We start from the raw sequence: 72,089 nt of genomic DNA, 5'->3' as shown, positions 1-72,089 counted from the left end.
TCATGCTCTTTCTTGTTTTAAATGTCCTAATAAGGTTACGAAGGCTATTGATAGAGAAAGTAGGAAGTTTTGTGGGGAAAGGACTCTAAGTTCAATTCGGTCGCGTGGGACAAAATATGTTGTTCAAAAGAGAAGAGAGGTCTTGGATTCGAAAAAGTGCGCATTTTAATAACGCTTGTTTGGCTAAATTAGGGTGGAAGGTTTTAACTGAGGACAATAATTTGTGGGTCCAAATTGTTAAGAATAAATATCTGAAGAATGAAGAGTTCTTAAATAATAAGATTAGACAAAATTATTCCTGTGCTTGGAAAGGCATACTTAAAGCTAGGGTGGTAGTCATAATGGGTTTACGTTGGGTGGTGGGAAATGGACAAGATATTTGCTTCTGGACCCATAATTAGGTTTTTCCTTTCCCGCTCTTCAATCTGCTGTCTGACTCTCAAGTTGGTAATGTTGATCCAGAGCTGAGAGTGAGTCAGTTCTTTGAAAATGGCCATTGGAATGGGCATTTGCTAATGTCTAGTTGATGTGGATATTGTGAACAAGATTTGTAGTGTTCCTCTACCTCTCACTCCTTAATGTGATTCTTGCTGTTGGGGTCCGAATGCTAATGGTAAGTTTTTTTGTCAAGTCTGCTAACTGGTTATGGAATTCGGTCATTAATAATGATAATTCTAGCAAGCTCTTAATGAAGATGTGGAAGCTTGATTTGCCTCACAATGTTAAAATTTTTGGTTGGCTGCTCGCTTTGGGGAAACTTCAAACTAGAGACCGACTGGCTCGTTTTATTAACAATATTCCAGCTATTTGCCTGCTTTGTAATTTGGAAAATGAATGTAGAAGCCACCTGTTTGTCAGTTGTGCTTTTGCTCGATAGATTTGGAACAATCCCATGCTTCCTAACTCTTTAAAGATGAATCGAACCCTGAGTTTAAATGATTGGTTAGACTCCCTAGATATCAATACTTGTGATGGTCTAAGTGAGTTGCATATGGCTTTCCTTATTTTTTGGCAAATCTGGAAAGAAAGAAATCTTGTTGTGTTTCAGAATAAGAAACCTAATACCTTTTGGGAATTGTTATTGGCACTCCAAAAATCTTATTCTACACTCCAAACTTTCTATATTTGGAAAGAAAAACACACTTATGAGGAGTGTAGAATGAGATTTTTGGAGTGTCAATAACACTTCCCATCATTTTTTCTACCTTAAATATGGGTAGAGATTATTAGGAAGCTAACTTACTATTGCATATGAAGCAAAATGATAAACAAGGGGTAAATCCAGGTGTTATCCGTTGGTCTCCTCTGGGAAATGGATATGTCAAACTTAATTTTGATGGTTCGTTGGTTAACCAGATGGCTGCTTTTGGTTTTGTGATTAGAAATGACTTGGGTCTTCCTATCCCTATTGGGGTGCGTGGAGTTGGTCAAAGTACTATTAATGTAGCGGAATGTTTAGCACTTCGTGATGGGCTTCGGTTGGATGCCTGGAGAGGTTTCAAGCGCATCATTGTTGAAGGTGATTCTAAATTGGTCATTGAGGCGGCCCGTGGTTCCCATCAGGTTTCCTAGAGGCTGAGGACCATTCTTGCCAATATTCGTTGGCGGATTCCTTTGAGGACATCTCCTAGAAGCATGTGTTATGTGAGGCTAATTTCCTTGCGAATGTGATCACTAGTGTTGGGCATTCTGTTGTTGACACACATGTTTGGAATAGGACCATTTCGGTGGCAGCTCATGCTGCTTTTTTCTTTAACTGAACTCAAACGGGTTGCCCTAGGGGCTTTTCTCTTTAATGCAGTTTCCTTTTCTAGCAAAAAAAAAAAAAAAAAAAAAAAAAAAAAAAAAAAAAAAAAAAAAAAAAAAAAAAAAAAAAAAATGAAAGGAGGGAAGATAGCGCTTGTGGAAGGGTGTAGGGTTTTGGGCGGAAAAGGGTTTTATCGTTTCATTTTATATTTTTTTTTTAAAAAGGAAAAAGAAAAACCCTGTAAAAAGCAAAGATTTGGTTCCATACCAAATACTGATGGCGCTTCTTCTTCTTCGACCTCCTCCTCCTCCTCCGCCCTCTTATCTTCGCTTCATGGCCTTACGTTTCCTCTCCCACTCCTCTCTCCGCCCTCACTTCCCCTCTCCTTCTTTTTCTTCTTCTTCTCCGTCTTCGTCTTCCTCGCTTCCTCGTCCCTCTCTCCTCTTCAACCCCCCACCAAGGTGCTCTCCTCTTTCCCATTTTCCCCCTCGCTTTCTGCTTCATTCCTGTTTGGTTCCCTAGAAACGCTGGAATTGTCCCAAAATATTTTATTTTTTTCTTAATTCCGAATTAATAAATTTATTCATTCGTTTTTTGCTGATAATATTTTTGTATTTTGTTTGTGCTCGGAAAGTGAAAACTGTTTAAGGGTTTTAGTTATTGGTTGTGACAGGGCGGAATTTCCATTGAAGGGCGTTGGTAGCTGCTTTGCGGTTCGAAATGTGGTTTCTGCAAGAGCTTTTATGTCCTCTACACCTGCAACCGAGGCTTTTCAAGGCACTACTGGCTCCAGTGCTTATGGGTCCGATCAGATTCAGGTAAACTATTTGGTTTTTACGCGATTGCGGATACAAAATTACTATTCTCTTTTAGTCATTTACATTATGCAATTTTTTCTGTTCTTTTTGTGGTTTGTGCATTTTTTTCTGTATTTTGAAATCGATACTAACTGCTTATGTTTGTTGGGAGTTGTTGCTTATTGATGGGTTTAGTTAGAAAATTGTTCTGAGTGGGTGGGGGGTGTAAACTGTCATTTCCGACTTGGTTTTGGTTTGGTGCTATAATGTCTTTCATGCTCAGGTATTGGAAGGCTTAGACCCTGTTAGAAAGAGGCCAGGAATGTATATTGGGAGCACGGGACTTCGTGGTCTTCACCATTTGGTACTATTTGTACCCACTTGTATCTTTCCAGTTTGAATGATGTGCTTTTGCTAGTTTCTGATCATTTTCTTTTAGGTATATGAAATATTAGATAATGCAGTTGACGAGGCTCAAGCCGGATTTGCTTCAAAGGTTGAGGTCATTTTGCTAGCAGATGGTTCTGTGAGCATCACTGACAATGGTCGTGGGGTATGCTCCATTCTGTTCACCTTTTAGACAAAAGACTAAAAATTCCTGTGTTACATATTTGACATGTGTTGATATGCCTCAATACTCCCTTCATACTTATATATCTCATATGTATAGCCAATATTTCCAGAGTCTGTAAAATTGTTCATTAAAATGCGGCCTAAATTCTGCAATGCAGTAAACATATTACAGCACATAACAAAAGTAAAAGTCCGGATCCTTCGGTCCTTATATATTTCATTGACCAGCGACGGTTTGGTGGGATCCTTTGATTTTTTCAAGGTACCTAATTAGCTATTTTCTAAAGTTTCCCTGCCTCGGGCCATTTGGTACTACGGTCTAGTGGTATTCCTCTTCACTTGTAAGTGAGAGGTCTTAGGTTCGATTCTCGTCAAAGGCGAATTTGAACCACATTATTGCTAGCCCATTGGGAAGCTAAGTCCAACCCTTCCCTCCCCCTTAGTGTAGATAATATAGTTTGTTAAAAAAAAGAAAAAAGTTTCCCTGCCTCGCAAAGATTGTAGGGTTCAGTGGGAAGACCCTATTCTGGAGTCAAGTGCGCAAAACGCCATTGCAAAACTACATTTACCAGAACTGTACTGTAGATGTAGGGACTACAATATTGTGGTTGAGTACCCATGCAGTGTTTCTAGATTCCAAACACTAACTTTTAATGCAGTGCTAGTTAGAGTTTTGCATCTGACCACACATTATATTAGAATTCTTTTAATACTCATCTCAATAATTTTCAGTTATGGTCCAGCTTTAAATATATGTAGCGACTGTCTTTATGTGTGCTTTTTATGCTCTTGTTCATCGCAGATTCCAACTGATATGCACCCAGCAACCAAGAAATCTTCCTTGGAGACTGTGTTGACGGTATTATTACATAAATTATCATTTTCAAATTTTGGTGTAGGGTTAGAATGGAACCACTTCACATTGTACAGGGTCAGTTATTTTTTACACCAAAATCAAACAAATAATTGTCTAAAACTTTTTGAATGTACACTAAAACATGTATTTGTAACTTTGGTTATAAGCTGTTGTAGATAAGTCAAATATTGAGCATATTTTTCAGTGGTATCTTCAAGATTTGAACTATGGATAATAGAACTCAACGAGTTCCGGGATTTCTATTTTCTAGGGATAGAAAGATCTTACAAAACTGGAGACTTGAGAAATTTATATTGGGACATAGCTTTATTATTTTATAAGTGATAGTTTTATGAATTACTTTTCAGGTTTTACATGCTGGTGGCAAGTTTGGTGGTTCAAGTAGTGGCTATAGTGTGTCTGGTGGATTGCATGGTGTGGGGTTATCAGTTGTCAATGCCTTGTCTGAGGTGTGCATTATCTGTTAAGCTAAATTTGTTTAGTCATTTTTCCTGTGTTTGTGCAAATATCGATGTTTGAGGATTCATTTAACCTCTCTCTTTATCCCTCAAGATGGTCACCTTCTTCACATTTCCTTCCATAATGCTAAAATTCCTTCAACTAATTGCCTACAAACAACCAATACAAATTCACCTCTCTCTGCTTATGAGGTTTAATACTTGGGTTATCAGTGTCTAGCATGCTAAATTGTGATGCCTGGCCTCGCAGGCATTAGAAGTTACTGTTTGGCGTGATAGAATGGAATATCAGCAGAAGTATTCTCGTGGAAAACCTGTGACAACTCTATCCTGTCATGTGCTTCCAGTTGAATTCCAAGATCGGCAAGGAACACGCATCAGATTTTGGCCTGACAAAGAAGGTTTTTCTTATCTCCTTGGGAGTCCCAGTGAATTTGATGGTCATAGTTTAAAATTTATTCCCAATTATTTGGTGATTTATATTTGCTTTATCTGATTCTCATCTTCCTGCAGTCTTCACAACTAATATTCAGTTTGACTACAACACGATAGCTGGACGAATTAGGGAACTAGCTTTTCTAAACCCAAACGTAAAGTCACTGCTTTTAATTCTTAATTATCATGCCCCACTACCTTTTAACAAATAAATCTGCTGATCTGCATTTTGTATTTTTTGATAAATTTTATGGATTTTTATTTTAATGGGAATTGGGCATCATAGGATAGGTTTATTGTTTTTCTGTTCTTGACATTTTATTGTCTTCTGTTTTTTGCAGCTCATGATCACTCTTAGACAAGAGGATATCAATCCAGAGAAGAACCACCACAATGAATACTTTTATGCAGGGGGTTTGGTTGAATATGTAAAATGGCTAAATACTGATAAGGTATGCTCAACCTCTTATCTTTGCAATTTTTTTGTTCCATTGTTATAATTGCTTGTTATAAATTTGATCTAAGCAAATTTAGAGTTAGTGATGTTGCTTCATGGTTCTTAAGCAAGTGATGCAGATGTCTAAACAAATACTAACTCTCCCACTTCTTCCTTTTGAACTCTAGGATAGGGCTTCTTGTATACTACACATGTACCTCGTATTCTAAGAATTTCATTTGTAAGAAAAGAATACTATCAATTACTGGACATCATTCTTTTGTGATCTACACAGGGTGCGGTGAATCTTAGCATCTATATGAGTGTTCTACACAAATGACATGTCAAATTTCCTAGAAACTCCTTGACATGTAGTTAAGTACACGTCACTTGGCAACATACAAAGTATAATTACTTCATAATGTGTATCCGTATGAACTATATGATATTTTAAGTTTTTGATTTGCATTATTTTCTAAAGATGGTTCATTGACCTCTTTGATTCAGAAACCGCTTCATGATGTGGTTGGCTTTAGAAAAGAAGTAGATGGAATCACTATTGATGTAGCTCTTCAGTGGTAATTAACTTCATTATGTATTTTACAATCCCTTCATTAAGAAGAAGTTTCTTGTCATAAATTATGATAAAGTGAATTTTACATGGGATAAAATTTTGCAAATTGTTGACAACCAGTTCTTGCATTACTGTGATGATATGGTACTAGGTGTTCTGATGCATATTCAGATACAATGCTTGGGTATGCAAATAGCATACGAACTGTTGATGGAGGAACCCATATTGATGGAACGAAAGCTTCATTAACAAGAACTCTAAATAGTCTTGGAAAGAAGTCAAAACTTATCAAGGTGCACCCCTTTTCTGTTGTCATTCTTTCAGAAATAACAGTAATCTCCTGTGGCTTCTTCTTTTAATTCTCTTTATTTCTATAATTTTGTTTTCTTGAAGGGTGGTCTGAAACTGAAATTTTATTTATAAATTCATCATTAAACTTCAGGGTTTTCTATTTGTCTGTCAGGTTTAAATAAACTTATATCACTTTGCACAATACTCTTGTGTATTTTAACTTAAGGGCTCTTTCTCGCGCACACAGACAGGCACACAGGCATACACACTTAAAGAAGTAAGATAGGGTTTTGATGTTTATCAAAACAGATGGTGACAACCGTGAATAACTTAGTTATGCATTTCATTTCTGTTATCGGTGAAATGTTGTCTGCCTAAGCTGGTTCATTGTACATATGTATTAGGCTTACAAGATTTAGTTATCTACAATAAACTCATCTCAATGGTTAATCTAATTATTAATTCAAAGTACATAACTGAAAAAAATTTTCATTATTTTGAGGCGCATTATATTTTTGTCCAGGAAAAGGATATTACTTTGAGTGGTGAGCATGTGAGAGAAGGGTTGACGTGTGTCATCTCGGTCAAAGTTCCCAATCCGGAATTTGAAGGCCAAACAAAGGTACTACCTATTTGTATTAATCCCGATGTGGAATAATGATTTGGCAGCTCGGCTGTACTGTTTCTAGGGGCATCCTAGGCTTTACCATGGTACCCTTATTTGTTGTTTGTTCTGTTAAAAGACTAGGTTGGGAAATCCAGAGGTGCGGAGAGTGGTTGATCAATCACTTCAAGAGTATCTTACAGAATACTTGGAGTTGCATCCGGATGTACTGGATTCAATCCTTTCAAAGTCTTTGAATGCTCTCAAGGTATCCTTGTAAATTATGATAGCGCTTTGATGCATGAAGCTTACATAGATTATACTTGAGATCTTTTCCTAGTGTCTAATGTTTCCTTGTCTAGGCAGCTCTGGCTGCAAAGAGGGCAAGAGAACTCGTCAGACAAAAAAGCGTGTTGAGATCATCTTCTCTGCCAGGAAAACTATCTGATTGCTCATCAACAAATCCTGAAGAATCAGGTATGTTTGCACCATCTTGTATGAAGCTGACATCAGATTCTCAAAGGAATATTGTTTTGAGTTTCTGGTTATTAGGTTATTAGATGTTTTGATAGTAATCATTTTCTAGCTCTGCTTATGATTCCAAATTTTATAGTTCTCGTCTTCTTAAACTTAACAGTTGCAAGGATTACTTCAGCGACATATTCCTTGTAGTTGAATTTACAAATTCCAAAGTCTGTCTTTAGTCACTATTGGATTTTCCACTGCAACCGTCATAAACATTATATTTTCTGCTGTTTGTTTCTGGAAAGTTATTTTTTTGAAAATTGTTACATTTACTTCTTAGAGAATATATTAACACTACACTTTTTTTTTTTTTGGATAAATTAACACTACTCAACACTTGATCATCATTCTTATCCTTTTGAATACATTTTTTACTTGGAGAAGAAACATATCTCGATGTTTGCATAGATTTTAAAGAGTTCACGCTCTTTAATTGTTATTGTGAATAATTTTTATTTACCGTATAAGTTTAGTTGGGGAACAGTATATATGAAGAATATTTTTTTGGTTTTTCTTCTCTTCTGGTAGGCTTTAGTATTTGATAGATTTAGCTGACATAATGAGTCCAACCACTGGTGTATTTCTTATATTGAATTCAGTTATCACAAGCATGATGCTGTGAAATGATAGATTGCATGGTCCTCTTTCTCATCGTATCTATTTTGGTTCTCCTGTTAGTTTCCTAGAAAAGTGACCTTCCACCTTATTTGCTTAGAATTTTTGTGCTTCCATAGTAATGGTAAATGGTTCCGGCATTATATGTGAGATTTAATGCATGCTCTGCTCTTTTGCGTTAATGTAATGAGACATTTTTATGTCTTGATCTGGTTTTCATATGTTATATGTGTAGTTAAGAGTTGTGGTTGTTAATTGAATTGTAAGAGATTTTCTTAATACGTATTTCTCCCGTCTTGTTGCCCTAAGTATTCTAACAAACTATCGTATTATTTTGTTGAGCATTAAATTTTTGTTCCTTGCTGTTTTATGTTTACAGAAATCTTTATAGTTGAAGGAGACTCAGCTGGTGGAAGTGCAAAACAAGGTCGTGATAGGCGCTTTCAGGTAAATTTATAACTGTTAGTTTGTAGTTTTGGCAAGCATATGTGATGTTTATAGAAAAATAGATGGGAATGTAGTGGAAAAGAAAGGTATTACAAAGTTGGATCCTGATAGCCAATTTGCAATATACCTTTTTTAGTGGTGAATGCTTTTTCTTTTAAATTAATGGAGTGGAATGGAAGAGTAAGCTAAAACATAAAATTATATATTGCCTCCATTGCAATAGACCTTTTTTTAATAGTGATCTGAATTGGTAGTTGTTTTGTGTTGAGCATTTGATGATTATAGAGAAGTAAATGGGAAAGGAATGGAAGAGAAAGCTATTAAAAAGTTGGGTCCTGATACTCTTTTCTGCACTAGCTGTTTTGTGTTATGCATTTGATGATTTTTAGAATAGTAAATGGGAATTGATTGGAAGAGAGCTATTTAAATTTTGGATCCTGATATCTTTCAAGCACGGATGCCAGATTAAATGGTCATCGTTTGGAAAAGGAAGCACTTCTCTGTAACCTCATTCCACTAACATTAAGTTTGCAGAACTTACTGGTTCAAATATCACTGTAGCAGAACAATTATTCCACTACTTCTACTGTCTATGGGGTCAATCATTCTTACTTTCATTTTGTATCCATATAGTGTGCTGCTGTGGTAATAAAGGATTGTACTGCTCGGATAAAAATATGAACTGATACATTATTTGTCTTGCCCTCTATGTGATGGCATTCTGATATTTGTGGCTTGACCAGAATGTTGTTCGTGCTATGGCTTCGTAATGCATTGGGAATCAGATATAATGACTTGAAAACAATAGCCTTCTTAATGGATCATCCATCTTTTCTTTGTAAAAAGTTATGAGATGGCTGTAATTTATGTTGTGAAATATTTTCTGCAGGCCATTCTGCCACTGAGGGGTAAAATTCTGAACATTGAAAGGAAGGATGAGGCAGCAATGTATAAAAATGAAGAGATTCAAAATCTAATTCTTGGTCTTGGACTTGGGGTGAAGGTTGAATAAATTTTGTTATATGTTTTCATTTATAATATTATTTATTTATTTATTTTTAGGAATCATCTACATAATCTTCTTTTCAGGGTGAGGACTTCAAGAAGGAGGCTTTACGTTACCATAAGATTATCATTTTAACAGATGCTGATATAGATGGTGCTCACATCCGTACTCTGCTTCTGACATTTTTCTTCAGATATCAGGTAGGGAATGGATATTTTGTGGGAATTTTTTCCTATGGTATATCTAAAAACAGAAATTAATAAGAAATAAATAACATAAGAAACCCCACTTATTTAGTTATTTGCAATGGCTACAAACATGATGCAGTAGTTCTTGCTTGCAGAGAGCCTTATTTGATGAGGGCTACATATATGTTGGTGTTCCACCGCTTTACAAGGTTTGTATTTGTATCTGAATTAATCAGAGGGATTTTATAGAATAGTATATAGCTAAGTCCATTGGTTTTGTTGAAATGACCAGGTTGAGAGGGGAAAGCAAGCCAAATATTGCTATGATGAAGCTGAACTTAAAATGCTTCAGAGCTCCTTCCCTTCAAATGCGTCTTACAACATTCAGAGGTTCAAAGGTTAGTATGAACACTAAGAAACTGAAGTTTATACGGTTCAATGCATGCTGTTAGTGGCCGATAATGAACTTCTTTGTAAGGGCATATATGTTTTCAAGTCAGTAGGTCCTTTAAGGGCATATATCCACAACGTCAGCTGACTCTTCTCATGCCTCAGACTTTATTAAAATGTTATGTTTGTGTGCAATTATATAGAGGAGATGATGTTGTACAAGCAGATTACTAGATGACTAATGGGTGTCAATGACATTAATAGGCCAACTTTGTAACTTTCTGCTGTTTACTAGATGAGAGGCAATTTGTCTTCACTAGATGACATGTTTAAATATTAGAATTCATAGTATTATCTTTCTAGCACATGTTTTGTTCCAATGCTATGTGAAAATTGTTTCTGCTAGATTTCCGGTTTGGACCAAAAGCCACCACCTAAATTTTAAACTATCAACATCAACCTGTCAGTCACTCTTTTGTTGCAAGATACCATGAAAAGAGAAGAAAATCTAGGAGCTAGAGCTTATGCTTGATGAACGGTTTGAGCTTGAATTTTGGTTAATTTTTTTTTCTTTTTCAAAAGGTAATTTCCTACCTGTTAAGTAACCTCTACATCCTAAAAACTTAAGCTGTTATCAACAGTGCATGTCAAGCCAACACACTCCCTCACATGCAGCTGCATCCTGTACATGAGGAAGCTGAGAGAGTCAGATATATCATAAAACATTTAGTAAAACCCATCCTGCACGTTGCACATTAATGGATAAGTGTGGAAGAAGGGATTAGAGGCTTTTCATTCTAGAACCTTCAGCAACTTAAGCTATGATGCTAAATTTAAACAACCATTGAGCCCCAAAATACTTAAAGCTGGGAAACTAGCCATCACCACCTAAATGGTATCTGCTTTGACGTCAGCAGATGGCTTTTCGTTCAAATTAAAGCTTGGAAACTAGCGATCACCACCTAAATGGTATCTGCTTTAACGTCAGCAGATGGCTTTTCGTTCAAATTGTAATTTCAATGATATATATATATATATATATATAAACCTAATTAAGGAATTTAACTGCATACAAACTTGTTACCCTGTCTTATATTAACTGGCTCTACGAGCTTTCATCATAAGTTTGAACAAGTGAGCTAGGTTTTACTCAAGCTTGGTTCATTATACCATATAATTCTGAAATAGAGATTAAACATAAGCACGCTTCTGCTCATAAACTGGCCACATGCAGCTCTAAACATGGGTGTACCTCGGCATTCACACTCCGTGTTAGGGTTATATCATACAATCCTTTGACAATCAACTGCTCTATCAAGTAATGGAAGCATTAAACCCAGATAAAGCCCAAGGGCATACTAATGGAAACATCTACTAAATTATCTGTTTCTATAGATAAAGACATCCCTATGTTTATTTTTCGGAAAGTTATTATGTTACTAGTGAATTCAAGCCATGTATGACTGAACTTTCAGTTGGAACTAGCTGTTTAATTATCATGTTGGTGTGATTGCAATGCAGGCCTGGGGGAAATGATGCCTGCGCAGTTATGGGAAACAACAATGAATCCTGAGCAAAGGCTTCTTAAACGATTAGGGGTTGAGGATGCTGCTGAGGCAAACATTGTGTTTTCATCCCTTATGGGTGCTCGGGTAAGTAGAGCGTTTATAAAGGTTATTTTGCTCAGGTATGATTAACTGAAGCTATTTGGCGCTTATATTTACAAGGGCTGCCTTCTAAGCACTACCTTTTGGTTTTCGAAATCAAAAGCGACTCCAAGACATTCTGTTGTCTACAAAGTTATATCATGAAAGCCCCCGCTGTCTCTAGCGTGTTTGCTCTTTATGGTGTCTTAAAATATTCAAAACATTGACAGAATTGAGTCCGGCCACATTAGTTACTAAATAGTAGCAAAATATGCATGATGGAATTAATTACTTTTGTATCATCTGTATTTACCCGTTATCAAAACGGGATTTGAAATATAGAAACATACTGCTGATAGGCTATTTGTTTTAAGGTTGGAGTCATTCAGCTTCCCAGACGCCATAACTAATGTATCATTGAGCGAAATGCCAGTTTACGTAGATATTTGTGGGTATCTTTGTTTTAGGTGGATTACCGGAAGGAGCTCATAAAGAATTCTGCGAGCATGATCGACCTCGATAAGTTGGATATTTAAAGGAGCCATGGATCCAGGAAAGACGAGGAGTTATGAACCTGTATACAAATTTTGCAGACAAGCAGAAACTCTTGGCACAATTATCAAACATGCTTTATGGTGCCTTTTTTATTCATAGCTGTAAAACCAACTGCGTGTCGCACTCCTTATGAGTTTAGGTAGTTTTTTTAGAGGGTTTTGTATTTATTGTAGGAAATTCTGTTTACTTATATGTGGTGATTTGCCTTTCCATTGGGACGACTCTGTTCGATTTCTTGAAATCTTATTATTTGTTTGAAATTCTGTTTTTGATTTATTGGAGAAAATTTCTTAGTTTCAGGAAATGCAGCCAGTAGTTATATGGGTGCTTTTGTGTAGAATCAATAAAAAGTGACAATATTTGACAAAAAAAAAAAAAAACAAAAAAAAGAAAGTGACAATATTAACATTATATCAACAATATTTATGTTAATTATGAACAAGACAATCATGTATTGTGATACTTAAATGCATTTAAAATAAACAAAAATTACAAAATTTGCCACTATAGTTGGCACCCACTTTGATGCAGTGTTTGAATTCAGACACTGCAATGTTCCTACTTATATGGATGATTTTCTGATTCTGTTTTTAACACTTGGATTTAGACATTGCGTTGCAGTGTCCGTTTGATTATATTTTTTATATTTGGATTCAGATACTGCGGGCACTAGTATTCGTTTCCTGGCACTGTTTTTTAACATTTGGATGAAAAACACTGCAATGCAATGTCCGTTTCTTGGTTTTGTTTTTTTGAGTTGAGTAGATTCCTCCATGTAAACAAAGGGAGGGGGGGAGAGAAAGAGAGAGAGAGAGAGAGTACATGTTCTAACTATTTATAGGATTTAGATCATCTGCGGATTAGTTCCATAGGGTTAGAAATCTAATGGCCAAAACCTTTTCCCCTCAACTCCTCTTTCTCCCTTGCACTGCCACACCTCACAGCCGTTAACAAACCCAAATTCAATTGCAGGTCATCTGTCCTCTAAGTTTGATTAATTTTTTTGCTCTCTTATTGTTTAAGATTTCTATTTGTCCTCTCTTCTTCTTCTTCATCTTGGAGGCTTCTCTCTTTACTGTAACTTTGTTTCTCTCTATAATTCTTCCATAGTTATGAAAAAGATCTCTGCAACCAAAAGGCACTAGTATGCATGACCCCTCTCGTTATTGTTTTGTTAACATAGGTTGAGTTTTTAGGGTTGAGGGACCTGCAATTGAGGGATATGGTAGTTTTGAGGCTGATTTTGGAGAGGGTAGGGTGAGGGACCTGCAATTGGGGGTTGTGGGTCGGGTGGGTGGTGGGGTTGAATTTGATTTGAAATTGGGAGGGGGGGGTGTGGTAGGGGGTGCTGGTTGTTCTAAGATATCCTTTTGTTTACCTATGCCTGACGAAGTTAGCTGCAAAAGTCCCCTCTCCCGACACCATATTCCTGAACCAAAATGGGAACCCTTTTTCGTTCAAAAATCCACGAGAGAACTACTCCCCAAAACCGAAAAATCTCTCATTTTCGTCACTCGAATATGTCAAGCACTTCCTGTTGAATTCTTGAACTCTTGAGCCTTGAGTTCCTCCAACTCTTCCTCTGATGATGAAATCGAGACAATCCTTCTTGGCCTTGAGCTTCTAAAACCGGCCTAGTTTCCTCTAAAAACCCTTTTATGTCGTTGAACCATCCTTACTTGGACAAGTTTTTGTGCCCAATTCAAAGTTGGGTTATCCACCTTCACCCGGAATCCAGTATGATCACTGTTTTTTCTGCTCAAACAAAACACAAGACTTTGCAAATTGTAAAAGTCCCCTTCCCCTCCTATTTCTTATGAGAAAGCCTTCTGCTTCTTTTGGTTTTGAAAACCCAACCAATTACAATAATGATCGGGAATTGGAATTAGGTATTACCTTGGGAATTCGGTTTCCGATCTAGACTGTTTGGAGATTTGGAGAATTATTGAGGAGGTTGCCTTGGAGGAGAGGGAGAGGGAGAGGGAGGGATGTGGCAGGGGAAGGGAATGGATTGTAAAAATGCTATAATGGTGTGTTTTTGAGATTTTGAGGGTCGTCATTTCATATGTTTGGGGAATAATGACACACCCCGACCAGAAATGTCCACATGGACACCCGAATCGCAATGTACTGGCCGACACCTAAAAGGTGACGAAGCCATAAAGTGTACTGATGTGGAAAATGTGAATAAACTAAAACCTAAAAGTGACTAATTTAGAGTGTGTATGAGAGCGGGATTGACATATATCACACAAGTGATGTCAGAGCATAGATAAATTGCAGTAAAAGAAGAGCAAGGACATTGATACCAAAAGGAGAAGTCTCCTACATGACAGCTTTTACCAGCAATCCTCGTTTGCCGCTAAAATCCGGGAGGGGTGAAAAATAAGGGTGAGTGGGCCTGTAAATAAAGTTTTGTAAAACCTTTTTGAAAAGTGTAATCCTTCACTATAAAACAAGTATATGGTTTCCCAAAAATATTATAATAATAGTAAGTAATAGGTACCTTGCATCAGAAGTGTGTCAAAGATGTAGGGTACAACAACAAGATATCTCAACATTAAATCTCAAATCGATATCACCAGAAAACAATGCTCATTAATTTATGTAGGCACACAAGTCCATTGCAGAGGTATTCAGACAATGGAACAAGCTGGGTGTAGGTTTTACATTCTAGTACTACATCACGTGAACTGTGCTAGTCCCATCACATACAAGTCTAACACATCATACAAAAGGACCGGCTGACACCTAACTCTGGATCCAAAATGAATGTAAAAGGTGCATGTGAACTACACGTGAAACTAGTCCTTGGCCCAGGACAGTACAAATAATTAAAAGACACCGTACAAACATGTAATAATGAGCAGGTAAAACGCAAGGATGTCAAGCCACAAGTTTATGCTCACAAATAATATTAAAACATAAGTGTCAAAAAGTCTATTTGTAAAGCTAAACATGCCATGTCATATCATAAAATGTAAAATCAGTTGTTGGGAAAAATCACATGTATAAGTAAAAACGAAAAGACCCACTCATATAACCATAGTTTGTTTGCTCTCGATAAGCCTTGTCATTAGTAAATCAGAATAAGCTTGTACCTATACCAAGACACATTGACTTAGCAAAATACTTAAAACACAACTCATACACAAAATGGGCAGATTACAGTTAATCTGTCCAAAATTCCCATTTTACAAAATTGCCCCTAAAACTAGAGGTAACTTCAAAAATGCCCCCAACTTCTTAGAATTACCAAACAGCCCTAAAGTTTCAACAAATTTTGCAATTTGGTCCCTGTTGAAAAAACAGTACAGAAACATCATTTTTTTTCTCTAAAATTTCCCACCAAACAAGCATATACTATATGAATTTGAAGTAGGAAACAATGGGAATAGAAGCATACTAGAATTAAAGCCCCTAGGTGGCTAGGAAAGTTGAGTTTTGCCGAATTCTCACGAACTTGAAAAGGGTTTTCGTTGGAAATTTCTAAAGTAACACAACATAGTCATTCCTAAACCATTTTTTGTAAAAGAGGTATCAAAATGGAGCTTAGGTCGAGGAGAACATTTCTATACCTCTGTGGGAACCAAAAGCTGGGCAGAGGTGATCAGAAAATGGCCTAGGGCTCCCGGCCAAACTTGAGTTTCGGCCCAACTTAGCAGATTCGAGCATGCAATACTCGAACCTAGTACTTTGTGATAACACTGTGAATTAAGCTATACAAAACTATAAGAATCAGAAAATCCCAAAAGTGAAACCTTGGGGAAGAAGAAGGAAGAAATAAGCTTTGTGTATTTGATAACCGTTTTCTTACAACACAACCGACTTTCTTATACAATGAGAGGGAAATAAGTTTTTATACTACATCTCAATTACACCAACTTATGTCTTAAGTAACTATTGCCTAGGTGGCACTGTTGACATGGTCAATACCCCCTTCAATCTTAACTAGATAACCTAGCTTAAGATTGAAGCAATGGCGTAGAATATCGGGTTTATGAAGTCCTTTGGTTAAGACATCGGCAACTTGATCCTTAGTGCAGATGTATTGAACTGATAAATAGCCATTTTATGCTCATTCACCAACAAAATGGAAATCTATCTCCAAGTGTTTGATACGAGAATGCTGAACATGATTCAAACTGAGAGTAATAGCAGACTGATTATCACAAAATATAATAGGTGGAATGGGCAAGCATTCATGTACACCCTTGAGAAGAAGTCAGATCTAAGCAATATCTGCAATGGTATAAGCTAATGCACGATATTCAGCTTCAGTAGAACTACTTGAAACATATGATTTTTCTTCGCCTGCCAGGAAATTGGATTTTCCCCCAAAAACACTACATAACCAATAATAAATCGCCTAGTGGTCAAATCAGCAGCCCAATCAGAATCACTATAAGCATTTAGCTGCAAGGAATATTATGAGATGTAAGTTAAACCACAGTGCATAGTCCCCTTCAGAAAACGCAAAATCCTCTTAACCATTCCTAAATGAATATTCATAGGAACATGCATATACTGACACACGGTGTTCACAGCAAATGCTATGTCAGGCTGTGTGAAAGTTAGTTACTGAAGAGCCCCAACAAGACTCCTATATAAAGTAGGATCTGGCAACAATGTTCCTTCTAAAGTTAAAACCTGGTTATGAGGCTTACATGGTGTAGAACAGGACGTACAATCATCTATGCCTGCCTTGTGAAGAAGATCCTTCACATATTTAGCCTGATTGATAAACAAATCACCATTGGACTTATATGTAACTTGAAGACCAAGAAAATAGGCCAATTTCCCCATGTCTTTAAGATCAAAGACTTCACTAAGAGTATGAATCACATACTGGATTAACTGAGTGCTGGATTTTGTGATGATAATATCATCCACATATAGAAGAAGGATAACAACCTAAGTGTCAACCACCTTGACAAAGAGACTTGAATCAGAAATAGAGACTTGGAAGCCAATTGCTTGTAAATAACTAGTGAATTTAGCATTCCGAGCTTGAAGAGCTTGCTTCAAACTATATAAGGACTTCACTAGTTTACAAACATGAGTGGGAAACTGAGGATTGATAAATCCTTGAGGTTGCTTCATATAAACCTCTTTTTGCAATTCACCATGCAAGAAAGCATTCTGAACATCCAATTGTCGAAGATCCCACTTATGTGTTGTAGCTAAAGACAAGATTAATCTCATAGTCGTATGGCGAACAATAGGACTAAATGTTTCGGTATAATCAAGCCCTTGTTCTTGACTAAAACCTTGTGCGACCAATCGGGCTTTATATCTTGAAACTGAACCATCACTATTTCTCTTTATTTTATATACCCATTTACTTCCTATAACATTATTATCACCAAAAGAAGGAACTAGAACCCAAGTACCTTGAGTTTGAAGTGCATCAAATTCTTCCTGCATTGCCATCTGCCATTGAGGTATTTGAGATGCTTGTCTAAAAGTTGATGGTTCTAAAGCATCAACAATATCGGCAAGAAAAGTAAAGCCTCCTGAAAAATGATCATCATCATCAAGAGGTAATGACTGAATTGCAGGAAACATTACACTAAGAGTTGAATAATCTCGTTTAGTGATTGTTCCTCTGCGCAATCTTGTCCGAATGCCTGAAGAAGGAATAACTCTCTTTGAACTTGAAGAAGATGAAGAATTGATACTTGGCAAAACAACCTGAAGTTGAGTAGGCTGAAGGACAGGCAACATGGCATTAACATTGAAAAGAGTAGCATTGGAACTGGATTCCTGTGCACTATCATTGGAACTGGATTCCTGTGCATTATGAGCTAAACTATCACCATCACTGTCACCAAATTGTACCAATGGACTAAGACATTGACTAGAGGACACTCCAGAATTGACAGGCTCAACTACCTCTGCAGAAGACTGAACTAAAGGTAACTGAACAATTATAGGTCTTAGTGCTGGAAGAAGATGGCTGACATGAAGTAGTACCAAAATTTCTAGGTATTTCATTGTATGGAAAAATGGTTTCATCATAAATGACATGCCTAGAAATAATGATCTTCCCTGTCTCAATGTTATAACAAATAACACCCTTATATCTTAGTGAATATCTCAAAAAGACACATTGAACATATCTAGATTGCAATTTATGCACATTAAAAGGTCTGAGGTATGGATATATGGATGAACCAAATACTTTCATACTAGACAACTCTAGTTTCTTGTTAAACAACTGCTGAAATGGTGAACTCATCTGTAACACTTTACAAGGCATCCAAATACTCAAGTACACTGCATAGGACGCTGCATAAAACTAGAATTTGTGAGGAAGCTTAGCAACTGAGAACAAGGTAATAGCTGTTTCAATAAGATGTCGATGTTTCCTTTCAGCCAATCCATTATGTTGGGGAGTATATGGACAAGAGATAAAATGTATAATGCCATTAGTATCCAAAAACTTCTTAAAACTATTACTAAGAAACTCTCCACTGCCATCAGATTGTAAAACTTTGATCTTGGTATGGAATTGATTCTCAACATAGGCACAAAACTTTACAAATGCATCAAAAACCTCATATTTATTAATTAAAGGATAAATCCATACAAACCTAGTAGCTTCATCTATAAAGGAAACATAATATTTGTAACTTTTAAGAGAAACAACTGGAGAGGGCCCCCAAACATCACTATGGATCTTACAAAATGGAATATCAACTCTGTTTGTCCTATCAGAAAATGGTAACATACTCATTTTGCCACTAAGACAATGAGAAAAGATTTTTACAAGTTCATCAGGAACACAAGATATATCTGATTCTCTAAGCATTGCAGTTAATATGTCATTAGACGGGTGACCAAGTCTTTGATGCCAAAGAGAAGTTTTGACAGCATGCCCCAAAAATGCAGAAGAATGCACACCCTGATTCAGCAATGTAGGAAAAATATGCATATGAATCTTGAACAACTCATTCTTGCTACTTTTTCCGTGGTGAAGGATTGCCCCTGTTGCCTTGTCCTGCACAAAGAATTGAATATCATCACAAATAAACCAGCTGTGATTGTCTTTACACAACTTTTTGACAAATAAAAGATTAACAGTTAACATGGGAACATGTAAAATCTGTTTAAGATGTAAGTCATGTGACTATGTGTGTAAAACCCCATTGCCAATATTCTGAACTTTCAAACCTTCACCATTTCCAACAATGATTTTCTCAGTACCCTCATAAGGTGCAGCCCAATCGAGAACAATGATATTTGGAGTCATGTGATGAAAAGCCCTAGTGTCAACAATCCAAGATTTTCCAGATGCACTTGCATGGGAACTCGGTGTACTCATAGCTTGATAACCAACAAGAGAAGAAAATTGTTGTGTAGAACCATATGGATGCGAGGGAACAGACACATGAACTTGTGGTGAAGGAGACATGGTCAAATCAGGTGAATAAGGAAACTATGGTGAAGAGAATTGTGGTGGAGGCACATTAAACCCTTGATAGGCATAATATGCAGATAATGAAGCAGGAGATTGAGACCCCTGATAAGCATAATTGCCTCAATGTCTACAATTGAGAGCAATATGTCCACGCTTTCCACATATTTGACACTCTTAAGGATATTGATTGGTAGTGCCATCATTTCCATACAAACAAGTGACAGCCACATGACCCTTCCTTGAACATATTTGACATTCTGGAATTTGTTCAAATCTGTTTGAAGAATTACTAGACCAAGGTTGCCAAGTATTACCATTTCTAGACCTATTAAACCATGGTTTATAACCTCCATTGGCTCGAGGTCTGTAATTGTTACCATGAAAAGGCCTGCCTCCATTAGAACTATCATTAAACTAAAAATGATTACCATTAGATGAATTTCCACCATTACAAGTCTTAGCACCACTAGCAGAAGGTTGTTGTGGCAAAGACATGGAAGAAGAACTAGAACTAGAAAAGGTGTTATCATAGGGTTATGAAAATGGAGGTTGAGAGCTGCTACTAGCATTACCATGTGGAGAATGAGCATTAACATATATTGCAACCATATTCTGAACTAAAGTTTGCACTCTAGTTTCAATAGTCTTTTCTGCCCCTATTAACTGTGCTTGAAACTCCTTAAGAATGATTAGTGAGTCTCTAGCTAAAATGACAGTTCTAATCACATCATAATCAGATGGTAATCCAGTAAGAGTAGCAATAATGAGATCATTATCAGTCACTTTTTCTCTAGCAGCTTGTAACTGATCCTTAATAGCTTTCAACCGCAAAAGATATTTATCAATTGTATCGTCCCCTTTTTGCATAGTATGTAATTCAACCTTCAAATGATTGATGCTAGCTTTAGAAACCGACATATATCTATCATGTAATGCATTCCAAGCTTCCATAGCAGTTTGACATCCAACAATATGTTCAATTGCATCATCACTTAATGTGGCAATTAGAAGACTTAACAAAGCCATATCAGTCTTAACCCACTCTTTGTATGAATCATTAATCTCTTTGGCAACACCCAACTCAGGAGTAAGAATGAATTTTGGAGGACAAATAGACTCTCCCGTGAAATGATCAAGAAGATCATAACCACGAAGAATAAAACAGTATTGATAACTCCATTTGATGAAATTATCATCATTCAATTTGATGGTAATCATTCCCATTAGACTTTCAATTTTCACAAAAGTCATTTTGATAGCCACAATTAACTTGTAGAAATACTCAAACAGTTTACAACCCAAAAAAAAAAAAAAAAAAAAGCAGATCTCAAATGAAGCGGCAAGAAAAACCCAGATGAGAAATCACACAAATCAAACACTACAATCAAGTAAACAAATCAACTACCAACATAATACTGAGAAACCATGCAAGAATTAAAGAAAATCTCAACTTCTTTGGCATCACCCTTCAAGAATCAACACAATCTTCACAAAATCAAGAATTCTGGCTTCGGCCTTCAAACAAATCATCATACATTCTTCATATAACATTCTAATATGGCATTGGCCTTCAATGTAATATCAATTTCTAAAGAAAAATCTTCCAATCAACTTTCAACAGAAGAAAAGTTCAAGAACGCAATCAACTCAATCAGCACGCAGAGCAGCAATACGAGAGCGAAAAACCCAGAACCAGGACTACCGCGCAAGCGAGACTGGCTCTTGATACCATGATAACACTATGAATTAAGCTACACAAATCTATAAGAATCAGAAAATCCCAAAAGTAAAACCTTGAGGAAGAAGAAGGAAGAGAGAAGCTTTGTGTATTTGATAACCGTTTTCTTACAACACAACCGACTTTCTTACTTATACAATGAGAGGGAAATTGGTTTTTATACTACATCTCAATTACACCGACTTATGTCATAAGCAACTATTGCCTAGGTGGCACTGCTGATATGGTCAATACTTTGGACGTCAGGAAGGAATTCTGTAATTTCAAACTCGACCAAATCAACGTGATTCGACCGGGTTCCACTCAAGGACCTACGAAACTCGTCAGAAAGATGGTGGTTAGTTGAACACACTTCAAAACACACATAGACTTGCATGCAAGCTTGTAAAACGCACTAGAAAAGTCCAGAAATTAAGTTTTAAAAGAAGGAGAACACCTTGCTGAGATGGAGGACTTCGGTTCACCGGGTTTCGGCCTTAGAATTTCTTCGTTTTCTCGAGTATAGGGTTGAGTTCTAGAAGCTTAGGTGATTTTTCATTGAGTTTGGGTTCTGTTTGAAGGCGGTATAGTGGTTGCCTGAGTTGAGCCGAAAGGGAGAAGATGAGTTGCAGAGGGAGCTACGGGAGAGAGTTTGAAAGGTGAGGAGAAGCAGAGTGGGTAGAGAGAGAGAGAGTAAGAGAGGGAAAAGATAGAGAGTAAGAATCGACTGAAAACAAAAAAATAAATAAAATAATGGGAAAAAGATGAGGCGTGAGAGAGAGGATGAGGGCTGTCTGACATGGGAAAAAGATAAAATAAAATTAGGGAATGGGACGTGAGAGAAGAAGTGAGAGAGGTTTAATAAAGAGTAATGGTGGTATCTGATGGAGTGGAAGAGTGGGGTGTTCAAAGCCTAACAAAACAATATTCAATCTTCCATTTTCCTTTATTAAAGCCAATAATTTCTTATGCAACACACCCATGTATGAAACATAGGTGGATTGTCTACCCTCCCATTTTCATACTATCCTATACCCTTCTGTGATGTGTGGTCACGGTTAAGCCACGTCAACATTTTATATTAATTTTTTATAAAAATAATAAAACAAAAAGTAATAGGAATATAAAATGTTGGCGTGGTTTAACCGTGACATAGGGAGAATGTGAAAATGGGAGGGCAGACAATCCACCTCCTTATCTGGAACATGAATTCAACTGTTGTGAAGTGTAAATACTTGCATAAGCTGATTGATTTGACTAAGAGAAACAAGTGGCCTTTAATTAATAATTTATTGAGTCCAAATGAAAGTTCGATGGTGGATTTCATACAGAGGTGGATTGTGTGCCCTCCCATTTCCATACTCTCCCCAAGCCCTCCTGTTTGTGAGGTCACGGTTAAGCCACGTCAATATTTTATATTCCTATTACTTTTTGTTTTATTATTTCTATAAAAAATTAATATAAAATGTTGACATGGCTTAACCGTGACCACACATCACAGGAGGGCATGAGGAGAATATGGAAATGGGACGGTAGACAATCCATCTCCTCCAAATAAAACCCATGCAATGGTGCGCACTGCATAAGGAAAGATTTTAAGTTTTAGATTGCCTCCGATACTTTCATACAGTTTCGGACATAACTTGTTCGTTATAATTCCGAATTGAGTTCCGTCTACGGTCACATGTTCGTAAAAATGAGTACTATTCAAGAATAGTAAAATAAGAGTGGAAAAATGAAGGGAAAATTGAGATCCACGTGGAAGGCCTACGTGGCATCTTAAGGGTATTTTGATAATTTCACTACTACTAAGAATAAAATATGATAAATATTGGTACGGGATGTCACAAATAAAAAACAAAGAGACAAATGAAAAATTATGGTCTTATTCTTTTGATCACTTAATGATCAAATATTTCTAATTAAGTTGTGGTCTTCTAAATATAAAGATATATAGATGAAAAATGGTTAATTGGCATCAATTTGATATCCGTATAGATTTTTCAATTACTTGATCATTTGATGTCATACAATACAATCTGAGTGTTTGTGATATGATTCTGCTTCTTATTTGTTTGTCAAAATTTTCACCTCCGTTGTTGATCATAGTATACATTAAGGAAAACTAATCAAAATGACTTGGCAACTTTAGGTTTTAACCAAAACCATTTTATAAGTTTATTTAATGGTGAGTACAAAGCCCACTTTTAAATCCACCCAACTGAAATGGCCCAACCAAATCGTTAGTTTAGTTATTTTGTAATCAGTACAACCGAGTGGAAGGATTTTTTTTTAATTTTTTTTTTTCAAAATAGTTGTAGAGTTGTTTAATAGTTTTTCAAGAACTGGTTGAAGGTTTTGAAAGTCGGTTTGAAATCCTGATCTTTGTGTTGTTCGTTTCTGTTAGTTTATGTTTTTCAAAATAAGCTTAGTTTTGCAATCCTTTTTTCGATACTGGTTGAAGGTTTTGAGATTCTATTTTCAAATCCTGATCTCTATTGTTGTTCATCATTTTACTTAGAGTTCCGTAATTTGATTGCGATTCTTCATAGCTTCGTTGTTTGGACGTAATCGGCACTGTATAGGTTTGAATGGGATTTTGTGGTTTAGTTTTGCAAGTAATATGTTTAGCTTTTTCCTTGACTGATAATTTTTTTTGTTAATTTGTGTTCAGATTACAAGATATCAGGTAGTTGATTCCTGTTTTTTAAAATTCTCAGTTTGGATCTTACTATTTTGAAGAATCACATGTAAGTTTTGATATATATATATTTTTTGTTTTGATTTGTTTATATTGTTTTTTTTTTTATAGATGTTTTTTATTTCATTTTTCAGAAATTTTTAAAGAATTAATTATTGTTCATAGCACTGGCTGTGTTTAATTTTTCATAAATAGTGAATGTAGTATTATAATAGTTTATGAAAAAGTCGTTATTACAGTAATTTTTAGTTTTTAATTTGTTTGTGATTGTTTTGTTTTAGAAATAGTGTTAGTTTTTGGTTCATTTTATATGTATATGGTTTCAAAAGGCAGTTATTATTTTGTTTTACAAATATTAGATTTAGGTTTACAACAGATTAATAAACAGTTGTGGTTGTGTGTTACATTTTGTTGTTGTTTATTGTTATCTACATTGATTATTATATATTGATTTGTAATTATTTAATGTTTTGTTCAATAGTTATGGAAAATGATAAACTAGCTCAATTTACATATGGTGGTTTATCTATCGTTAGTTTTATTTCATCAACTTCTACATTCAATCAGATTTGTATTTTCTTTTGTTCTGCCTAGGTTTAAGGGTTTGAGAGTTGGTTGTTTTGAGTAGCGATATGCTTTGAATGAAGATCCTACTTGTCTCTTAAATTGTGATGTCGATATTATGAATATGTTAATGGTTCTTGATGTTGTTGGAAAATCCATTGTAGAAATATTGGTTATGGATAATTGTGATGATTCTATGGTTCAATTACCTACGAATATCGTATCTTCTTCGTGCCGTACATCATATTCTATGATTATTGTTAGTGAAAATGATCATTTAGAGAAATATGGTTCTCATAGTATCCATAATTATATGTCATGTGAATGGGATAATTACATAGCATTTGAGGGGCAAATTTTTAGGGGAGATTGTGTTGATTTCCGACATAAATTGAAGAAGTTTTCTGTTAAATGCAATGTTGACTTGAATAATGATAAGAATCACATTAGTGTTGAGTGTTCTAGGAAGGAATCTGATGGTTATCTTTGATGTGTTTATGTGTCCAAGCGTGATATTATTAACATTTTCATTATTTAGAAGTTGCAAAATGTGCAGACATGCAAGGGTATGATTCAAAAGAAGAAAAACAAAGTTATTGGCTGTCAATTTGTTGCTTCTCTCATCAAGGATAAGTTTCAATCAAATCCTCTTATTAAACTGAAGGAGATTATTTCAAACTTAAGGCGGTTTTATGGATTAGATATTGATTATGTTACTGCATACTTTGGCAAAGAAATGACAGTTTTTGAGCTAAATGGTGACAATGTCAATGCTTATAAGTTTTTGCCTCGGTATATTGAATTTGCCCGTTCAAGCAATCCCAAATATGTGCTTGAGCTTGAAGTTGTACTAGAGACCAATAGATTTCATGTTTTGTTGCCCGATGTTATTCATTGATGGTACTTTTATCAAGAGCAAATACAATGGCACACTTCTATCTTGCTATGTAAAAAATGGCAATGATGTTAAGTTTATACTTTTTGACTTTATATTTGATATTATATGTTTTGTGTTTCTTTTGTATCTTGCTGTGCAAAAACTTTTTCGTAAATAGTTGAAGCACAGTTTAAGAAATAATTCCATGACATTTATACTTGTAGTTCTATTATAGTTTCATAAATAGTTGACACTTGGCTCTATTTATTTCTTTTTGTTATGCATAAATCTTTGATTTTATTATTAAATAAAGGAAAAAAGTTGCACACATAGTTCAAACACAGTTTAAGAAATAGTTCTATTACAATTTCAGAAGTAGTTGACATTTGACAGTACATTTTCCTTTTTGTTGTGTAGAGATTTTTGAGGTTGCTTATGCAATTGTTGAATTAGTCTGTTTGATGTGGATGTTTTTAAAGTTACAAAAGAGTGGAATCGATTTGTTATTTGTCTAGATGGTAGGATAAGCTCTTGTGTGCAATGGCAAGATAATTGTTTTCCATGTTCTCATGCATTGCAGGTGTTTCAACATGATAATCGTGATGTATTTGAGTATGTTTATGATTATTGGAAAGCAAGCTTTTATTGGGAAACCATATCAATTTGTCATGCATCCATTTTTAGATTTAGATAAGCTGAATGTTGATACTTTCATAAATGGTGTGAGGTCTTAAATTACAAAAATTTCATCTGGAAGACCAAAGAAAAGTAGGATTAAATCTGCTGGTGAAATCAGTAGACTAAGAAGACTTGTCACTTGTAGCAGGTGTGGATGTTCGGGACATATCAAGGGTTCATGTAAGTTGTTATACAAGATGGTTGATTTTTTTGGAGATTGGAGTTATTGGTGATATGTAACAGATTTTCATTTTGGAGATTGTTTATTTTGTTTTCAATTGATGTTTTGGAATGTAATTATGTATTCAGAATTTTGTTTGAGTATTATATATGAATGCAATGTTTGAGCATTTCTAGTTTTACAAAACAGTGTTTTGAGTTTAACAAATAGTTAATAATGTAAACACGAAAATTCCGTAACGAATGAAACGAGAACATGTGTACAAAGTAGATTTGTATTGATGAATTTGTAGGTTACAATCTCTATTTACAACTTTTCCTCTGATTTAGTCTTCAAAGATTTGGCAGAGGTTCTCCTTTTGTAAGAATTTTGGCCCTTCAATTTAGAAATTGTTGACCTTATGCTTGTCTTGGGACCTTGTATTTATAGACTTCCAAAGCCATGCCTTTGGGTGGATTTGGCTTTGATTTGTGTCTTCATTCATCCATGGGAGAATTTAGGAATGTTTTGTGTCTAAATTTCAGCCACTTTCCCTTGCTTGACCGAATTATAAGGCTTTCTTGCCTATTTTGTGAGCAATCTTCAATTCTTACTTGTTTTGTGAAGATGCCTTGGCTTTGTTTCTGGTTTTGGGAGCAATTTGGACCCCTTGCCGATTTTAAGGGCTTTCTTCCCCCTTTTGCCGAAATTTGGGGAAGTTTTATTCTTCCTTTGCTTGATTTGTGCCACATGTCATTGATGACTTGTCCATTTGTGATGAGTCATATGCCATGTGGAGCTTTGTGATGCATCATCTGTATGCAACGAAATTTACATGTCTACAAATGCCTCCACTTTAAGGCTTGTTGTAGGCATGTGTTTGTCACATATAGGAAACATGTTTTGAAGTCCTGTAATGTGAATTTTCTAACTCAAGGGTCGTCAAGACTTGATCTTAAATTGGTTTGCTTCTTCAAAGGCCCTAGAGGCGTATTTCTTGAATTGAAATGATGAATTTAGTCAAGGACCATAGAGGTGTATTTCTTGAACGAAACATTTTTTCAAGGACCGTTGAGGCTTGATCTTCAATGAAAAGAAAATTTTCTTCAAGGGCCGTAGAGGCTTGATCTTGAATGAAATGAAAATTTCTTCAAGGGCCGTAGAGGCTTGATCTTGAATGATAATTTTGAAAATGGATAAATCGGCATATATTTATTGTGCTTGTTGATTTTCCACGAGCTTGATGAAGAACATGATTGCTTGGAAGTTTGAGAGATTGTTGGATGTCCGGAACTTTGACTGGCTTTCTTTTGCTCTCCCTGATTATGAATGAGTGCCTAGCATTTATAGGCAAAGAATTGGGCTTGATTTAGAAGATCCAATTAAAGCATTAGGTTGGGCTTGTTGCTTTGTGTGCCATCTGATGCATATAAAAAAACATGTATATATATGTACATATATATAATATATACACACACACGTGCACACAACACCATCACTCAAAGCAATGATGGTTTTTTATTTATTTATTTTTTTGCTTTCCACACGGCACCGTCATTGCTTTTGATGATTTTGTTATTATTATTTTTTTCCTGATTTTCCTCTGCACTGCATGGCCTTTCATGCATGATTTCAGACGGAAATACCTCTTCATTTTTAATTTTGACGAAAAAAACCATGCTACTTTTGCTCCTGATTTTCCTTTCTTAGTTTGCAGAACTTCTATGATGATTTTTTTTTCATTATATTGGATATAACCTTGACAAGCTCTTCACAACAAAACCTTTGGTTTTCAAAAGCCCTTGTCTTCTTTACCGACAACAAAGGTGTCATAGGCCCCAGACTTGCTTTGCAGTAGCAATGGCGGCAGTGGCTAGGTGGCTCTGACGGTAATAGCGGTTTTTTTTTTTTTTTTTTTTTTTGTGTGTGTGTGTGTGTGTGTGAGTATCTACTGGGCAAAGAGCAAATGGATGCAAACGGCTTGGACCTTTTTCTTCTTGTTGAAATCACTAACTGCAATTAGAGCCATAATGAGATAGGTCTCATCCGATTGTTGTTTTTGGAGTTGGTCGTGCTTGGATTGGAGATGGAGAACTCGCTGGGCTCATTGGGATAGAGCCAAACTTCTTGTTGACCATGCTGCCTCTGATGTGATAAATAATAGCACTCAAATTAAACCTTTTTATTGACAATTGTAGTAAAGATGTAAGTAGGGATCGTTCTAGGCCAGGGATTAGGAGGGATTGCTAATCTAATAAAAACTGACTCAAAGATACAAAAATATGCTTAAAAACACTTAAACAAACTCAAAGACTCTTAACTAAACTTATATGACTCAAAACAAACTCAAAAGACTCAAAACAACACAAAACAATCAAATAGACTCAAACTAGACTCTAGGACTTAATTTGGACGAAAATAGAATTGGTTTTGACTCAAAACACTTAAAAACACAATTTGTACAGATTCTAGCTATTTAGACACAACAAAGACAAGGGGATTGGGTTTTTGGACGAATTTAAAGTAAAACAAATAATGTAAAGACTCAAATAAAGTTTGGACGAATTTGGGGAAAAACTATGGATGATTAACTAGCTAGAGGATTCTTTTCCACACATGATACATTTGAACACAAATTGATTACCAGTTGATTTCTCAATAAACCATGAACCTTAACACCCCAGATTAACCGTGACATCACTAATTAACCCTCAGATTCTCCTTTAGTTATTGGATTGGATGACATCATTCGACAACCCAAAGCATTCTTCAAAAGTTCCCTACATGACATCATAATAGAGATACAATCAAAGATCATTACGTTCTATGAAAATCATAAGTATTGACAAAGCACTTGTAACTATGACATCATGATACTCATGCTAGGAATTTACTTAACATGATTGTGAAAACAACCTTAACTACTTGTGAATATAAGTTTGTAACGATTATGTGAAACTCCCTTATATTTTAGCATCAAATTCAAGCATGCAAATTAAGTGTGCACCCTTAATCAACAAACAAGAATAAGTTATCCATCAAACGGTTAAGTAAATTGTATTCACAATTTATGAAATCACAACTGGAATTAATCAATTCATATCACAAACATAATCATGGCTTCAAAGCCTCCCCTAGCTAAAACAAGTTTAGCTCCTTATGTTTACAGCAAAATAAAGAAAATATAAATTAAACATTAAAACTAAGATAGATTACACCTAGAAACGCTCCAACAATCCAAGCTTGAATGGCCAAAATGTCCAAGGCTTCTCCTCTCTTCTTTCTTCTTCTTTGCTGCGGCACAAGGGTGTTTGGAAGGTAAGAAAATAAACTATATTTGTGGAATTACATCAAACTAACCAAGAACAAAAATAAAGTCACAATATTTAAGAAATGGAGCAAAATCAGTCCACATTATTTATGAAATATCTCACACTATTTATAAGGAAAGGGGAGCAAAACCAAACCAAAACAACCCACATTGTTTTTGAAATGGCAAAATCAATATTAGTCCGTGAACTACAACAAAACTTCCCACACTTTTTATGATTATGAATTAACATAACGCACACTATTTCTCGAATTAAAACAAAAAAACACTAGTGTTTATGGAATTGCCTAATAACCTGTACTATTTTGTGAAATTGATAAAAAAAAAAAATTCCCAATATTTATGATAGGTAACACAATAAACATTGTTTTTGCATCTAGAACAATATAACACACTGTTTATGAAATATCCGACACTATTTATAAGGAAAGTGAGCAAAACCAAACCAAAACAACCCACATTGTTTATGAAAGGGAACAAAACAAAACCAAAATAATCATGGGAGCAAAACGAACATTAGTTCGTGAACTACAACAAAACATCCCACACATTTTATGATCATAAAGTAACATGATGCACATTATTTCTCGAACTAGAACAAAAAATTAATAGTGTTTTTCAAATTAAAGCATAATAACTTGTACTTTGTGAAATTGATAAAAAAATAAAATAAAATAACGCCCACTATTTATGAGATATAACAAATAAACACTTATGGATTTAGAACAATATAACCCACATTGTTTATGAAATATTCCACACTATTATTATGAAAAGCGAGCAAAACCAAACATTATTTATGGATTTAAGCATAATAACCCTCACTATTTTGTGAAATTGATTAAAAAAAAACCCCAATATTTATGAGATGTAACAAAATAAACATTGTTTCTTGTTCTAGAACAATAAAACTGACACTAATTGTGGATTTGAACAAAAAAATAACAGACAATATTGCTTGAACTATCCCAAAGTTATACATGAAATTGAAGAAAAGTAGGAAACACACATAATTTTAGCTTCAGAAAAAATTGATTAGTTATCAAACTACAATAAAAAGAAATTAATTGTTTTGTAGTGTTTCTAAGTAAGAATTGACAGGTTTATGGAATCACGAACATGCAAACATACATATTACTGTATTTTGGAAGCGAGAATTTAGCAAGGATTTTAGTTTAGTACCTCTTGTTCGTCGGGAATTTGTTTTTCTTTTGTCATTGATGTGTAGCTTTTTGTTTGAAAATTAGAATTTGAAGTTGAAATTGGATTTTGTAAAATGGATTTTTGTTTGTGGAGTTCAAATTTGGTTTTATTTGCTGGTTTGTAGTGATTGGTGTATTATTAATGGCAGTGGAGGTGGTGGATTGAATGTTGTAACCATTATTTTAGTAACAGGTCTTGGGTTAAGGGGCATTTTTGAAATCATAATTGTTAAGCGGGTTGGGCTTTTTATTGAGCCTGTGTTTTTAGTTTTTAAAGGGCTTAATGTATTTATAATTTGTTTTTATGGTTAAAACTTAAGTCCTTTTTATTAAATAATAGTTTAGGATACTTTTTGTGTCACATCCCGGCCTGGGGCGGATCACTTCTCGGGCTCGCTCCACCACCGTAGCACGATATTGTCCGCTTTGGGCTTACCATTCCCTCATGGTTTTGTTTTTGGGAACTCACGAGCAACTTCCCAGTGGGTCACCCATCATGGGATTGCTCTAGCCTCATTCTCGCTTAACTTCAGAGTTCCGATAGAACCCGAAGCCAGTGAGCTCCCAAAAAGCCTCGTGCTAAGTAGGGATGGGAATATACATTTTAGGATCACTCCCTTGGGCGATGTGGGATGTTACAATCCACCCCCCTTAGGGGCCCGACGTCCTCGTCGGCACACACGCGGCCAGCGTTAAACTCTGATACCAAATTGTCACATCCCGACCCGGGCCCCCACCATAACCCGAGCCCGCTCCACCACCGTAGCATGATATTGTCCGCTTTGGGCCACGACCATGCCCTCATGGTTTTGTTTCTGAGAACTCACACGAGAACTTCCCAGTTGGTCACCTATCATGGAAGTGCTCTCGCACGCTACTCGCTTAACTTCGAAGTTCCCATGGAACTCGAAGCCAGTGAGCTCCCAAAAGGCCTCGTGCTAGGTAGGGATGGAAATATACATTTAAGGATCACTCCCCTGGGCGATGTGGGATGTTACATTTTGGGTAAATGGGAGTTAGCCCATATTAACCAAAATAAACTGAATTAGTTGGAATCATGTGGGACTTATCTTCAAAACAGTTAGAGGTAGTTGGAGTTATGTTTAAAGGATAAAAATGTAAAACTGTGTAACATAGTCTCTATATAAGTATAGTCTTAGAGACTTAGAGACTCATGATGTAATATTTCCTTTTACTCAGAATATATGATTGAAAGCTCTCTCTCTCTTCTTCTTCGATTCCTTTAGTTTCTTCTTCTTTAAGATTTCTGTAATTCAATAGCGTTAATATGGTATCATCACCAACATTGGCTCACTGTTGTTGTCGATCCTAGTTCTTCCGCTGCTACACATGATCAAATAGTCCGAGAGGAGTTCATCTCGGTTCTTGGGGTGTGCATTCTGGCTCCAATTCAGGTGACATTGTAAATTGATTTTGTTGGGTAATTGAGTTTCAGTCCTGATTAAAAGGTTTCGATCTCAGAATTTGGTGTATGTTGTGTGTTTGATTTCGCTTATATTTCAAGATTTCTTCAAGAAAGTTTCAATCTTTCTTGATTGCAAAGGGAGTTTCATTCTCTCTTGATTTTTTTTCTGGATAGCAAAGATTGGGTGTTTGTTTGATTCTTGAAAGTGTGTGTTTTATGTCAAGGAGTCATGGCTAGTTCTACTGTCAAAGTTGAAAATTTGTTGGGAATGATCATTATAAAGTTGAAGGATGATAATTTTGAGAAATGGGCATTTCAGTTTAAGTCTATGTTGAAAGGTCATAAATTGTTTGGGCATTTTGATGGCATTACTGCTTGTCCGTCGAAATTTGTAGTTCGTCCTGATGGAGGAGTTTCTTCTGATCTTAATGATGCATATATTGAATGAAAGTCCATAGATATGGCACTTTTAAGTCTTTTACTAGCTACTTTGTCTGATGAAGCTATTGAATATGTTCTTGGATGTGTAACTGCCTACGAGGCTTGGTCAAATCTTGTGGATTGATTTGCTTCCGTGTCTAAGTTTAGAGTTAATCATTTGAAGACAGAATTGCTTACAATTTAGAAATGAGGGGATTCAATTGATAAATATCTGTTAAGATTAAAAAATATAAGGGAACAGTTAACTGCTGCTGGAGAATTCATTTCTGATAATAATGTCATAATTGCTGGTCTTACTGGTTTACCAAAAGAGTATGCTATAATTCGAACAGTGATATTAGCCAGAAAATCATCTATTTCTCTTAAAGAATTTCGAGCTTTGTTGCTTGGGGCTGAAAAAGAAATTGAAGGTGAATCTAGTGGTCTCTCTGCATTATATGTTCAAGGTTCTCAAATGACCCCGGGAGAGTCTTCTGCTTCGGGGTCCAATCTTGCAAGACATAGTCACTTGCCTGGAACAACTAGGGGTGTCCTGACTCCTAATCCATATCCCTATTCGTTTGAGCCTTATTCTCAACCATACACACATCCATACCCTCAACCTCCTCTGCATCAACACTTTCCTATGCCTTTTATGCCTCAACAACCATACTTATAACCTCCTATACCTCAACAATTTCCAGGTACTGTTTATCCACAAATTCCTTATGGTGTTGGCTATATGGGTAACTCTTTGAATTCTGGCTCAAGACCTCCATTTACATCGAAGTCAAATTATAAGGGTAATAACAGTTTCAAGTCAAATGTTCGTTTTAAAGGCAAAGGATCCAATAGAAACTCTTTTTCTGGTTTTTCATCTGGCAATACAAGACAATTTGGTACAAATGTGTGGAGTGAGAATACAGCAAACAGGTCTCCAAATGTGATAGAGTGTCAAATCTACAACAAGAGAGAACATACAGCTTTTAATTGTTTTCACCGGAATGCTGCTGCACCGAGTACTGGTTTTCAAATGGAGTGTCAAATTTGTGGGAGACGTGGTCATTCTGCTCTCGATTGCTATCACAGAGGAAATTATGTGTTCCAAGGTCAACAATCACTTGCACAGTTCATAGCTATGACAGTTCAGCAAGCAGAATAACAAATTCCTCAAGCAGACCAACAAATTCCTCAGGATGCTTGGATTGTTGATACTGGAGCATCTCACCATATCACTGCTGATATCAGCACATTGAATCATGTTACACCTTTCCAAGGTTCTAAAACAATTTTAGTTGGCAATGAGACAGGGTTATCTATTGAAAATACTGGTGCAACTACTATTAAAACTAACTCTCATAGCCTGGTTCGTAATAATGTTTTACATGTTCCAAAAATTGCCCGAAGTCTGCTATCTGTACAACAATTGTATGCTAACAATGATAGTTGGTTTGTTTGTGATAAGAATGCGTTTTTTGTGCAGGACAAGAAGACAAGGGGCATACTGTACAGAGGAAAGAGTAAAGCAAGATAGTTGTTTCAAATCCCTGTTATCAAGCAGTCAAGAGGAGTTTAGTCTGTGATTCAGCAGGTTATGGTTTTCTTGGACAGTTGGTGAAATCAACTCTGTGGCATCAACGGTTTGGTCATCCATCCAATGAAATCATGTCCATCATGTTGGAACAATCAAATATACCACTAGAGTTAGATATGAATCATAGTATGTGTTCTTACTGTATTAGAGGAAAGATGTGTAGGCTTCCTTTTTCTCCTGGCAGTGATAGATACTTTTCACCATTTGAAAAGGTGCACTAAGATGTATGGGGCCCTTCTCCAGTCAAAACAATAGAGGGGTATAGATACTATGTTACTTTTGTTGATCAATATACAAAGTATGTTTGGATTTTTCCAATGTATAATAAATCAAATGTGTATGCAATTTTTGTGAGTTTTTACAACTGGATTTCTACACAGTTTGGTGTTGCTATTAAATGTATACAATCTGACGGTGGGGGTGAGTACACAAGTCATTCCTTTAAAGCTTGTCTTGCTGCAAAAGGTGTTGAACAAATGATTTCTTGTCTATACACTCCACAACAGAATGGAGTAGTTGAAAGAAAACATAGGCATATAGTGGAAACTGCCATTACTTTTCTTGCTCAAGCTACATTACCACTTGATTTTTGGTATTATGCATGTGCACATGCTGTGTTTTTGATCAATCGAATGCCTTGCAAAGTGTTGTCCATGGTGTCCCCTTATAAGAAATTGTATGGTAAAGATCCTGAGTTGCAAAATTTAAAAGTATTTGGATCAGCAGTATATCCTTGGTTAAGACCATATTCTGCACATAAGTTACTACCTAGGTCTGATCAATGTGTGTTTTTGGGTTATTCTAAGGGATATAAGGGTGTAGTTTGTTATAATGTACAAAGCCAGAAATGTATTGTTTCAAGACATGTTATCTTTGATGAGAATGTGTTTCCCTATGCATTGATAAAATCTAAAGTTCAAGGACAAAGAGTCCTTCCGAGTCCACTTCAATGTAGCACTGTGGTAGTACCAGTTCCTGTACAACACAGATTTTCAGCTTCTGTGAATACAATGCATCAAGAAGGTTCAGTTTCTACTTACACACATTAACAGTTCTTCAGAACAATCAGGCACTGGAACATAGGGATTTGAAACTCAAGCATCCACATATACTCTTTCCTCTTCTCAACATATAGTTCCCTTGCTTCCTATCCTCGATCCATCTCAGCTTCAGGTAATCCTTCCTCCAAGTGCACAAACTCAATCTCAGTCACACAATTATACTATTCAAACAAGACTTAAGACAAGTGCTATTATGAGACGAGATTACACATCATGTCTAGTTGCATTACCCGAGTTAACATCTATTCAGTTTAAAGCTGATGATATTGAAGATGTCAATGGTCATATACCATGTGGTTTTTCTTTTCTGGCTAACATACATGAGGAAGAGGAATCAAAGAACTTTAGAGCTGCATCAACAGAATGCTATGCAGGAAGAGTATGATGCTTTAAAGTCACAAGGTACATGGAAATTAGTCCCTCATCCAAGTGATAGAGCTGTGATTGGCAGTAAATAGGTTTATAAAGTGAAAAGAAATCCTGATAGGACAGTGTCAAGGTACAAAGCCCGATTGGTAGCACAAGGGTTTAGTCAAGAACAAGGGTTAGATTATTCCGAAACTTTTAGGCCTGTGGTTAGACATGCAACTGTGAGGCTCATTCTAGTATTGACAGCTCAATACAATTGGACTTTAAGACAATTAGATATTAAAAATGCATTTTTGCATGGGAAACTTGAAGAAGAAGTATATATGAACCAACCCCAAGGTTTTGTGGATCCACAGTACCCAAGTCATGTGTGCAGATTAGTAAAATCACTATATGGGTTGAAACAAGCTCCAAGAGCTTGGAATTCGAAATTTACAAGTTTTCTGCCTGCACTTGGTTTTAAAACCTCCATGTCTGATACAAGCTTATTTGTGAAGGTGGATGAGAGTGATGTTATTTTACTCCTCTTATATGTTGATGACATCATTGAAACTGGATCTAATAGTGAGAAAATTCAGTCTATTATTAATCATCTTGCAGCTGTGTTTGATTTAAAAGATATGGGAAAGTTGACATATTTCTTGGGCCTCCAGATTCAATATCATGCAGATGGGTCTTTGTGTGTGAATCAATCCAAATACATAAAGGAGTTGTTGAAAAAGGCTGGAATGGAGCAGTGTAAACCAACCTCCACACCTTCCAAAGCTCACTCACATTTACTTACAATTGAAGGCACACCATTGTCTGACCCTACTCACTATAGAAGCTTGGTTGGGGCCTTACAGTACCTGACTTTTACCAAGCCAAATATTGCACACTCAGTGAATGTAGTGTGTCAATATATGACCAATCTTACTGAGTCCTATATGTATCTAGTGAAAAGGATTATGAGGTATCTTCAGGGTGCATCCAACTGTGGGTTGACATACACTCAGTCTTCTGATTTTCAAATCATTGCTTATTTTGATTCAGATTGGGCAGTAGATATTAACACGAGGAGGTCCATTACCGGTTATGTTGTTTATTTGGGTTCCAATCCGATATCGTGGTAGTCAAAGAAACAGGCTACTGTCTCTCGAAGTTCTATAGAAGTCGAGTACAAAGCCTTGGCCCATTGTGCTGCAGATGTCATCTCGATCAGGTCTCTGCTTAAGGATGTTCATCAAGTTCTTACACAACCTCCTACCTTGCATTGTGATAACCTTTCAGCTCTGGCATTGTGTTCCAATCCAATGTTCCACTCGAAGATTAAACATCTGGACACAGATTATCATTTTGTAAGGGAAAAAGTTCAAAAAGGGGATCTTCGTGTTCAATACATATCAACACATGAACAGGTAGCAAATATATTCACAAAAGGTTTACATAGTCCAATGTTCATTCAACATTGTCATAGTTTACATATTGGAGTACCTGATGCTGGTCAACAGTCTTTCCAAGCTCGAGAAGCGTCAAGTGCAGCAAATACGGACCATGACAGTCCTACTAGTTCTTCATTGCAGATGCAAACAAAACTTAGGAATTCCCAGTTTTGTTTAAGGGTAAACTGAATTAGTTGGAATCAGGTGGGACTTATCTTCAAAACATTTAGAGGTAGTTGGAGTTAAATGTAAAGGGTAAAATGTAAAACTGTGCAACGTAGTCTCTATATAAGTATAGTCTTAGAGACTTAGAGACTCATGATGTAATATTTCCTTTTACTCAGAATATATGATTGAAAGCTCTCTCTCTTCTTCTTCGATTCCTTTAGTTTCTTTTTCTTTAAGATTTCTGTAATTCAACAGCGTTAATAGCCCAAATCATTTTCATTAATGCTCTCTTTGAATTATGAATCTATTTTTCCAATTAAGAAAGAATGAATTAATGTCAACAAGGTCGTTTGAAATATATTTACTAGGTTGCTTCTGTATTGGGCATGAAATATAGAGTAATGCTACAATTACCATCTAATTGTACAATCATTTGTACCATGTTTCTAATAGAGGTAGGATCCGCCAATATATGTGAGTCAAATCTCTATTATAGAAAAATGATAGTACAAATAATTGTTAATGATAGCATTTTTGTGAAATATATTACCCGTGCAAGTACGTTTCCCTGACTGCACCAAAACCGACAATATTCATTCCCGCGCAATCGCGCATGCATGCAATCTTTCTTGGTGAACGTTTTGGTCTTTTTATTCTTCTGAAAACATTAAAAACGTATTGCCCGTCCTCTGTGGACACGTACATAAATATATTAGGCTCATTTTTTCAATATCTCATGAAATTCGAACTTAATTTCACTTAATCCTCCGAAACTTGATTTTAGTTCCACAAGCACCCAGATGTACTTCCGAGTGTATGCGAGTGTCCTAGCACTATGGTCGAATGGTATACACTACATGCCAAATTCACAATATCATTGCATCAAATTGAAGGTTACTCTTGAAAAAAAAAAAAAAATAAATAAATAAATAGTACCGAGGGTTTAAAGTGAATAGTACCAGGTTTGACTTTTTAGTGTAAAAATGTGGTTTTTTGTTAAAGTGAACAGCACCGCGGACTTTTCGTTAAAACTCACTTGAATCAATACTATTTTTCATGAGTAACCTTCAACTTAAACAAAATATGAAAGTTTTCATCCATCTCTTTCTTCAATCATTTCTATCAAATGAGGCCTCAAAGTTACATTTCTTGTGAGCACTATTTAGATTAGTAATGCAGTACCCCTGCAAGAAGGTTAATCCCTAAAAAATAGTATTGATTAAAAGGGACAACTATTTTTTCAGGAGTAATCTTCAATTTGGACAAAATAGGGAAGTTATTGTTGTGGCCTATATTTTACCAGAGTCATACAAGAAACAAATTCGCCCACTAAATGCTTCTTGGAAAAGCATGTGAAGTGCTTTCTAAAAATACACAACAAGTGGTTCTCTAGAAAACGTTTCTAAGTGTTTTTTTTTTTTTTTTTTTTTTTTAACCTAGGGACACTTCTTAACTTGTTTTGTCAAGCTTGTTAAAAAACACTTCTTGCGATCTGAAAACGTTTTTAGTTGTTTGGAAGTGTTTTTGGAAGAAGGAAACGAAAATGTGAAATGATTCAACCATGCACCACTAGACTAGAACGAGCAAAACAGTCGAGTGAAATGATTCAACCATACACCACCTTTAACTTTCCCAAGGGCCAAGACGACACCTCAGAACCTCAGGGATGGTCAATGCGTCGGAATAGGATTCTTTTCTCTTCTATTCCATCATTTTTCTTCCCTCCTCTCTTACTTTGTCTTTTGTTTTATAGTCTTCAAAAAAAATTCAATATAAAACGTTAATGTGGCTTAATCTTAATCGTTCAAGTAGGAAGAAAGGGAAGTGGAGAGAAATTCAAAAGGGAGAGAATCCTCCTCCCAATGCGTCACTCCGTTGCCTCAAGCTCCCAAAAACATCAAGATTGATCGACTAGTCATTACAAGAAACGAATTTGACCATTGAGCCGCGACTTTGATGTTGAATTTATTAATCAAGTGCTTCTTAAAAAGCATTTGAAGTGCTTTCTAAAAGCACACAACAAGTGCTTCGTTAGAAGATACTTCAAGTGCTTTTATGAACCTAAGAACGCTTCTTAACTTGTTCAGTCAAACATGTTATAAAACACTTCTAGCAATCCAAAAACGCTTTTACTTATTTTAAAAACATTTCTAAACCACCAATAGACGCAAGCGTTTTCTGGAGAAAGGCTTGCGTAAAATATTTAGTCCTCACGCTTCGCACAAAGCATTCAATGATAAGATATTGAAGGAAAGCAAAAGGCTTCTGTGCAGCACTGGACTACAATGAGCAAAATAGTCGAGTGATAGATTTTACACCAATGTGTCAAAAAATCAAGAGTTCCTACTGCCTAGAAGAGATGAGCGAGCTAAAGAATTTCCATTGAGAATCTGACGTTGCGCATTCATGCCCTGCAAAAACTTTCAACCGCAGCTGCAACGACGTCCCTAAATACCCACAAGGTTTTGTCAGACTCGTACAGTAACAAAGAGATCCTCCAGCATAGAGAAATAACTTCTGAATATAAGATTAATTCAAAGGATAAATAGAAAAACATAAATAAACCTAATACTAGTAGATAGATGCTCACAGATCCAGGATTAGAACTAGACATTTAAACTACCGGTTCTGAAGAGAGCAGGAGCAACCTCAGATTCCTCAATCAAACAAATCCGACACTGCTGTCTTCTTAAATGGATTAACTTGTGTCAACTGTGCCAGTGCAGATTTGTTGGGAAAGACATTATCTGCTTTCATCCTCTCCCAGATTCCATAAGCTGGAGCCTTGGCATTTACATAGGCCTGAATAAGAGATTGGAACTGACGAAGGTGAGGCGTATAACCAGCCTGTCTCATCCTATGAAATATCTTTTCTGAGTTATGGATGTCCCCCTTCTTTGAATATTGTTCCAAAATTGTCATATAAGAAGTGAACAGTGGCTTTTTTTGGTTGTTTTGGGTAGCCTTCTGCAAAATAGAATCAGCCTTTCCAACCTTTCCTGCTTCCACATAGAGTTTCACAAGTGCATCCCAAGTTAATGGCCCAATCTCGCAATCGTTATCTGCCATACGCTTGACAAGATCTTTACCCTTGTCTAGCATTTTATTGTTCGCATACACCTTCAACATCACAGAATAATGCTTGGAAGAAAGTTTCTTCCCTGATTTTAACATCTTATCAAAAACTGCCTCTGCTTCTTCAATCTTTTTCAACTTTCCCCAAGCTTCGATTGCAGCCAAACACTCTACAAACAGAGGATTTGATTCACAAACCTTCCAAACTCTCCCTACTTCATTGGCATTTCCCAACTCAGCATAAAGGGGAAGCAAAGATCGACAAACCCAACGATTCTGTTTTAAGCTTCCAGATTCCATGTCCTTCAAAACCACCTCGGCTTTTTCTTTAAGCCCGCCAGTGGCATAGTGCCTAGCCAAGGTGGCTTTTGTGCTGATGTCTGGCTCAATGCCTTCCGCCTTCATTGTCTCATAAACTTGCTCCATTCCAGTTATGTCATTTGACTGGCCTTTTGTATCTATTAGGACTTTATATGTGAAGGCAGTTGGCTTGACATCTTCTTTCTCCATTAACAGTAATACATCTGGTATTTTCTTCTTGTCAAGCCTCTTGTAGAGGAGTAGCAACTGGTTGCAAGTAAATGCTGTGACCGGGAATTCTAGGTCATTCATTTTGTTGAAAACTTCTTCGGCTTTCTTCATATTGCTGGTAGAGACACAGTACGTCAACAGGGTTCGGTACATTACCTCACCTCTAAAGGATTTTGGAATCTTCTCGAGATAGTTTTCTGCCTTTTGGAGGCCACGTACTTTGGCGATTAAGCCGAGACGAGTTGCATAATCTCTTTCATTAAATTCAATCTTCTTATGCTCCTCCAACCACTCTGAAAGCTGCAAAGTGCCTCACACAATAGTAAGATTCCGTGAGCACGAAATTCATGCTTTTAAGGAACCGGGAAACAAACAGAAGAAAAGAAGATGCACTTGTGGTGCAAGAAGATACTACCATCCTCATTGTACATCTAATCTATTGAGGGAAATGATGAAATGAAAAGAAAGTAAATTTATCACAAATTTGTTCTGCTTTAAATCAAACTATAAGACGCACAAATGGAAGCATTGCCAAATCAGTGTGCTCCGGTCACTTTCAACATAAAGCTACAGAACTTCATTAAAGCATGTGAGAACTCATGACTTCAAAGTCAACTTTTCTCTTACCTTTGATCATAAAAATGGGACTCAAAGAAATAAGTTAATGAGATGACCATTAATTTATCATAAAAAAGAAAACCAAAAGATCCAGCCATAAGCCAGTGCAATTGACTGATTGAAAAATATGTATCGGTCCTCCTTCAAGTACAATTAAACCAAAAAAACCAAAGAAAAAAAAAAAAAAAAAAAAAAAAAAACAAAGAAGCGAAGTGTGTCATGATTACAACATAAATATATCAAAACAAGAAGCTATTCTATGTAAGAAAGACCGGAAAAGTGTATCAAATGCTAGAATACTTCTGAGATAATGTAGGCAGGCTGCTATGTTGAAATATCTCTGTTTTTCTTTTCTTAATCAGCTATGTTGGCTTATTTATATAAATAAAACAATTCAAAACGTGATAAATAAATTAAGTGAGAAATTATAAGGCAGCTAAGACCAAATTAAAACTTTTGAGATTATCATCTGGTTTACGAATTTTTTAAGTGTCAATAGAAAATCAAGTCAAAGTACCTGTAATGCCCTCCCAAACATTTGACGCCTGCGAAAATTGAGCAGGGCCATTGATATCTGTGTCCGGTTTATTTCATTTCCTTCTTCTACCCACTTATCAAGAGCACCATGAACAGAGAAACCTGGGAAAGCTAAGATGGCCTTGTAAAGTGCTAAAGGGTTTCTTTTCTTTCGCAATATTTTCTCACTTGGATCGGTCTCAGTCTCTGACAACTCCAGCTCATGTTGGGAAGCCTCAACTTCTTCATCAACTTCAGAGAGTTCTGGTTCAGAAATTAATTCATCTACATTTTCATCATTTCCATTGATCTCTGGAATTGCTTCAACACTAGATGGTGTTTCAAGTTCAGAGAACCCATCTTCCAAGTCATCTTCCTCGCCATTGCTTTTTGCACCAGCTTGTGAAGAAAGGCTGCGTTTATCCATGGAGAAGTTCCAAGAAACACATGTTGTGTGGTATAGTCTCTTGGAAGGCAGACATTCATCAGACAATGATTTACAGGACTCAAAGAAACAAACATCCTCATGTCTGTCAGTAATTGGTAGCTCCAAATTAGCACAACATACACGAGAAGTTCCTATGTTGAATGCTCGGTTCCTGGATGCAAGAGGAAAGCTAAGTTTCACATGCATTCCCAAAGAAAAGAACCAACAACATAACATAACGAAAGATCCAGAATTTACTAGAAAACATCCTGCATAAAATGAAATAATAGCAGGAAATATATAACTAAAAGAGATAAAAATTCCGAAGATGTCATTGTCAAGCTTCTACTAGTACAAGCATATTATGAAATCCTCCGAGACAAAAGAAACATAAAATTGCATCCCTAAGAAACGTTCGGAAACAAGGGCAGCTGCTCTAGTGGTTATTCTCTATATAAAGAGAAAAGTGAGATTCAACGGCAGAAACGATGTTGCTGTAAAATATCCAGTGATGTGACAGAAGATTTCTTAACAGTCTAGGATCAAAAGAAGATAAATTTCCTGTCCTAATAGTCTCCACTCCATGAACTCAATTTGTTCCTCCTCTGTTTTTGTTTGTGGTTTTTTAAACGTCGCACGAAGCATTTCAATTCCGTTCTAATCCTCTTCAAAACATTCTCTCTTCCTTTCAACAAAGATGAAATTAATGATTTCTAACTTCAAGGTAAGAAAAATCCTTGAACTGCTTAACTCATTGCGTACAGATGACAAATCAAGACTGGTAAACAAAATAAAAGATGAAAAAAAAAAAAAAAAAAAAAAAAACAAAGCATCCATTTGCACATCAGGTGATTAAGATGAACCCTAAAACCTGTAATCGTTCAGAATATTCTCTCCCACCTTCTGATTAACAAACAGGTGATTAAGATGGGGCCACTGAAACCAAGAGAGAAGGAGAGAGAGTATATACCTGAGAGGAAGAGAAGCACGGCGGAGAGCCCACATGGCGAGAGTCGGCAAATCAGAAGCACCAAACAGTAACAGTCCCAGGGAAAATGGAAATGGTGGTGCTCGTTGAGTAGCTCACACTCTTAAACCCTAAAACCCTCCCTTTGCCGTCAGGAATTACTGATTTGGGGACATAAGGGTTTTTCTTTTTCTATTATTGCCTTTTTTTTTTTTTTTTTTTTTTTTTTTTTGGCTAAATTAAAAAGCCTAACGTGCAATAATTTTTTTTTTCCAGCCATGCCCGTGACAGAAAGTTCATTCTGTCAGTCCAATTCCGTTAAATAAACTTTCTTTTATTTACAAATATGCCACTACCTTGTCAAATCCTAAACATCTTTATGTCAAGAAATAAATAATAATTGTCATAGTGAACAACCAAAATCAACAAAAGCACATGGAGAGAGGGGGAGAGAGAGAGAGAGAGAATAACAGTTTCATAGAGCAAAGGAGAAGGATGGAAAGGAATGAATCACGAATCAGAAATAAAAATAAAAATAAATAAAAAAATCAGAAGAATTCATCGTCAATAGAGAATGAAATCGAATTGGAAGATCGCATTCCCAAGCAAGGAAGCTTCAAAAAAGTCATGAAATATTGTCGTACTGCCATACGAAATGCTGTGATTCAGAGACCATTACCTCTTCAGCAAGAAATTGGTGTCCGTGCACCTCATCATGGAGATCAAGTCCATCTCCTATAAGCCAAGTTAAGCTTCATTTCCTTCATTTACAGATTAGATCCATTTTTACTTGTTCCTTCTTTTTATTGGAATTGGAAATTGAAATGTTGGTCTGCCATTGATTTTGAAAATTTTAATGATAATTTATTCAACTATTTAATTTGCTGAATTGAATTTCTTGTGCCTTGTTGTGTACTCAATCATTAGGATTGCTTGATTTATACATACATACATACTGTTATTGGTTAAACAAACATAAACTCAGCAGCTCCACCTACAAGGGAGGGCAAAAGAGCTATTTACCAGATATTGTATTTTTCTGAATGCCATGTTTGGAAGTTGCCAAATTTATTTAGATATTTCTTCTATATTGCGCCTAGTGTCTTTTAGAACCATGAGAAATAATGTGTGTTTTCTTCAGTTTCATAAATAGTGTATAGTTTTGTAATAGTTCCATCAATAGTATGCATTATTTTTTGTTCAAATCCAGAATTAGTGTGAGTTATTTTGTTCTAGTTACAGAAATAGTGTTTATTTTGTTATTTTTCATAAATAGTGTGAGTTATTTTGGACTACTTTCAGAAATAGTATGTGTTATTATGTTTTAGTTCTAGAAATAGTGTGAGTTATTTTGGTTCACTTTCAGAAATAGTGTAGGTTATGATGCTGTAGTTCCAGAAATAGTGTGGGTTATTATGATTTACTTTCAAAAATAATGTGGGTTATTTTGTTGTAGTCAAGAAATAGTGGTTCACTTGCACAAATAGTGTGGGTTATTTGGTTGTAGTCAAGAAATAATGGTTCACTTGCAAAAATAGTGTGAGTTATTTTGTTATAGTTTAAGAAATAGTGTTTATTTTGCTCCTTACATAAACTGACACACCCTGACCGAAATCAAGGCATGCTAGCCATCATGCGAGAGTGACGTAACCATGTGCACAGTGCGGAAGCTAAGAATAGTAATAAAGTACAAATAAATAAAAACCATGCTATACACTGAGTACATAACATACATGTGCAAGCGTAAGTGTGAAAAACAATATTCAGAGCACGGAAGACCTAGTGCAGTCCGGGAGAAACAAACACTAAATAAACACAACCAAAGGTGGTCCTACACTGGTGATAATCTGTCAGATATGTCGTGAATTCCTCGAGAGCCACCAAAAGAGCTATCAAAACTAGAACCTGGAGAGACGCAAAACAGAAAACGTGAGTGGGCAAAAACAAAGCTTTTCAAAATCATTTCATTATCAAAATTCCTACCCCTCACCGTAAAACCCGTATAGTTTCCCAAAAAATAGAATATGCACATATATATAAAACATGCTCAGAAATATGCCATGTCGAATGCGTCTATATAAAATGTAAGTACTCAGGTAATATCAATCAATGCCATGTAATCTGTCAGCCGGAGTCACCTAACGTGACCTGTACGGCTGAATCTAAAGCTCAAATCCCCAACTCACTAACTATACCTGCACATGAGTAGGAACCACCTAAAGTGGTCTGTACGACAGGACTGGGTGTAAATAAGTACGCTCAGGTGCTACAATCATGTGAAGACTGGGCAAATAATCGCGGGTCACCTACGAGTCGGAACCACCTAAAGTGGTCTGTACGACAAGACTGTGCACCTAACTTAGATCCAAGATAAGCGTGTGGTACGGGAGGTAAACATCACGTGAAGGATAATGCCCTACTCTGGGCGGGAGCACTAACACCGGGGGTGCAGGTTATGAGCTCTCTATGCATATCACATCACTACTAATCACAAACATAAACCATAACTTACCTGGCATTTACCTGTGTGTCTGCAGCACCAAATATATATATATGCAACTACTAATGCATAATTAAATAGGCAAACGCAATGCATGGCATTTAAAACATATAAACGTTTCATTTCATTTTCTGGGAAAATCACAAGTATATAGGTATATACGGAAAACCAAAAGCCCACTCACTGGTATGTAGAAGGGTTGTAACCCTCTTGCCTCGAGTGACCGCGCTTGTCCTTGGGATAGGTCTCACCTATATGCAAAACAACTATAAAAATATTAATTTAAAGCACATAACCCAAACTAGGTAAAAACTTCTCATAGAATGCTCAAATGGGGTGTGTGAATACACCAACGTGATCTACTCAACCTCACGAACATCCCCATATTTTTAAAATAATTTTCTGACGTCACACGCGCCCCCACGCATCGGCCAAGGCACGGCCACACTCGCCACCCATGCGTAGGCACATGCCTGGCACACTGACGGCGTCAATTAACGCCGTCAGGAATATTCCATTATATCTGACAGATTCCGTTAAAGTTAACCTAACGCCATTAGGAATATTCCGTCCAAACTGACGGAATATTCTGTCGTCTTCTCCGGCCAACCTTCGACGTCGTCGCCGTCGTCGAAAAACCGGGAAATTTTCTAAACTTCATATCTCACTTGTTTTTCACCCAAATTTCACGAAATTGGTACCAAAATGAAGCTTACAACTAGAGGAACAAAACCTTATCACTTTCAAGCACTAAAACCAATGGAATGTCGCCGGAAAAACTCCACCAAATCCAGCCAAGCCTGCAACTCACGATCCTGACGTCCAAAACCTTCAAACGAACCACCCCGAGCTTCCTAAGGACTTCACCAAGCTTCCTACAACCCTCAAATTCCCAAAAACACATGATTTTACGTGTGCATGAACAGTACCCCCGAATTAACATCTCAGGTTTGACGTGAAAACAAAGGTGTCCTTACCTGAAATGGGTATGGTTGAACTCGTATGAAGCTCACGAACACAAAGGTATGATTTTCTTCCTCGATCTGCAACGTTTTCAAGCACTATGGTTCTTGTCCGTACGTATGGTGAAGAAAAGAGAGAAAGAGAGAGGCTTCGGGATAGAGAGAGTCAACGGGAGAGGGTGATGGAAATGAAGATGGATGTGTGGCTGAGATGCAACCAACCAAGAACCCAAAACAACCACACAAACAACAATTATCCACTAGCGGCAAAACCGTCATTTCACCCTTACGGTACGAATAATCCGGGACAGGTTGTCACTTACATAAACAATATGTGTTACTTTGGTTCAATTTCATAAATAGTGTGAGTTTTTTGTTGTAGTTCCAGAAATAGTATGAGCTATTTTAGTTCAATTTCATAAATAGTGATAGTTTTTTGTTGTAATTCCAAAAATAATATGAGCTATTCTGGTTTGGTTTCATAAATAGTGAGTTCTTTTGTTATAGTTCCAAGAATAGTAAGAGTTATTTTAAATAATGTTGATTATTTTACTGCAATTCTAGAAATAATGTTTATTTTGTTAACTTCCAGACATAGTGTGGGTTATTTTGGTTCATTTCATTAATAGTGTTGTTTTACCCTTTTATGAAAAGAACTTGGACTAAGCCTATTTTAATAAAAAAAACCATGCTATAACTTTATTTAATGAAAAAAAATTAAATATTAATGAAAAACCTTTAAATTTTCATAAATAAAAAAAAACCTTAAATTTGAATAAAAAAAGACAAAAGAACTTAAATTTTAATAAAAATGACACAATTTTAATATAAACAAATTGAAAAAAAAAAAAAAGATCTGACATGCGGGACCCATGCGTCCATACACATATGAAACTATACACTCTTTATGAAACTAGACCAAGAACTATACACTATTTATGAAACATGTTCAAGAACTAGACACTATTTATGAAAGTGGATCAATAACTAGGCACTATTTATAAAACCGGACCACGAAAAAAACATTATTTATGAAACTGTACCAATACTATACACTATTTATGAAATTGGACCCAATAACTAGGCACTATTTATAAAACAAGACCACGAATTAGACACTATTTATTAAACTTATTACACTGTTTATGAAACTTATGACACTATTTATGAAATTTACCACACTGTTTATGAAAAATTACGACACTATTTATGAAACTTACTACATTGTTTATGAAACATAAAGGTACTACATTGTTTATGAAATTTAACGGTGCTACACCATTTGATTACTCTTCAGTTTGGTTGATGAAAAACATTATAGATCCAGAGAGTCGTCAATTTGGTTGAAGGCTATACCTTAGCAGGCGAAGTTGCAATTTTGTTTGCAACTTTACATATATATACATACATGTTTCTCATCCTTTTGAAAAGGCATGTTACATCATATGTGGTGCATCATACAAAAAGAATGTGAAAATCCTATCTAAACAAGCAACATTCGACATGACCGTGAGAATTACTTGTTTTGATCTCTATCCTTTTACAAGCATCTTAAAATGGTGATCATCTAATCATCCTATGTATGTGTTAAGATAAAGAACAATGTAGTGATTATTCCATCATTCAATTTTACCGAATGTGAAAAGCAAGATTATGTTTAGCCGTGTCAATGGAAGTAGAATTAATCCATACGAAATATATATATCCATGGGTGTACAACTACAACTTTTCAAGATCAAAGGACTACATAGTCTACAACTTTCAGGTACATATGCCACATCTTCTTCAGCCATAGTCGTAAAACAAGAACATAGAATCATTTAATGAGTTCAAGTTATACTCTTACGCGAACTTCAGAGCCAAGATTAACCAAAATCCTAAGATTGGTCACACTATTTTTCTCTAAATTCTATATGTTCTTCCGCAAATCCGAGCTTTCAAGAAAACACCTTCAACAACCAAAAATCACCAAATGGGATTGCATATCGGGATTGTCAAATTAAAAAAAAAAAATAATAATATATATATATATATTATAAAATGCAACTACCAATCAGTACTATAATGCAAATGCACAACACAATATATATGTCTTCGAATAGTCAATTAAAATATATATGTAGCACTATTGTAACCAACATATAGCAAATAAACCTATTTCTTGTCTTAAGTTGTTGTTGGAAAAGTTATGGAAAACTGCTATATATATTTTATTATATATATTATTAAATAATACACAATAAAATCTCTACAAATGCAAGAAGAATAAGGAATAGAAGAACCTTAAGAGATCGAGGCTAGAATTTGATTATATAGCCTTAAGACAAGATTGCCCCTCAGTGGTGCCTCAAGGTCTGCATTGGCAAATGTCTCCCAGGATACAACGATCTTTCTCTTCGTGGAAGTAGCACTCCAATCCACAAAGAAGAGCGAACCAAAGTGTTTAAAACTCTCTCTTTATTGAACACTAAACTACTCTAATTTCTATATGATTTCTGGATGCAAAATTACATCTAAAATGCTTGACTTGGTAGTCTATTTATAGGCATTGACATGCCCCATTTTCGAAGGATGAGTTTGCTCCCAAAGGACAAAGGTTTCGTCTACACAAAAGATGCGTCTGTTTCCAAGGTAGAAAGGATGCAACCTTTGGAAATTTGCCACCGAAACAATTTTTCTGCTTTTCCAAAAGAAACAAATGCAACCTTTGAGCAAAGGTGCATCTGTTTTTAAAAGCTCCAAAAGTTGCATCTGCTTTTCCTAAACATACATAACCTCTTGGGAAAAGCTGCAGGTCAAAACTTTCCAAGACCATTTTCATAATAAAATAAAATTAAAAGGACATACACAATCCTTGAAAATCTAAAGGTCAAACCTTTCCATGACCATTTTTTATTTATTTTAATTTTCATTCACTTGAATATTTAATATTTTAAATATTAATAATACTAATATCTAAATTATTAAATTTCTAACACAAGGTTACCTTACCATCCTTACATTTGATAACAAGGTATAATTAGAGTTCCCTTGTCGATACCCATACTTGTTCATGGCTTGGGTTAACCGTACAAAGCAAGTTTTTGGTGACTGCTTCAGATCATAAAGTGATTTACAAAGTCGACACACCTTCCTAGAAGTATTTTGCACTCCATATTCAAGCAGAATGCCCATGTACTTCATCTTTTAAATATTTATGCAAAAAAAGTATTGTTAACAACAAACTGCTTCAATGGCCAATAGAAAGTAGTTGCCAAAGATAACAATACTCGGATAGTATTCATTTTCATAACTGGTGCAAAAGTTTCTTGGTAATTAACATTGTAGGTCTGTGTATACCCCTGAGTAACCAACCTTAGTGATACAATATTCCAAGTCCCATTCTCCTGCAGTGCTTCCATCTCTACGTGCATGACTTCTTTCCACTTTTGGTCATTCAAGGCTTCTTCAACTTTTGTCGGGATTTTTATTCCATCCATTTGATTCACCATGGATTTGTAACTTGGCAAAAGTCTGTGGGTGGATACATAGCTTACAGTGGCATACTTGACTATCCCTCCTAGAAAGAATCTTGATGGCGGTTTCCTGCGATTCTATCTTGGAGGCAACTGATAAGCATGTTCAACATCATAATTAGATAATGTACTATGTTCTGAAATACATGCCTCAGGGGTATCCATGGACTCGTGAGTGGGTACAAGTGTGTGAGATGAGGCAGTTACCTCAGAAGTTGGTTGTTCTGCTGATATAAGGAATTGGTCAAACTAATGTCTGAAATCATATGGCTTTTTTTATCTGTAGGTTGTTGTTGATAAGTAGCTTGTTGCTATTTGGTAGGTTGTGTGCTAATCAGACAGTTGTTGTTCGGTAGTTGTAGGCTAATTAGACATTTATTGTTCAATAGCTGCATGCTTATCAGACAACTGATGTCAGGTGGCTGCCTGTTGATTAGACAGCTGCTATTTGGTTGCTAACTGCTAGTCAGACAATTGTTCGGTGGCAGCCTACTAATCTACAGTTGGCTGCTGTTCGGTAATTGTTTCTTCTAACCCTATCATTGTATACCAAATTTCATAAGTTGTCTCCCTCTGAAGGACATGATTGGATTCATCCGAGAAAATAAAATCTCTGATTCTGAGAATGTAACAACCATAGTGACGTAAAGTCTATGGGATAAAGAATGATAGCACCGGTAGCCTTTTTGTTGCAGAGCAAAGCCTAAATAAACACATTTCACTGCAAAAGGGTCAAGCTTGGAGCACTGATTCCTGTGAATATGAACATATGCGACATACCTAAAAATACAAGGGTTGAGATTGAGGAAAGCAGGCAAAGACACATGATCTGCTAACACTGCTAAAGGAATGCAAAAATAAAGTCCTTCGGAGGGCATTCGGTAACCACGTAAACGATATATGTAACTGCATTGGTCCAATAAGATTATAGAGCAGCGGCTTCAATAGGAAGTGTTATCTCTTTCTTGGAGCACATGATTCTTGTGAAGGTGAATGATGCGAGATTTACTTGACACTCAAATTAAACCCTCGTTTGACAATTGTAGTAGAATGGATAAGTGAGGGATCGTTCTAGACCGGGGATTAGGAGGGCTTGCTAAAACCTTCTAAATTGACTTAAAAACATAAAAACTAAATTAAAATACTCTTAACAAGACTACTATGACTCAGAATGGCTTTGAAAAACTCAAATTGTCTAAAACAATCAAATTGACTCAAACAGAAGCTAGAACTTGATTTAAACGAATTTGCAATTGTTTATGACTCCAAAAGCTTAAAGATACAAAAATAAAACAAATACAAATGATTAAGACTTAACAAAATAGGGGGGGGGAATTGTGGTTGGACGATATTAAATTAAAAAGACAGAATATAATTAAAGGCAAAATGTAAATATGAATGTGATAAAAATATGGATGATGGAATAGCCAAGGGGTTCTTCTCCACACATGTTACACTTGCAAACAAAATTGATTCTCAGTTGGTCTTTCGATAAGTTGTGAAACTCAATGCTCCAAGTTAATTAGATCCGCTTAGATTAACTTTCAGATTTCCCTAAATTCGTTGGATTGAATGGAATACGCATTACAACCAAATTATTCTTAATCAAAGTCCCTAACTATGGAATACGCATGATAGAGACATTCAACAAAGATCATTAAGTTCAACGGAAATCATAAACATCGACGAGGCATTCATTACTATGGAATACGCATGAAACTTATGCCAAGAATTCGTTTAACGCACTTATATTCTAGCGTCATATTTATGCATGAAAATTAAGCTTGCAATCTCAATGAACATACATAAATAAGTTATCAATCAAACAGTTAAACGAATTGAATCCACAACTTATGAAATTCCAACCAAACGTAATCAATTCAAAATGCAAATATAAACATAGTTTCGAATCACCCCCTAGCTAAAGGGGGGTTTAGTTCCTCATAACTTTGAAATCAAAGAAACACCTAAACATTCCAACAACTCAAACGTGAATTGTATGAACGTTTAGGCACTCTTCTCTTCCCTTCTCATACGTACAAAACAAAGAGAATTAAATTTAAACTTTGAAATCAAAGAAACACCTAAACATTCCAACAACTCAAACTTGAATTGTATGAACGTTTAGGCACTCTTTTCTTCCTCGTTGTTGTAGCACAAGGTCTAAGGTGAGCTTTGGGGATTATGTGAAGTGTTTTGGAGGGATGGGAAGTGGTTGGATAGTGGCTGCAATGAAGGAGAAAAACTGCACAGAAAATGGAAGGGGAATTGCGGCAATGGATGTGTATTTGTGTTGTGTGAAGTGTTGTGAATGGAAATATGAGATATGAATCCAATGGGGAGTGTTGGATGCTTATTTATAGGTGAAATGGGGGGGACAAAAGAGGGAATATTGCAGCTAGGAGGGAATGAATGATTATGGGTGCATGTGATTGGAATAATGAAGGGGGAATGTATGTAATAAAACAACTAGGAAAAGTTATGGAAAGCTGGAAATGGGAGTGGGAACTCACGGCATTTGTTGGGTTGTTTATGGGAGAATAAATGTATGATAATGGCTAAATGATTAAAGGGAATGAATGGGAGTGACACTAGGTTGGTTATGCATGTGGAATGTGGCTGAATTGTTGGTGAAATGATGAATGGGAAAGCTGGAATTTCAAGGGGGAGCCACGGCAATGAAAGGTTTGTGCATGTGAAGTGCTTGATTGAATGAGTAATGCACGGGTTGGCTGATTAGAACTAGGGTGAATGGTGTGTTGGATGTGCATGTGAATTAAAGCTAGGTTGAATTAATTAAAGGGATTGCATGTGAGTTGGATATGTGGCTGAAATAAACAAAGAGTGAGAGGAATGAAATGCACGGTTTTGGGAGAAATGATTATGGATGCATGTGTTGAATGATTTCTTGGTGAGGGATGTGGAGTGGTTGAATGTGGTGCAATGATAATGTTTTGTGGCTGAATTGGTGGTGGAATTATGATGGGAGTGCATGTGATTAAAGAGTGGGAGTGCATGTGGGTGGAAATCTAAAAATGCAAAGGGAATGCATGTGTTGGTGGGTTTGCATGGCTTTTGATGGATTGTTTGATTGGGCTAGAGGTTTTCCATGGCTCAAAGGAATTGTTTGATTGGGCTAGGCCCTTTGTTTTATGTCCCAAAGAGCATACAAGGCTTCAATTTTCGTCCATCTTCTTTGCACCATGATTAAGCTATTCAATCCAAGCCCAATAATGCTCCAAATGGCCTCAAAATGCACTTTCTTGCTCCCTAGGCCCTTAGAACCTGAAAACACACAAAAGAAGCATAAAGGACTAAAATAACGAGAGAAACATAACGTAAATTCACGAGAACAAGCCATTTAAGTCGCATGAATATGCTCCTATCAAATACCCCGACACTTAGCTTTTGCTAGTCCTCGAGCAAAACAGAATAAAAACAAATAAACAAAACGACACTAAACACGTAAAACACAACCTAAACCTTCCAACAACCGTCTTAGGGATTTCCAATGCACATGACAAGTTAAAAATCATCATTCTCACAGATTTTAGTCATCTTCACATTTAAGTACATTCTTAATCATATTCACCATATACTAGTTCACAATTAAGCATTTAAAACCATGTTTTGAATGTAGTAACATGCCTTAGAGAATTTGCTCAATTCCTTTCAAGATATGCACTCAATTTTTAACACAGATTTTCTGACTACACTCCCTACACTAGGTATATGTGAGAAGATTGATGTAAACATGTAGACGAACACTCACATATGTGTATTTCAAAGGAAGCAATTTCTGGAGTTAATAAGCATGTTTAGATATGATCTCATGAATGGAATGCTACTACTTAGATGCGAGAACCAGTGACACCATAAGCTCATACCAAGTTCAAACTCCACAAATTGAAATACACAACACTCAAGATAGAAGTCAAGGGTTGTAACGGGGCTTGGGGTATGTGGATAACAAAGAAGGGATATGGAAAACAAAGGTTCTTAAAGAAATAGTGAGCAAAGCATTTGAATCAACTTAGAATTCACTTTTGAATGAAAACTCGACTTTTGAACAAAAAAGGGAGAATTTAGACAATTTACGCCCAGAATTGGTGTTTTGGAACCTTTCTTCAATCACTTATTCTTTTTTTTTTCTTTTTTTTTTTTTTTTTTTTTTTTTGTTTTGAATCTCAAAACATAAACACTTAAACATTCTCTCCCCCACACTTATTTTCTTTCATAATGTAACTCAAAAGGAATTCAATTAAGTCATGCTCACTATCTTTTAAGAATAAGGATGGGGATTGTCCTAAACTAGGCTAGGTGAGGAAAAAGTGGGTTAACAAAGAACATGGGCTAACACGGCTCAACGGGGGTACAACTTACAACATATACGAAATATGGGAAGTGAGGCTATTTGGCTATGGTGGCAACTACACAACTTCATCTTGAATATGTGTTATGCAAATCAATAACATGCTTTGAATGAAATGGGCATGAGTTCTAGCATTTGGAACTATATAATGAAACGCCTTCTAAGTAGTAACCAAGCAAAGAATAATGAGATCATGCAACGACTTTAGAAAACAAGAAATCACAGATTATACTCTCCAAAGAACGTTATAGGCTCAAGTCTCTCAGGGTTGTAGCGTTTGTTTGAGTTCCTTCCTTCAAGCATGTTACAAAAACGAATTTTTATTTTTATTTTTTATGATTGCATGTGAAGTCATACATTATAACCATAACCAAGCATATACCAAGAGTAAATCAAACTTTTTTCTATGTTAATAACTATTTTTAACAGTCATGCAATTACAAACCAAATCCTTATTATTGTGTTGGAAGGTATCCTAAGACACAAACACACACACAAAAACAACTTTAAAACAACTCTTTTTGGGTTTTTCAAAACAATTTTTTCAAATTTTTATGGGATTTTCGAATTTTTAAGACAAAACACACTAAAACAGTTTTAAAACAGTGAGAAACAACATGTGAAGTGATAGGTGAATAAATCCCACGAATTTGCATCAAATATACTTAGTTACCCCCCCACACTTAAATCAAACATTGTCTTCAATGTTTTAAGCATAGATTCACACAAAGCATAAGTAAATACACAAAAAGCACTTAAACATACTAAACATGGCATAATGTAATTAACAAAGAGAAGAGTTTAGAGACGCAAATCTGGTTATAGAGTGTAAATTCCATCTTCTCCTTGGTAATTGCATTGAGGCTTTTGATCTTTGTGATTCCACAGGCTTACTCTTGAACTGGTTTCTGCCCATCGTTGATTTTCCTTTGTGCTACTTCTTGAACTGGGCAGCATGATGGTTCATTTGGTCTCCCCCGAAGGTCTGAGCTTACCCCTTTGGTCTGTTTCTTTGTTCAATCTTTCCAATTCGTATTGAAAAGGGTTGGAGGATAACTCAGCCTATGTTTGTCTCCACATGCTTCAATGTATCATTTTCACTTGCCTTACTCGCTCCCCTTTGCAGAAGTGGTCCCTTCTCCGGAAGTGTATCAACCGTTGAAGATGACTACTCGAGAGCAACGCTAGGTAAGCAATCAGGAATAGATTCCAGGCAGTTGGCTCCAGATCGGAAGACTGACTCCAAGTGCCGGCTGATTGCTTCGTTTACTTTGCCATGCGAGTAAGAACAAGGACAAAGAAAAAGACAGGGAAAGAGCATGATATGAGATACTTTTGCTTTTGACCTTGATGATATGAGATACCTTTGCTTTTGAAGAAGCGGTGAATGAATCAGCACATGTATTTGTTGTGCTGTTTCCTCCTGGGTCATATGTACTCCAGGCATCTGGTATCATCTTTGGGGAAGAAGAAAGAATTGAGTCTTTCGAAAGGCTTTGCTGGGAGTACGCCCTCAGAGGTGAGGGAGAGTTGGGCATTTTTCTTCAGGTTTGCCCTGCCATAAAAGACGAAGGTCGACATATATAGAGATAATATCAAGTGGTGGTATTTTTTTACCTTTGTCGACAAACGTTTTGATCCCGCAAATCTGGCTTTTTGAAATAGTGGCGCCTCTTCGATCTCTGAACACGCCTCTTCGATTTCTGAACATGCCTCTTCGATTTCTGAGCAGGCGCCCCTTCGATTTCTGAACGACACATGGTAGTGCAGATGCGGCTCCTTTTGACAAAGCTGCACGCGTCTTCTGAAAAGCAGAGAAAGCGTCGCCGAACTTTGCGCTTGTCGGCTAAAGACGTGTAATTGAGATGATGGCCTCCACGTGTTATCAGCTTTGTCAGATATCTTTTGACAAAGCTGAACGCGTTTTCTGAAAAGCCGAGAAAGCGTCGCCTAAATTACGCCGGAAATTCCGGCTTTTTGAATCGGTGGACGCGTCGCCTTGGCTTCTTATTGAGGTATCGATCACCGCCACAAACACACTCTGAAGATTTCCCATTCTTGAAAATCGACTCCGGCCCTTTGAAATTTAACTCCATCCCTTCTCTTTGAACACTTTTGAAAAAAATGGCAAACTCATCGAACCTTAGCTTGGAATTGAGCCTTAGCAGTGATACGGGCGCGCCGCGTCAAGGTAACGTATGGCGTCCTTCTTTCTTTTCTTCTAACGGTCCTCTTTCAGGTGAAGACTCTGTGATGCAGGACGCCACAACAGCTACAATAGTAGCTAGGAACCTCCTCACACCAAAAGATAGTAGGCTGCTGTCAGGACGGTCCGATGAGTTGGCCGTTCAAGAGTCCCTCGCACTTAGTGTTCAGTGTGCGAGTTCTGTGTCCAACATGGGCCAACGCCTGCTTGCCCGCTCCCGTCAGGTGGAATCATTGATGGCAGAGGTGGAAAGTCTCAAGCAGGAGATCCAGCAGCTGAAGTATGAGAATAGAAGTTTGCATGTGCTTGCAAATAACTATTCGTCGGGCATGAAGAGGAAGCTTGATGAGCTGCAAGAGTCTGAAGGTCGGATTCACAGTGACCGTCAAAGGTTTTCGTCTTTCCTCCAGAGGCACCTTTTTCCTGGCTCATCCAGCGCTTGGCCAAGTATTGAGGCCTGGAATGCTCTATCTTCGATGCCTTCTGCTCCTACGCCTTCCGCTCCGATGCCTTCTGTTCCTACGCCTTCCGCTCCGATGCCTTCTGTTCCTACGCCTTCCGCTTCAAGAGTAAAGCCACGTAGTGGGGCCTCAAGCAAACAACCTTTGTGAAGCACCATCTTTCTTTGTTTAGCAGTGCCTATCAATAAATCAAACATTTTCTCAATGTTACAATCATAGACTCACACAATTAATAAACAAACAAACAATAACAACTAAACAACCTAACAAGGCAGAAACGAAATAGCAACAAAGAGAAGAGTTTTTTTTTTTTTTTTTTTTTTTTTTTTTTTTTTTTTTAATTTTTATCAAATTTTCGAAGTTTTATACCAAGACACTATAAAACACTCTAAAAACGCTTAAAACAGCAAGAAACAACATTCTAAGTGATAGGTGAATAAATCCCACGAAATTCATGCAAATACAAATTGTTTACCCCCCCACACTTAAATCAAACTTTGTCCTCAATGTTTTAAGCAGAAAGTCACAACAGAGCAAGCAAATAAACAAATACGAGAAAGAAAGCAAAGTAAAGGCAGTAAAGAAAAAGAAAGGAATAAAAATAAGTCTCTTAAAGGGGTTTCCAAGTTCTTCTCTATTCGGATGCATGGGTTGCCTCCCACGAAGCGCTTTCTTTTACGTCTTGCAGCCGGACGGTACCTCCGTTTAAGCTTGACTAGGTTCCACGGCATGGAGGGGTACCTCCTCCACGACATGGAGGGGTACCTCCTCCACGACATGCTCCTCAAACATCTCGTAATAGGGCTTCAATCGATGCCCATTCACTTTGAATTCTTGCTGCGTCCTTGAACTTTTGATTTGCACTGCACCATGAGGGAAAACATTAGTAACAACAAACGGGCCAATCCATTTAGAACGCAACTTACCAGGAAACAAACGTAGGCGAGAGTTAAAAAGTAACACTTTCTGCCCAACTGTGAAGGTCTTGGTTCGAATCATTTTATCATGGAATGCTTTGGTCTTGGCTTTGTACATCCGGGCATTCTCATAGGCTTCATTCCGAATCTCCTCAAGTTCATTCAATTGGAGCTTCCTATGAACTCCCGCTGCATCTATGTCCATGTTGAAAATCTTCACGGCCCAATGTGCCTTGTGCTCTAACTCTACGGGCAAATGACATGGCTTACCATAGACGAGCCGAAAAGGTGACATCCCAATGGGTGTTTTGTATGCCGTACGATATGCCCACAGTGCATCATCTAAACGTAAGCTCCAATCCCTCCTTGTTGGTCCAACGGTCTTCTCCAAAATTTGTTTGATTTCTCGGTTAGACACCTCGGCTTGGCCATTTGTTTGAGGATGGTAAGGTGTGGAGACCTTATGGTTGACATGGTACTTTCTTAGCAACGCCTCAATGGTCCGATTGCAAAAGTGAGACCCTCCATCACTTATGATTACTCTCGGCATTCCAAACCTAGCAAAAATGTTAGTTTTCACGAAATCTGCAACCACCTTAGAATCGTTAGTACGGGTGGCTTTTGCTTCCACCCATTTAGAAACATAATCGACGGCTAGCAAGATATAAGTGAAACCATAAGATGGAGGGAAAGGGCCCATGAAATCAATGCCCCAAACATCAAAAATTTCAACATTAAAGACAGGGGTTTGCGGCATTTGGTCCTTGGTACCTATGTTACCCATTCGTTGGCAACGATCACAAGACATACAAAAGGTTCTAGCATCCCTAAATATAGTCGGCCAATAAAAACCACACTCTAGAACCTTGAGGGCAGTGCGTTGTGTGCCAAAATGACCACCACATGCATATGTGTGACAAAAGCTTAGAATTGAGTGAAATTCAGAATCATGCACACATCTACGTACAATTTGATCTGAGCAATACTTCCACAAATAAGGGTCATCCCAAACATAGAAACGTGCATCATTTTTAAGCTTATCACGTTGGTGCTTGTTTAGTTCATTTGGAATTTGTTTAGCCACCAAGTAATTCACTAAATCTGCATACCATGGTTCACTTACCTCAATGGATAGCAGCTGCTCATCGGGAAAAGTTTCAGGGATAGGTACGGCATGTTCATGCTCCTCGTGGATCATTCGGCTTAAATGGTCAGCCACTACATTCTCGCTTCCTTTCTTATCCCGGATTTCAATATCAAATTCTTGAAGAAGAAGAATCCAACGGATAAGCCTCGGCTTTGCTTCCTTTTTCGTGAGCAAGTACCTCAAAGCTGCATGATCAGAATAAACGATTACTTTAGTACCAATTAAATATGAACGGAATTTATCTAAAGCAAAAACCACAGCTAGAAGTTCTTTTTCCGTCGTGGAGTAGTTCAATTGGGCATCATTGAGAGTCCGAGAGGCATAGTATATGACATGCGGCCGCTTGTCTCTTCTTTGTCCTAGAACAGCTCCTAATGCATAGTCGGATGCATCGCACATGAGCTCGAACGGAAGGCTCCAATCTGGAGGTACAATAATGGGGGCCGAGACTAGCTTCTCCTTGAGTTGGTTAAATGCCGAATTACACTCTTCATCAAACTTGAATGGCACATCTTTTTGAAGCAATCGGCAAAGAGGGTTGGACATCTTGGAGAAGTCCTTGATAAAACGCCTATAGAACCCTGCATGGCCAAGAAACGAACGTACCTCTCTAACCGAAGTAGGAGAGGGTAAGTGACGTACAAGGTCTATTTTCGATTTATCTACTTCAATTCCTTTTTCTGAAACAATATGTCCTAAAACTATACCTTGTTTCACCATAAAGTGACATTTCTCCCAATTCAAGACAAGGTTAGTTTCAACACATCATTTCAAAATTAAGGTTAGATTATCCAAGCAATTATCAAATGAACTCCCAAATACACTGAAATCATCCATGAAAACCTCAATGATCTTTTCAACAAAATCGGAAAATATACTTACCATACACCTTTGGAAAGTGGCCGGTGCGTTGCATAAGCCAAATGGCATGCGACGATAAGCAAATGTTCCAAAGGGACATGTGAATGTGGTCTTCTCTTGATCATCCGGGGCTATCACAATTTGGTTATATCCAGAGTATCCATCAAGAAAACAGTAAAAAGCATGACCGGCTAACCTTTCGAGCATCTGGTCGATGAATGGCAAAGGAAAGTGATCTTTCCTAGTCATGGCATTTAGCTTCCGGTAATCGATACATACTCGCCATCCAGTCTGAATGCGTGTAGGCACGAGCTCATTCTCATCATTCTTGATAACAGTTACTCCGGACTTCTTGGGAACGACTTGAACTGGAGAGACCCAACGGCTATCGGAGATAGGGTAGATCACTCCGCAATCCAAAAGCTTGATTATTTCTTTCTTCACCACTTCCATCATCGGAGGGTTGAGACGGCGTTGAGCCTCTCGAGTTGGTTTAGCCCCCTCCTCAAGAAGTATACGGTGCATGCATGTGGTAGGGCTTATTCCTTTAATGTCGGCCAAAGTCCACCCTATGGCCATTTTGTGCTCTCGCAGCACCCTCACAAGCTTCTCCTCCTCCATTGCTGTGAGACTTGATGAAATGATGACGGGCAATGTTTCGCCTTCTCCCAAAAACACATACTTCAAATGGTCCGGCAACGGCTTAAGTTCAAGCGATGGTGCCTGAACAACAGAAGGTAGCATCTTAGTGGAAACTGAATTTGAAAGTGAGAGTGGAACCTTACCATATTGTTGTGGCAATGACTCAAGGGCTGCCACAACCTCAATTATTTCTTCACTAGAACCCATTGCAAAGAATTCCTCCTCCTTGCCGTGGCCTTGCATTGGCCCAAATCCTTCATTTTTGCGCTCTATGGCCTTAGTGATGGTTGTTTCCAGGGCGTCCTCGTTCAATTCTTCAAGGTATACCTGCGCCAAAGAATCGATAACATCAATGGAAAAACAAGAATGGTCATCAACGGGATATCTCATAGTTTCAGAAATATTAAAATCAATCACTTCCCCATCGAATTCCATTGTCAAGGTGCCTTTGTATACATCAATCTTCGTTTGGGCCGTCTTCATGAATGGCCTATCAAGGAGAATCGGCAAAGATGTAGAATGGGCTGAATCCTCCATGTCTAGGACGTAGAAATCAGCCGGAAAAATTAAATGGTTCACCTGCACAAGCACATCCTCCAAAACTCCTTTTGGATACGCGTTAGAACGATCAGCCAATTGTATAATTACACCATCTTGTTTTAATTCACCCAAATTCATAGATGCATAAATAGAATAAGGCATGACATTTATGGATGCACCTAAATCAAGCATGGCATGTTCAAAACGATTATGTCCAATTACACAAGGAATCGTGAAACTACCGGGGTCTTTGCACTTGGTAGGCAGTTTACGTTGCAAAACAGCGGACACATTCTCGCTTACCTTCACTACCTCTTTGTTTGCCCTTCTTCTTTTTGTATTGCATAGGTCCTTGAGGAATTTAGCATACTTTGGAACCTGTTTGATTGCATCGAGAAGCGGTATGTTCACTTGCACCTTCCGGAACGTTTCAAGAATGTCCTTCTCGCTTTCTTCCTTTTTTTCTTGCATGAACCTGCGAGGAAAAGGTACATTGGGCAGATTAGGACGTGAAGTACATGAATTTGAACTTAAATTACCTGATTTGGCCGAGTTAGGGTGATCTGCCTCAGGTTGTGTCGTCTCTTCATCTACTTTCTGGGCAGATTTGGGATTGTTTGGCTCGGTCCCAACTTCTTTTCCACCCCTTAGGGTGATGGCCTTGGCGGATTCGAATCCTCCCTTTGGATTGACTGTGGTTGAGCTAGGAAGCTTTCCTTGCTCTCTAATCTGTCCAAGGAACTCAGAAATCTGCCCTATTTGTTTCTTCATATCCATCATCTCCTTCTCGTTATTTTCTATTCGGTTGTTTTGATTTTGCAACCCCTGCGAAATAGAGGTTAGTAATTGCATAGCTTGATTACTTTCCAAAGACGTACCTGAATGAGATGATGCCGAAGGTTGTTGGGATTGTTGGGGTGCATACGGCTTGGAATAAAAACCAGGGGGGTTTGGCCTAAATCCTCCTTGTTGGGCAGCTTGTTGTGGCTCCCTCCATTTGAAGTTTGGATGGTCCCTCCATCCGGCATTGTAAGTGTTCGAGTATGGGTTGTTTTGATTTTGTCCTTGGAAACCAATTGCATTGGCAGATTCCCACCCACCATTATCGATTAGTTGAGGGCACTTGTCGGATGGATGCCCTTGAATTGAGCACACGCCACAAACTTGGTGTTCTTGTGCTTTTGGACCAATCACAACCTGAGAAACAAGAGAAGTAAGATTAGCAAGTTGTGATTGAATTTCAGAAATAGCACTCACCTCATTTACACTTTGTTGCCGTGGGGCTTCCCTTTGGCCCACTCCTTCATATTGTTGAGCGTTGAGCGCTCGGTTGGCTATGAGAATCTTGGCATCCCTTGGTGTTTTGTCCACCAATGCTCCTCCCGCTGACGCATCAACCATTTGACGTTCGATAGGAAGGAGGCCCTCATAGAAATATTGAAGGAGAAGTTCCTCCTTCATTTGATGTTGAGGACATGAAGCTACAAGGCCCTTGAAGCGCTCATAATAAGACGGGAATGTCTCACCATGATTCTGTTGAATACCACTAATTTTCTTCCGTAGGAGAATCACTCTCGAAGTAGGGAAGAATTTCTCCAAGAAAGCACGCTTCATACTCTCCCACGAAGTCACAGTTCCCGGGGCTAGTTCGTAGAGCCAATCTTTGGCCTTGTCCATAAGTGAAAATGGAAAGGCCTTCATCTTCAATATACTCCCATCCACATTGACGGGGGTCATGCTCGAACAAACCACCTCGAACTCCTTCAAGTGTTTGTTGGGGTCTTCCATAGACAAGCCATGGAACTTCGGAATATGGTGTAACAAACTGGATTTGAGTTCAAATTCCTCAGTCTTCCCCTCTGCAGCCGTGGGGTATTGGATACAAAGAGGCAATGCATTATCCAAACTCGAGGCCGAAAGCTCCTTGATGGTTCTATTATCTGCTGCCATGGCTTGTTCTTCTTCAAAAATCTGATCCGTGGGCTTTTCTTCTACACCTACTTCGTCTTCTTCAAGCCCAGGTTGTGGTGGAGGTTGTGGTGGCTCTTGTTGACTCCTCGTTCTCCTCAAAGTGCGTTCAAAATCACCGTCAAAGTCGGAGATGTTCTCTATAATAGGCCGAGAGCGACGAGTCATACACAGTACCTAAAAAACAAGGAAACAAACAAACTAAGAATCTAAAATAAGAATGCACGAAAAACAAAAAAAAAAAAAATATAAAAATAAAGACAAAGGATTAGCAAAGTTGCTAATCCCCGGCAACGGCGCCAAAATTTGATGCGAGATTTACTTGACACTCAAATTAAACCCTCGTTTGACAATTGTAGTAGAATGGATAAGTGAGGGATCGTTCTAGACCGGGGATTAGGAGGGCTTGCTAAAACCTTCTAAATTGACTTAAAAACATAAAAACTAAATTAAAATACTCTTAACAAGACTACTATGACTCAGAATGGCTTTGAAAAACTCAAATTGTCTAAAACAATCAAATTGACTCAAACAGAAGCTAGAACTTGATTTAAACGAATTTGCAATTGTTTATGACTCCAAAAGCTTAAAGATACAAAAATAAAACAAATACAAATGATTAAGACTTAACAAAATAGGGGGGGGGGAATTGTGGTTGGACGATATTAAATTAAAAAGACAGAATATAATTAAAGGCAAAATGTAAATATGAATGTGATAAAAATATGGATGATGGAATAGCCAAGGGGTTCTTCTCCACACATGTTACACTTGCAAACAAAATTGATTCTCAGTTGGTCTTTCGATAAGTTGTGAAACTCAATGCTCCAAGTTAATTAGATCCGCTTAGATTAACTTTCAGATTTCCCTAAATTCGTTGGATTGAATGGAATACGCATTACAACCAAATTATTCTTAATCAAAGTCCCTAACTATGGAATACGCATGATAGAGACATTCAACAAAGATCATTAAGTTCAACGGAAATCATAAACATCGACGAGGCATTCGTTACTATGGAATACGCATGAAACTTATGCCAAGAATTCGTTTAACGCACTTATATTCTAGCGTCATATTTATGCATGAAAATTAAGCTTGCAATCTCAATGAACATACATAAATAAGTTATCAATCAAATAGTTAAACGAATTGAATCCACAACTTATGAAATTCCAACCAAACGTAATCAATTCAAAATGCAAATATAAACATAGTTTCGAATCACCCCCTAGCTAAAGGGGGGTTTAGTTCCTCATAACTTTGAAATCAAAGAAACACCTAAACATTCCAACAACTCAAACGTGAATTGTATGAACGTTTAGGCACTCTTCTCTTCCCTTCTCATACGTACAAAACAAAGAGAATTAAATTTAAACTTTGAAATCAAAGAAACACCTAAACATTCCAACAACTCAAACTTGAATTGTATGAACGTTTAGGCACTCTTTTCTTCCTCGTTGTTGTAGCACAAGGTCTAAGGTGAGCTTTGGGGATTATGTGAAGTGTTTTGGAGGGATGGGAAGTGGTTGGATAGTGGCTGCAATGAAGGAGAAAAACTGCACAGAAAATGGAAGGGGAATTGCGGCAATGGATGTGTATTTGTGTTGTGTGAAGTGTTGTGAATGGAAATATGAGATATGAATCCAATGGGGAGTGTTGGATGCTTATTTATAGGTGAAATGGGGGGGACAAAAGAGGGAATATTGCAGCTAGGAGGGAATGAATGATTATGGGTGCATGTGATTGGAATAATGAAGGGGGAATGTATGTAATAAAACAACTAGGAAAAGTTATGGAAAGCTGGAAATGGGAGTGGGAACTCACGGCATTTGTTGGGTTGTTTATGGGAGAATAAATGTATGATAATGGCTAAATGATTAAAGGGAATGAATGGGAGTGACACTAGGTTGGTTATGCATGTGGAATGTGGCTGAATTGTTGGTGAAATGATGAATGGGAAAGCTGGAATTTCAAGGGGGAGCCACGGCAATGAAAGGTTTGTGCATGTGAAGTGCTTGATTGAATGAGTAATGCACGGGTTGGCTGATTAGAACTAGGGTGAATGGTGTGTTGGATGTGCATGTGAATTAAAGCTAGGTTGAATTAATTAAAGGGATTGCATGTGAGTTGGATATGTGGCTGAAATAAACAAAGAGTGAGAGGAATGAAATGCACGGTTTTGGGAGAAATGATTATGGATGCATGTGTTGAATGATTTCTTGGTGAGGGATGTGGAGTGGTTGAATGTGGTGCAATGATAATGTTTTGTGGCTGAATTGGTGGTGGAATTATGATGGGAGTGCATGTGATTAAAGAGTGGGAGTGCATGTGGGTGGAAATCTAAAAATGCAAAGGGAATGCATGTGTTGGTGGGTTTGCATGGCTTTTGATGGATTGTTTGATTGGGCTAGAGGTTTTCCATGGCTCAAAGGAATTGTTTGATTGGGCTAGGCCCTTTGTTTTATGTCCCAAAGAGCATACAAGGCTTCAATTTTCGTCCATCTTCTTTGCACCATGATTAAGCTATTCAATCCAAGCCCAATAATGCTCCAAATGGCCTCAAAATGCACTTTCTTGCTCCCTAGGCCCTTAGAACCTGAAAACACACAAAAGAAGCATAAAGGACTAAAATAACGAGAGAAACATAACGTAAATTCACGAGAACAAGCCATTTAAGTCGCATGAATATGCTCCTATCAGTGAACATACGCGAAACACTTAAAAATACGAGGGGTGAGATTGAGGGAAGAGGGCAAAGGCACACGATCTGCTAATCCTGCCAGAGGAGTGCCAAATAAAGCACTTTGGAGGGCATTTGATAATCATGCAACCAGTATATGTAGCTGCATCAGCCCAATAATATTGCGAAACAAGGGCTTCAATGAGAAGTGCCATCGTTGTCTTAAGAATACGTCAATTTTCCGTTTTGCCACCCTATTCTAGTGAGGTGTTTGAGGACAAGTGGTTCCATGTAAGATGCCTCGCTCTTAGAAAAATTAAGAAAATTCATCATTAACATAATCACCTTCATTATCGGAGCGAAACAATTTAATAGGAAGCAAAAATTGAGTTGGAACCATCTAATGAAAGTTCTTGACAATTGCAGTAACGTCGCTCTATAGCCAAGTCATCCTAGTATAATCATCCACAAATAACACAAACCATTAAATCCTTGTAGAGTTTAAATGGGGGAGGGACTCTACACATCAGAATGCATTTATACAAAAGGAACAGTTGTTTTAGTGGAACTCAATGGATAAAAGGTTCGATGGCTCTTTGTTAGAGTACATACATAATACTCTAGTTCAGAGTCTAAAATACCAGTAAATAATGGCGGAATCAACTTCCATAAATAGCCAAACGAGGCATGCCCAAGTTGTCGATGCCATAACAAAATCTTCTTAATTTTGTCACCATTCCCACTATGTACTTGATTCACTCTATCGGGAGCCACATCGTCAACATAATACAACCCTCTTTGCTTAGTAAGTCAACATAATACAACCCTCTTTGCTTAGTAACATGCCCAATTATAGCCATTATCCGGACATCCTTAAGTAAGCAGAAAAAAAAAAAAAAAAAAAAAAGAAAAAAAAAGGAAAACATTACGGTACATCCAGTTGTTCGATAACTTGACCGACTGATAAAAGATGATTTGATAATGTCGAAATAAACAAGGTATTATGTAAAGATAAAAATGGGGCGAATGCAATAAAACAAACCCCCTGTTACTGAGATAACATCTTCATTGGTAGTGGCAAGACTCTCTTTTAGAGGAGGAAACATGGGTTGAAAGAGAGACTTGTCCTATGTCATGTGGTCAGTAGCCCCCCATAATTAATAATCCAACCGGAGTCACAATCTTTAGGCACAGTTAAGACTTTTTCCGAATTTTCTGAATCATCCCGATCATCAAAGAGGGATACTTAATCAACAAGAGACAATATTGTCTTCTCTTCCATGGTTGCAACAGATTGATGCGGTAGGCTTAGGTTTAAGATTTTCAGTGTCGACTGCTAAGAACAAGCTGCACGGCAAGGATTAGAATTTTTGTGCTACTTAAAAAACACAAAGCAGGCATAAGGTAAATTTTGGTCTTGGGTAGGACTAAATGTCTAAATCACGAGACAATCTACAAGTTTGGGGGATCAGCAACCAATGAAGCTACACGGCAAGAATAGGTTTTTCAGGTTTAGTGTCACATCCTCGCCCGGGACGAATCACTTCCCGGGCCTGCTCCACCACCGTAGCACGATATTGTTCGCTTTAGGCTTACCATTCCCTCACGGTTTTGTTTTTGGGAACTCACGAGCAACTTCCCAGTGGGTCACCCATCATGGGATTGCTCTAGCCCCCTTCTCGCTTAACTTTGGAGTTCCTACGGAACCCGAAGCCAGTGAGCTCCCAAAAGGTCTCGTGCTAGGTAAGGATGGGAATATACATTTAAGGATCACTCCCCTGAGCGATGTGGGATGTCACATTTAGGGTTTTTTTTTAGGGGAAAACAGGCCAAAACTTGTTGTGATGCCAAGATAAAAGTGTAAAACTATATGAGAGTTTTAGGGTTTGAATCGTGGTATTGTATTTTTCTCTCAAGGAGAAAACATATATATATATACAAGTTCAAGCACGTCTAGGTACATGACATCCCTATTCAAGGAGGAAATCTCTTTTGATTACAAATTTAATAGGAAAGTTGCCTCACGCCAATAATATCAAATATCATTTAACAATCACAAAAGTATCGCTTCAGCCCCTACTTTTGCAACTGTTTGTATGGTCGATACATGAACTACTAAATCTTCACTATAGTTGCCAACACACACCTTCTGACACTTCACCCTGCGCCACATGTCAAGGCATACCGCACCTCCAACACATGGGGAGTAAACCCACGTAAAAACAAGCCACTGCTAGGCAACTCTACAATCCTCCAACTTGGTGGCCGCTCTCTTGGGGACACGTGTCACCACCACAATAATGTCCCTAGAGTATCCCATCAATTAAAGGCAAGGACCTCTCCCATCTCCATCGATATACAACGGTCATTGTTAGCTTATCCAGGCAATCGTCATTTATCAATCTTGGCTAACTTAAGCATCAAATGCTCTTCGGCCCTTTGAAAATTATTCCTTTCTTTCTTCCGGGTTGCCGAGTCTTATATGCCAAAGCATTGTTACTAAACGACTGAAACACCCTTGCTAAGGTCCACTTCCTTACTTTGATCCACCTTTTGGAATTAACATAACTAAATTCATTATCCCCTTGGACTTTTATTTTGTGTGTCACATTACCCAAGTCTGTCAACTCTCATTGCCCAGGTCAGGAAGGAAGTGATTTAGTTGCAAAAGTATGGAGTAAAGTGATACTTAAGGCTGGTGTATTTGAAGTAGCTTATTCAAAATCAATTTGCAATGACAAGAGATTTCTAAATTATTTTAACTTACTATTCAAAACTTCTATTGCTCGACAAGTGTAATTGTTTGGACTCAAAATAATATTGTTGGGCCGAGTGTAGGTTTGTGCTCGGCCCAAAGCTATGTCAAAATGCTATGGGCTGCCTGATGATTCTGGGCCATTTAGCAGGGATGGTCGAGTCCTATCGCAAAAAGGAGTAGTCCAGATAAGCAAAGAGGGTCGAGGAAGTCCCCGTGCAACTAGGATTCTCGACCAGCAATGAATAAAGCTCCGAATGGGGGTGAGTTCAAAGTCCTAATGGGAGTAGGGTTGTTTGAAGCAAAGTTGGAACGGAGCAAGGACTCCTAATCCAGATAGGGGTTTAATTCGATCTCAAGGAGTTGGTGCTATAAATACAAGAAATCATGCAACAATGAAGGACCTTCAATTCAACATACCATTGCCCTGCGCAAAACCTCTCAAACATCTTAAGATTTTTCTTTTTCTTTTTTCCGCCGACACACCTTCAGTTTGGATAAACAGCACTGTGGAGGCAATCGGCGAACACCTTCAGTTTGGATAAACAGCACTGTTGCCGTAAAATCAGCCGACCGAGGAGCACCTTCAGTTTGGATAAACAACACTGCGTCGAGGCCGACTGGTCACCCATCCAAGTCTCGGCCGAGAAGGGTTTTCAAATCCTTATTGGCAGGGGTCATCTTATCAGCCTTCTCGGCGAAGTAAGGTGTTACGAGTTACGACATTCGGCGTACCGGACGTCGAGTGATTTTATGATTGGATATTCACAAGTGAGTTTTAGAGTTCGGCATTCTGATGGCTGAACCATGTTCACCTTCAAGACATACATCACCTTTGAATATTTGTGTCTATATAGTCTGGTGTCGATTCGACGTGCTTATACTTTTACGAATATAATTACTGTGACCGAATCGGGCATCGACGATTTATGAACTTCGCAGAACCAGCAGCCTTGTTTTTAGGCTCTAGAACCCAAAGACCGAGTGTTCTTTCCTCGGTTGCAGTCGCGAGGTAAAGAAGTCAGCAACGCGACATCACTGAATTTTACTCCTCGGCCAAGCTCGACCGATGAGTTGGCACGCCCTGCATTCAATCGAAAGAAATAGTTAGCTTATTAGTTACTCAGCCTGCGCGCCACTGATGCGAGAATTACTTGACACTCAAATTAAACCCTCGTTTGACAATTGTAGTAGAATGGATAAGTGAGGGATCGTTCTAGACCGGGGATTAGGAGGGCTTGCTAAAACCTTCTAAATTGACTTAAAAACATAAAAACTAAATTAAAATACTCTTAACAAGACTATTATGACTCAGAATGGCTTTGAAAAACTTAAATTGTCTAAAACAATCAAATTGACTCAAAAAGAAGCTAGAACTTGATTTAGACGGATTTGCAATTGTTTATGACTCCACAAGCTTAAAGATACAAAAATAAAACAAACACGAATGATTAAGACTTAACAAAATAGGGGGGGGAATTGTGGTTGGACGATATTAAATTAAAAAGACAGAATATAATTAAAGGCAAAATGTAAATATGAATGTGATAAAAAAATATGGATGATGGAATAGCCAAGGGGTTCTTCTCCACACATGTTACACTTGCAAACAAAATTGATTCTCAGTTGGTCTTTCGATAAGTTGTGAAACTCAATGCTCCAAGTTAATTAGATCCGCTTAGATTAACTTTCAGATTTCCCTAAATTCGTTGGATTGAATGGAATACGCATTACAACCAAATTATTCTTAATCAAAGTCCCTAACTATGGAATACGCATGATAGAGACATTTAACCAAGATCATTAAGTTTAACGGAAATCATAAACATCGACGAGGCATTCGTTACTATGGAATACGCATGAAACTTATGCCAAGAATTCGTTTAACGCGATTGTTTATAAGCAACCTCTACTACTTGTGAATATAAGTTCATAACGATTAGGTGAAATTCACTTATATTCTAGCGTCATATTTATGCATGAAAATTAAGCTTGCAATCTCAATGAACATACATAAATAAGTTATCAATCAAACAGTTAAACGAATTGAATCCACAACTTATGAAATTCCAACCAAACGTAATCAATTCAAAATGCAAATATAAACATAGTTTCGAATCACCCCCTAGCTAAAGGGGGTTTAGTTCCTCATAACTTTGAAATCAAAGAAACACCTAAACATTCCAACAACTCAAACTTGAATTGTATGAACGTTTAGGCACTCTTCTCTTCCATTCTCATACGTACAAAACAAAGAGAATTAAATTTAAACTTTGAAATCAAAGAAACACCTAAACATTCCAACAACTCAAACTTGAATTGTATGAACGTTTAGGCACTCTTTTCTTCCTCGTTGTTGTAGCACAAGGTCTAAGGTGAGCTTTGGGGATTATGTGAAGTGTTTTGGAGGGATGGGAAGTGGTTGGATAGTGGCTGCAATGAAGGAGAAAAACTGCACAGAAAATGGAAGTGTTTGTAACTGAAAATGTGTATGGAAGAGTGAATGAATTTTGAGGAGTGTTGGATGCTTATTTATAGGTGAAATGGGGGAACAAAAGAGGGAATATTGCAGCTAGGAGGGGATGAATGATTATGGGTGCATGTGTTTGGAATAATGAAGGGGGAATGTATGTAATAAAACAACTAGGAAAAGTTATGGAAAGCTGGAAATGGGAGTGGGAACTCACGGCATTGTTGGGTTGCTTATGGGAGAATAAATGTATGATAATGGCTAAATAATTAAAGGGAATGAATGGGAGTGACACTAGGTTGGTTATGCATGTGAATGCAAGGAGGAAAGCTGAAAATGCAAGGGAAGCTCACGGCACAATGTTGTTTTGCTTCTTGAAATGCATGTGAATGCATTTGAGTGTAATATGAAAAGAATGACTAATTAATGTATGTAGGGTTGATATGCATGTGAATTAGGTTGGAAAGAGGTGGAAGTGGAATGTTATGCAATGATAATGTCTTGTAAAGATGCTAATAAATAATGCATGTAGGGTTAGCTAGGTTGGCTTTGTTTGGGTGCATGTATGTTAATGGTGGTTTTGCATGTGAATTGATGGATTGTTTTTGATGGAATGGATGGTTCTTTGCATGGCTATAAGGGATAGAATAAGAGAGAATGGGCTAGGCCCTTTGTTTTAT

General features: G+C 37.2%; 2 protein-coding genes, 1 long non-coding RNA gene and 1 pseudogene across 6 annotated transcripts; 2 read left to right on the top strand and 2 right to left on the bottom strand.

The window, feature by feature from the left end:
- Positions 1-1,489: 1,489 nt before the first annotated feature.
- Positions 1,490-12,463, top strand: LOC137744997 (DNA gyrase subunit B, chloroplastic/mitochondrial). 3 transcript variants are annotated; one of them, XM_088681267.1, is made up of 21 exons: positions 1,490-1,644; positions 2,421-2,565; positions 2,828-2,908; positions 2,984-3,097; positions 3,920-3,976; positions 4,342-4,443; positions 4,703-4,853; positions 4,966-5,042; positions 5,229-5,339; positions 5,831-5,901; positions 6,049-6,190; positions 6,712-6,810; positions 6,932-7,060; positions 7,155-7,269; positions 8,312-8,379; positions 9,269-9,382; positions 9,469-9,585; positions 9,729-9,782; positions 9,866-9,971; positions 11,485-11,615; positions 12,077-12,463. In XM_088681267.1, coding segments are annotated over exons 1-21 (2,055 nt in total). In that variant the 5' UTR covers positions 1,490-1,642; the 3' UTR covers positions 12,146-12,463. The 3 variants fall into 3 exon arrangements, 2 of the variants coding, with proteins under 2 accessions (XP_088537393.1, XP_068340941.2); XM_068484840.2 differs by lacking the exon at positions 1,490-1,644 and adding an exon at positions 1,795-2,208; XR_015954130.1 differs by lacking the exon at positions 1,490-1,644 and adding an exon at positions 1,909-2,208 and having other exon boundaries at positions 9,713-9,782.
- An 8,927-nt stretch (positions 12,464-21,390) lies between these two features.
- On the bottom strand, positions 21,391-22,022 carry LOC148692395 (uncharacterized). The gene is made up of 2 exons (XR_015954522.1): positions 21,762-22,022; positions 21,391-21,636 (listed from the first exon to the last, which is right to left on the bottom strand). It is a non-coding gene; the product is annotated as an uncharacterized LOC148692395 (long non-coding RNA).
- Positions 22,023-24,488: 2,466 nt separating this feature from the next.
- Positions 24,489-25,624, top strand: LOC148692394 (uncharacterized; annotated as a pseudogene).
- Positions 25,625-39,562: 13,938 nt separating this feature from the next.
- LOC137745615 (pentatricopeptide repeat-containing protein At1g80270, mitochondrial-like) lies at positions 39,563-43,593 on the bottom strand. 2 transcript variants are annotated; one of them, XR_011069702.2, is made up of 4 exons: positions 43,414-43,579; positions 42,018-42,615; positions 39,867-41,182; positions 39,563-39,723 (listed from the first exon to the last, which is right to left on the bottom strand). XR_011069702.2 is itself a non-coding variant. In XM_088681946.1 (3 exons), the coding sequence occupies exons 1-3, from the start codon at positions 43,446-43,448 to the stop codon at positions 39,935-39,937; spliced, it is 1,881 nt and encodes a 626-aa protein (XP_088538072.1). In that variant the 5' UTR covers positions 43,449-43,593; the 3' UTR covers positions 39,563-39,934. The 2 variants fall into 2 exon arrangements, 1 of the variants encoding a protein (XP_088538072.1); XM_088681946.1 differs by having other exon boundaries at positions 39,563-41,182; positions 43,414-43,593.
- Between the last annotated feature and the right edge of the window lie 28,496 nt (positions 43,594-72,089).

Source organism: Pyrus communis, chromosome 12, assembly GCF_041283825.1.
Source record: "Pyrus communis isolate YQ-2024b chromosome 12, ASM4128382v1, whole genome shotgun sequence".
In the NCBI taxonomy this organism is placed as follows: Eukaryota; Viridiplantae; Streptophyta; class Magnoliopsida; order Rosales; family Rosaceae; genus Pyrus; species Pyrus communis.
Note: the sequence above shows the minus strand (reverse complement) of the source record. Positions and strands in the feature narration are given on the sequence as shown.

What these genes read in the sequence shown, in the direction of transcription:
- LOC137745615 (XM_088681946.1), bottom strand. Translation starts at nt 43,448, where the DNA reads ATGTGGGCTCTCCGCCGTGCTTCTCTTCCTCTCAG. An exon ending in CGTGCTTCTCTTCCTCTCAG is followed by an intron (nt 42,616 to 43,413) that starts GTATATACTCTC and finishes TCTTGCATCCAG; the next exon opens with GAACCGAGCATTCAACATAG. An exon ending in TGTTTGGGAGGGCATTACAG is followed by an intron (nt 41,183 to 42,017) that starts GTACTTTGACTT and finishes GGCACTTTGCAG; the next exon opens with CTTTCAGAGTGGTTGGAGGA.
- LOC137744997 (XM_068484840.2), top strand. Translation starts at nt 2,024, where the DNA reads ATGGCGCTTCTTCTTCTTCGACCTCCTCCTCCTCCTCCGCCCTCTTAT. An exon ending in TTCGTGGTCTTCACCATTTG is followed by an intron (nt 2,909 to 2,983) that starts GTACTATTTGTA and finishes ATTTTCTTTTAG; the next exon opens with GTATATGAAATATTAGATAA. An exon ending in TCACTGACAATGGTCGTGGG is followed by an intron (nt 3,098 to 3,919) that starts GTATGCTCCATT and finishes TGTTCATCGCAG; the next exon opens with ATTCCAACTGATATGCACCC.